The sequence below is a fragment of the Erithacus rubecula genome (assembly GCF_903797595.1).
Source record: "Erithacus rubecula genome assembly, chromosome: 11".
Taxonomy (NCBI): Eukaryota; Metazoa; Chordata; class Aves; order Passeriformes; family Muscicapidae; genus Erithacus; species Erithacus rubecula.
The window spans coordinates 363277-433426 of record NC_136663.1 but is presented as its reverse complement, the minus strand read 5'-3'; the positions used below and the strand labels follow the sequence as shown (position 1 = coordinate 433426).

Here is a 70150-nt window from a genome sequence, read left to right as displayed (position 1 = left end):
TAGGCACTGACTGGGTTTCCAGGTGCTCCTCTGGAGCTGTGCAGGGCAGGAGCAGTGGCCCAGCCAAGCCACAGGCAGGTCCTGCAGCCTCCCAGTGCTTCTGTTCACCCCATCACCCAGCAGGGCACTGCTGCCACCTCCCAGAGCCAAAGGGACAGGAAAAAGCAGCCAGAGAGCAGGTCCTGTGTGCCACAGTGACCCGGCCCTTGGGCACACACCCCACTCTGGAGATGCTGTGATGGGAAGAAAGAAGCAGAGAAGACACAAAACCCCAGGCCAGAAGAGGAGCCCCAGGGCAGCTCTGGGTTTGAGGTTTGGATAACAGCACTGGAGGAACAGTGGGTTGGGATGAGGCTGATTTCCTGCCAGAGAAGACGGGAAACACTCCAGCCCCAACACCGTGGAATTTCAGGGGAGATGGCAATTACAGCCAGAGCCCCCACAGATGTGAGGGGTGAGAGCCCAGCAGAGCTCCAGAGCCTGGCACAGGGAGCAGTGAGGGGTTAGCAGAGCTGCAGAGCCTGGCACAGGGAGCAGTGAGAGCCCAGCAGGGCCCGGCAGAGCTCCAGAGCCCGGCAGAGCTCCAGAGCCTGGCACAGGGAGCAGTGAGAGCCCAGCAGGGCCCGGCAGAGCTCCAGAGCCCGGCAGAGCTCCAGAGCCTGGCACAGGGAGCAGTGAGAGCCCAGCAGGGCCCGGCAGAGCTCCAGAGCCCAGCAGGGCCCGGCAGAGCTCCAGAGCCCGGCAGAGCTCCACAGCCCAGCACTGTCGGCAGTGAGTGCCCAGCAGGGCTCGGCAGAGCTCCAGAGCCCGGCAGAGCTCCACAGCCCAGCACTGTCGGCAGTGAGTGCCCAGCAGGGCTCGGCAGAGCTCCAGAGCCCGGCACAGTCGGCAGTGAGAGCCCAGCAGGGCCCAGCAGGGCTCCAGAGCCTGGCACAGGGAGCAGTGAGAGCCCAGCAGGGCCCGGCAGAGCTCCAGAGCCCAGCAGGGCCCGGCAGAGCTCCAGAGCCCAGCAGGGCCCGGCAGAGCTCCAGAGCCCAGCAGGGCCCGGCAGAGCTCCAGAGCCCGGCAGAGCTCCACAGCCCAGCACTGTCGGCAGTGAGAGCCCAGCAGGGCCCGGCAGAGCTCCAGAGCCCGGCAGAGCTCCACAGCCCAGCACTGTCGGCAGTGAGAGCCCAGCAGGGCCCGGCAGAGCTCCAGAGACTGGCACAGGGAGCAGTGAGAGCCCAGCAGGGCCCAGCAGAGCTCCACAGCCCGGCACAGTCGGCAGTGAGAGCCCAGCAGGGCCCGGCAGAGCTCCAGAGCCCGGCAGAGCTCCACAGCCCAGCACTGTCGGCAGTGAGAGCCCAGCAGGGCCCGGCAGAGCTGCACAGCACCAGCGCCCAGCAGAGCCCCCTCACAGCCCCCTCACAGGTTCTCCCTCAGCCAGCCCACGCAGGCGCTGAGCAGGCGGCGGCTCAGGGCCAGCTCCAGCGGCCAGGCCAGGAAGTTGAAGGCGCCGTGGAAGCCGTCCCGGGCGTGGTGGTGCGTGACAGGGACGCCGGCGGCGCGGAGCCGGCCCACGTACATGGCGCCGTCATCCCTCAGCACGTCGTGCTCGCAGGTCAGCACGAAGGCGGCGGGCAGGCGGCGCAGCCGGGCCTCGCCGGCCAGCAGCGGCGACGCCCGCGGGTCCAGCAGGCCGGGGTGGCGCCGGGCCAGCTCCGCGCCGCCCCAGGCCGGGCTGCCGGGCCTGTGCGCCCCCCGCATGGCCTGGGGCAGCCACACGCTCCAGTTGAGGAAGCGCCAGAGCTCGCCGGCCTCGGGCGGGACGTGGCTGTTGGAGGCCATGGCCTCCCTGAGCGCCGGCTCCGGGCTCAGGTACTCGCTCCAGAAGCGCACCATGAGCGAGCGCGACAGGATCGGCTTGCGGGCGTCGTCCCGGTAGGACGGCAGGTCCAGGTCCAGCGCCTGCAGGGCGGGGTAGATCAGAACCTGGGCTTTGAGCTGCGTCTGCACCTCGGGGTCCTCCAGCAGCTGCGGGGAAATCAGAAACCATTGCAGAGCGTCAGCAAACACTCAGCAGAGGCGTCGATGCTCCCACACTGACAGACCAGCCGAGGCAAGGAACCCGGACGTGCATTTTGCAACGTGACCAAAATAAGATTATCGATAAATCTCAATTTTGAAACTCAGTTTCAAAAGAAATCCTGAATCTATAGCCAGGTCATCTAAAACGGCACGCTGTAATAAAAACTGCCAAACATCAAATGTAATTTCATTTTTTTTCTTATATTGAAGGATAATGATTTTTTGGGAAATACGCTCTTTAAAATTTTGGTGCTTCCTGAAGTATTGACAAGATTTTCTATAGCTACAGAAAATTTCTATTCTTATGTCATGAAACCTCCAGGTTTCTGGGTCTCCTTATCATTTCATGTAATTAAGAGCACGTTCATCTGTTTGGTTTTTAACCCTGAGATGTTACAACTCAAGCAATTGCAATTCTGTGCAATTTTAGACATGTAACAAATAAAACGTGATGAACTGGACATTGATATTTCATATATGCCAACCTTTTCCCCTCTTCACTAATAAACTTTCTGTTTTCTCCCTCACCTTCTGCCTTCAGCATCTGCAGCAAATTTGCCGCCATTCCCAGTATTTCATTATGGTCCAAACAACTTCTCAAGAGAGCAACAACACTGTGCTGACTTTATTTAATAAACCTGAAGGAGAAGTGCAAAAGGCCCCAAATCCTACAATCAGACACTGCAACATTTAGTGAGGGTTTTTTGTTTGTTTTCCCTGCTATTTAGACCTTTACGAGTCACATGGTAAAAATTCTCTTTTCAAACATCATACCTAAACTAGCCAATGCGATATTAATGTTAGAGTGGTGAATGCCCCGGCTGGAGGGCACAGAGCCTGTTTTAGGGGGCGGGTGTGGATGGCACTAAAGCTCCTCCACCGCCCTGGGTGCTCGGGCACAGGCTGCTCACAGAGCCCGTGGCCTCCTGCGTGCACAGCCCAGAGCAGCGTGTGAGCAGCCGTGAGCTGAGCCTGTTTCAGTGCTGGAGCAAGCACAAAGCGCTGGCTCAGAGCACGCAGACCGTTTTTACTGTACCTCCTGTGCCACGGCTGCGGCCAGGTTGCCCCCGGCGCTGTCCCCGGCCACGCAGACCCGGGCAGGGTCCACCCCGTACTGGGCCAGGACCTCGCTCTGCAGGAAGAACTTGGTCACCGAGTACACGTCCTCAAACTGCGCGGGGAAACGGTGTGGAGGGGCCAGCCTGTAGCTGGGGGGGCACCAGAAGAGTGTTAGTACCTGCTGGAAACAGGAGAAGGGCTTGCCTGCCTCTCCCTGCTGGGGCAGCTTTATTTCTGTGCCCAGGGAAGTGGGAGCTGTCTGTCCCAGAGGATCTGCTTTATTACCCACCCATCTTCATAAAGACAAAACAGCCCCCAGCCACAGCTCTCCACTGTCACCCTGGCAGCCTCTGTCACAAATGTTTATAAGTCAGCAGGAAAGCACATGACCAAATAAATTGCAGAATCAGATTAATTGAAACAGATTAATTTACTCTAATCCCTTATGCCACCTGGAAAAAGAATATTTCTTACTTGGTTGACACCACGACAGTGTTTAGCTCGTTTGAAATGTGCCGTGCCATGATATCGTAGCCTTGCATGCCTGAAATGAGAGCCCAGGGTGTGTGAGAGAGGACACGCAGACAGAACTGCCTGCTCCTCCTGGCACCAGCTTCCAGCTGGCTCCCCAAACCTCCCCTGCTTTGAACTGTGCCCCACCAGTCCCCTGCCCCTCCCTGTGGCAGCCCTGGACAGGCAGACCCTCCCCCAGCCGCAGTGTGGGGTGCAGCAGAGCTCACCTGCGTCCCCCATGCACCACCCCCCTCCGTGGATGTAGACCATGGCCCTCCTGAGCCCCCCAGGTGCCCTCCTGGGCAGGTACAGGCGGACAGGGACGCTGTTGAACTCCGTCTCTGTCACGGTGACGTTTTCATCGGACGTGGGAGGGACGACCTGGATATCCGTGAACAGCCTCATGACCTCCATGTAGTGCTTGATCCCCAGCGCATCAGCTGCCTCGGACTGAACACAGGACAAGGGGAACTCCTGTAAGTGCAGCCACACTCACTGCCAGATCGAACTCCCAAGGCTCAGATCGAACTCCCAATGCTCAGAGTGAGCCACCGATGCTCTGTACCAATGTGTAGCAGCAGCCAGCACCACAGGCAGAGTGCATCCACGTGCACTGGCAGTCAGCAAACACCCTGTGACAAGCCCACACTGCCACCAGCTGCCCAGCAGGGCCAGAGCCAGCCCAGCCCCAGGGCTGCTGCTTTGTGCCACACTCACACTCGTGCTCAATGTTTGCATGGCTCAGCTCCACAGCCCAGGGTCCAGCTCAGAGACCCAGCAGCACCAGCATGGCCACAGAGAGCCACCCCCAGCTCCAGACCAGGGGACAGCCCAGGGAACACACATAGAGCCACCCACAGCCACCCACAGCTCCAGGCCTGGGGACAGCCCAGGGAACACAGAGAGAGCCACCCACAGCCACCCACAGCTCCAGGCCAGGGGACAGCCCAGGGAACACAGAGAGCCACCCCCAGCTCCTGGCACCAGCCCCACGGCTCCTCCACCACCACCCCCAGCCATGGGACATGACCTCTTCCCAACCCAGCCTCATCACATCACAACCAAAACAGAAATAAAGCCAAGTTCTTACATGGTATCTGAAGGTGGAAATGGATGAAATTCAGAGCAGGTTTGAGTTTTAAAAGACAGAAAATAGCCAAGCCTGGTGCAGAACCTGTTTGAAGTTTGGTTTGCAAGAGATGCTTTATTGTCACCAGGAGGAATGTTAAACCCCACCATGGTGACTGATATCTGCTGCCAGGTGTGACCTTGAGACTTCAGACTGTGATCGTGTGCAGTCATACAGTCTGGCCCTGCCTGGTGCATTTTCTTTCTTCAAATTGTATTCAAATCAACTGTTTAACCATCATCAACATATAGACAGCAACCTGGTCTGGTGGAAGGTGTCCCTGGCCTTGGCAGGAAGGCGGAATGAGATGAAATTAAAGATCTTTTCCAACCCAAACCAGTCTGGGATTCTGGGATTCCATGATACAACCTTTTTCAGGAGCTAGAATAGTGCACAGCTCAGCCCTTGCTGGCAGCCTTTGGCAGTGTTTGTCACCACATTTTTGAGTCACCTCTCTCTGAAGGCTCGGAGTGGGTAATGCCAGGAGGAGCCCTGCCAATCCCAGAGTGTTGGAATTGGGATGGAGATGAGTGGGCAGGCTCTGGCACACTGCAAAAGGAAACACAGGTCCTTGCCATCGGCTCCATGAAAACAAACAAACACACAGACACGTGCCAGAGCTGCCGCTTTAGCCACAACATTGACACAGTTTACATAAACATTTCTCAGTTGTTGCTTTTCCCCCAAGGATTAACATCTTGAGAAAACAAATGTCTCAGTCAAAGTCAGTCCTGCTGTGACTCCAACGAGCTTGTGGAAGCCCTGTGGTGGGAGGAATTCCCTGAGCCCCAGGACTGAGGATTTCCAGTGCTCTCAGAGCTGTGTTCTCCACATCTGGACAATTTACATTGTGCAAAACCACTGGGCTGCTGCCTGTGGTTTCCAGGCCGTTATCAAAAAAAGGAAATGGTGCCCTCATCTGAAAATGCCTCATTGTCCCAGTGTAAGATTATTGGGTGTTTGGAGCACCAGGAAAGCCAGCCCCTTTGGGTTTTGGGATCATGGTGCCTTGGAAAGCATTTCCCCAGTCTGTTCTTCCCTCTGGCACAGAGAAGCACCACAGCAGGGACAGACCCCCAAAAGCTGAGCCTGGCTGTGCCTGCCCTGTGGCTGGGTGGCCATTCAGGATACACTTAGGACAATATAGATACACCTAAATCTAATGTGCACTAGTGCAGCTCCAGGGAGGCTGTGGCTGTGTCCATCCCTGGGGGCTATGGCTCCACAGGAGATGAGGGCCCAGTTACAAAACCCCCACAGCCCTGCTGCTCCCAGGCAGGCAGGACAGCAGCACCATGGGCACACTGCAGCTTCAGGGAAAGCACAGGGTCCTGGCACAGAGGGGACACTCCTGCTGCTGGCAGGGCCGTGCTGAGGTGACAGAGGTGACAGCCAGCCCGAGCAGGCTCCAGCTGTGCCTGGGCAAGGAGCTGCCGTGCCCTCCCTGCTGCAGGCTCCCTCCAGCAGGGTGTAGGAGGGGAAGCAGCGAGGCAGCACACCAGCACTGCAGAGTGCAGCTTCTTCCTTCCTCACCACTGCATCTTCCACCACCTCAACCCCCAAAATCGAAACAGGAGTCCCTGGCATACATCAAAAACTCCTCATCTTCCCTCCTCCTGCAGACTGGACAGCCCTGCAAAGGAACCCCCTGCCAGCAAGGGCTGTCTCACACAGAGATGTTTTGTGTGGTTTTCAGGCCTGTTCTGTCAGTGGATTTCCATGAAACCACAAAAAAATCAACAGAAGGTGAGAGTTGCTGTATCTGCCCTCCCCTGATGCCCAGGGCTGCAGGAGCTGGGTGCACAGGAGCCAGGAGTGACTCAAGCAGCAGGGCTTTATCTCAAGGGCTGGGGAGCCAGAGCAGCCTGTCTGTGCTCGTCCATCCCGGCACCTCCCACACCTCCCTCCTCACCCCAACGCCCTTTTCTCAGGGCTGCAAGGTCAACGCTTTCCTGCATTTCTGTATGTCGTTGTCACAGTCAGCTCAGTGCCTCCTTCCAGCTACTCCTGTCCTTCAGTGAGGGCAGCACCACACCTACATGGCACACCTGCAGCACGGCACACCTGCAGCAATGCACACCTGCAGCACCGGGGCACACCTACAGCAGGGCACACCTGCAGCACCGGGGCACACACCTGCAGCAATGGGGCACACCTGCAGTAATGCACACCTGCAGCACAGCACACCTGCAGCACGGCACACCTGCAGCACCAGGGCACACACCTGCAGCACCAGGGCACACACCTGCAGCACGGCACACCTGCAGCACTGGGGCATACCTGCAGTAATGCACACCTGCAGCAATGGGGCACACCTGCAGCACTGGGGCACACACCTGCACTGCCCTGAGCCCCAGGGCCACGAAGACCCCCCTGCCCCGCCCTCCCTGCCCCCACACCTCACCAGGTGCCCCACGATCCTGAAGGCAGACGAGGTGAGCATGACGACCCAGGGCTGGGCGATGTCCTCGGGGACGGGGCTGTAGATGAAGTAGCCGAGCAGGGCTGTGAGGAGGCACAGGCACAGCAGTCTGGCCCCCATCCTTGCAGCCTGGGCTCTGCTGCTGGGAGCAGCTCCCGGCGCCTCCCAGCAGCCACAAGCCAGCACAGGGCAAAGTTAATCCCGTGTTTTGCTTGGGTCCCGGCCAGGAGGTGATTTCTTGTCGTATCACCCGGGACAGAGGTTACTCTGCTGTGCAGCTTCCAAAAGAACAGGTTTCTCCAGCAGGGCGTGCAGCAGCCCTGCACCCAACCCCAAGCCCAACCCCAAACCAAACCCACTGCCAGCCCTGCACCCAGCCCCAAACCAAACCCCAAACCAAACCCCACTGCCATTCCCTGCACCTAACCCCAAACCAAACCCACTGCCAGCCCTGCACCCAGCCCCAAACCAAACCCCAAACCAAACCCACTGCCAGCCCTGCACCCAGCCCCAAACCAAACCCCAAACCAAACCCACTGCCAGCCCTGCACCCAGCCCCAAACCAAACCTCAAACCAAACCCCACTGCCATTCCCTGCACCAAACCCCAAACCAAACCCCAAACCAAACCCCACTGCCAGTCCCTGCACCCAACCCCAAACCAAACCCCAAACCAAACCCCACTGCCAGTCCCCACATCCTCTCTGGGGCTGAGGTAAACCATAGGTAAAGAAGGCCCATTTCAGGTGGCATGGGAAGATAAGGCACCCCAAGGGGTGGGGGATGCAGGACCATGCCCTCTCCTGCCCTGTCCCTGCCCAGGAGCCACGGGAGCTCCCAGGACAGGGTGAGGCCACGCCTGCAGCCAGCACAGCACTGGTGGCTTTGGCTGCACTTAAGGAAGGTTTCCCCTCTCCTTCCACACTGTCTGCAGATGGAGCGTGGCTGTGCAGGGCTCTGCTCCTGCCCTGAGGCCACCCTTGCCTTAGGCAGGAGCTCACAGTGCTTAACCTTAAAGACCAAGGTCTCATCTGATGCTAGAGCCACTCCCCTGCCCTCCAGTGAACCACCCCAGCAAGCACCCTGAACCCACAGCCCTCCCAGATAAAGGAAACCATAAACTGATTTACCCAAAGGAACAGTACAGCATCTGCTGCAACCTGGAAATGCCCACGTGCCAATTTTGGCAGAGCCCTTTCAGTCAAAGGAACCAGCTGGGACAGCACAGGACCCCTCTCAGTCAGGGGATGAGGTGCCAAATGAAACATGTGCATGTTAAAATCCAGATCAATCCCACACAGTACCCTTTGTGCCCCACCCAGCACCAGACCCTGCAGTGCCCACACTTTCCAGAGCCTGCAGCAGCACCCACCACTGCTGGTTTGCTGTGCATCACCTGCTCCCCACCACTCACAGCTTTCTAAAGCAAACAAACATTTGGTTTACTCTTTTTCCTCCTTATTTATTTTGTTAAATAAGGTTGGATGGAGCTTGGTGCACCTGCTCTAGTGGAAGGTGTCCCTGCCCATGCACGAGTGGAATGAGAGGATTTTAAGACACAACTATTCTGTGCTTACATAAGGAAGGACCCTCATCTTGCTGCCTTTCCTGCAGCATGCCTTGCTCTGGGTTTTCATGTAGTCCAAGCTACTGATACTTCAGAATAAAAAATGAATGCAAAGTTGAGCAGCCTAAAGCCAGGGTTAAAGCTGCAAAAGGGAGAAGAGCAGGCAGCATGTCAGCCTGCGGAGGGGCAGCATTCCCTGAGCCCCATAGCCCAGAGAACAGAGCTGGGACTGCTGGCACTGCACCCTGCTCAGCCACGGGAGGGAGAGAGGCATGGACTCAACCAGGCACTCATCTCCACCTGGGTAGCTCAGCCCAGCACAAAATAAGTGTTACAATATCAGACTGACTCTTCACACTGTGGTTTGGAAAGGAGAGATGAGTGAGTTTTTAACCTTACACCTCGTTTGTAGCAGCAATCCAGGCTTACATCAGTGCATGACAGCAGCCCTCCTTCAGCCCCAGCACCCCACTGCATTTCCACTCACTCACAGCACTACCAGCCCTCGCTCTGCCTGTCACTCACAGACTTGTTCAGGTGAAACCCCCCAGACCATCGAGTCCAGCACCCCTGGCACTGCCCAGGCCTGCCTGACCCATGTCCCCAAGTGCCACATCCAGTGCCAAACTGCCCAGGGGTGGGGCTGCAGCCCTGCCACTGCAGGGTGGATATTATTGTGTGGATATTATCTCCCAACGGGCAACCCAAGCCTGCCCTGAGGTCCAGGTGTCCTGCACTGCCTGGGCACGTCCCTGCTGTGCCCTGGCTGAACCAGGGCTGCTCCTGGCACTGCTGGCACCTCTGGCTGCCAGGGTGGCCCTGCTGTCACAGACACCGTGTGTGCCATGGGGACAGCAGTGTTTGTACATCCACGCTGACAAGGGTCACATCTTCCTGGGGCATGGAGTGACAGCTGCCCAAAACAGCACCCAGGGCTGGCAGGGCCCTGCCTGGGCAGTGTCACCCCGTGGGGGATGGGCTCAGCCACAGCCCCACTGCTGGGGACAGAGGGGACAGGCTGGGGACACAGGGGACAGGCTGGGGACAGGCTGGGGACAGGCTGGGGACAGGGGACAGAGAGGACAGGCTGGGGACAGGCTGGGGACAGGCTGGGGACAGGCTGGGGACAGGGGACAGAGAGGACAGGCTGGGGACAGGCTGGGGACAGAGGGGACAGGCTGGGGACAGGCTGGGGACAGGCTGGGGACACAGGGGACAGGCTGGGGACAGCCAGCCCCTGGTGCCCAATCCCCCTGCAGGGCTGTGGGGTGAGGGATGGGCAGGGGGTGTTGAGGGGCGGTGGGGCAGTGACAGGAGGAGGGGACAGATGTCGCAGCCTTGCCCGGGGTGGCAGCACTCAGCTGCCACGGGCGCTCTGCAGAGGCGGCACTGGTGCAGCTGTAGGGAAGGAAGGCAGAGCCACCGGGAGGCAGTGCAGCCCTGCAGAAGCGCTCCTGCAGCCCGGCAGGAGCAGGGCAGCAGCGCTGGCAGGGCTGGGACACTCACCTGGACACGCCAGGAGGGGACAGGGAACAGGGACAGCACCGGGGCCACGGGATGCTGCCCCCGTTCGCCTTCAGAGCATTCAGCTGTAACCTTGGGTAAAAGCAAAAACGACTGATCTGCCCTTTGATGGACACCCACTGACCAGTCAGAGCAGCACAGCGCTGAAAATCCCCCTCGAGCCCAGGAACAGCTTCTGGGCTGATATTCAGAAGCCAGTGCTAGATTTTGTACTACTTCACTGAACTTATTTCCACTTTACTTCTTCATTCTTCTGTATTTTTTAATGCGGCTCACAGGACTGAAAACTGGCCTGTTTCTATGGAATGAAGAGATGGCATTCGCAAGAAATTTTATACAAGAGAATTTGAGTACTGTTTTTTCATCTGTTGCTTGTTACCAAATTGCAAGTTGTATAAATGGAAACAAATGTCTTATTTGACAACACATTCATACCCTGAACTGAAAAAAAAGCAATTATCTGAAACTTTAGTAAGCAGAAGTATAGAAATATATGCAGTATTTCTGAACACAAGACAAAGAAGCAGCTCCAGAAATGCATTGTGTTCAGGAGGGCTTTAAAGTAGCCAATAAAACTTCTTCCAACTCTGTCTAAGAACATTAATATCAGGAGAAATGACAGGGGTTTCCAAATAAGTCAGTGCTTTGCTTTGATGCTTTCAAATTGAAATCCTGTTTTCAAACATGCAACTCTTTACTGTTTGGCAGGAAGGCAGCAGCACTTTTGCTTTTCACTCTGTCTGTTCCAAGTGAAGCAACAGGCTCAGAGCTCTCCCTGGGCGTGCAAGAGATCTCCCTGTGAACCTGCAGAGCAGCTCAGAAACCCCTCAGAGCACACAGAACCAAGATTTGCACTCCAAACAGTCTCCAATGATTTTTCTCTTCTACATTAGAGTTTGTGGTTCAAAGTAATTTAAGAAACCTGAATTTATAACAAGGATTTCATCCAGCTCACACCTCCCACTGCCTGCTTCTCTATGTCTACACAGTTCTCATGCAGTTTCCCATTTTTATGAAAATAAGCCAAATTCCTGAGCTCTGGATCCAGCAGCAGCTGGCTGGAGTTAGATTTGCCATCCTGGGGGAACAGATAAGGCAGAGAAGGAACCTGAGGGACACCCAGCAGGAATCTTACACATAGTTAAAGCAGTGAAACAGTACAAGGCTCTCCCTTGCATAAGCAGGTCCTGCTGCACAAAACAAAGACCCAACTCCTGCCCAGACCTCATTTCCACCGTTTTTAATTTCATTTTGTGAGCAGAAAATCTTGACTTTCTTAATTTGTTCCTTTTGTGAGAAGGAGAGGGAAAGGAAACAACCAGGAATAATTCTCACCAGCTGCTGGAAACACCAACACAAACGACCCCAGAGACATTTCCTCATGCAAGAGGAGGTTGGGCCAAGGTGCCACAGACACTGTGTATTTGTGAGAGAAAGGTTAAATTAAACCTGGTTGTGCTCCCAGGTACCCACCCCTGGGGCCATGCCTGCAGCAGTGCCAGGAGGGTGGGATTAAACTGGTCCTGCTCCCACTGGAAAGGTGGGTGAGCTGGTATCATTATATATATAATATAATATAAATCACCTCACTGATCTCTGTGAGTCTCGGTGCCCTGCAGGGTCCCAGCTCCCACCCCATCTGTGCAGCACCCAGGGGCAGCCCTGCCACGGGGGGTCCCAGGCACTGGGGGCCCCTGGGCTGGGGCTGGTTCAGCTCTGTGCTGCCCCACTGCCAAACTGCACCCAGAGGCAGCAGGGCTCCAGCTGAGCCACTGCCCAGTGCAGCTCAGGGTGCAGAGCACTCAGACCTGAGGCTCCACCACAGACCAGAGTGAAGGGCTGGCCCTCAGTAAATGCGTGTCTGAAGGCAGCCCCACTCCAGCATTCTAGTTTTCACTCTCAATGTGTAACAAAACCACTCATTTGGCAAAAATGAAACACAAAACTGAAAACTTGAACTCCCAATACCCTCATTTGGGGACACATTTTCTCCCTCTGCTTCTGTTTCTCACACCCATTCTCAGCCAGACCCAGACATCCTGAGCCAAGGCTCTCCCAGCATCAGGCTGGGCTGGGGAGCACTGGGAATGTCAGGGGATCACAGCTCTGAACGAGCTGCAGCCAGCAGAGAGCTGCAGAGCCAAGCAGCTGCCACCCACCCTGGGACAAGGGAGCACAAACACCAGGGAGCAGAGAGAGCTCTGAGCAGCTCCTCAGGAGGCTGAGCATCCCTGCTCACAGCAGATACCCCTGGGCTTCCCCAGACCCCCCCGGCTGCCACAGCTGAGCCAACAACCCCTCCTGGGTTTACATCTCACCATGCAAGGTCTGAGAACGAGGGGTCAAGCCAGGACCACAAACAGCATCTCCATCCTTCAACCCACCAAAGCTGCACAAAACCAGAAGGAAATAGAGCAGGAAATATTTGGCTGATGTTAAAATTGAAACTGTTTAAAAGCAAAGCAGAAAATCCATGACTTCAGGAGATGCACTGAGGGGCAGAGTCCTGCCCACATCTCTCCCCACCAGGAGCAGGGGAGCAGCACAGCTCTGCATCAGTTCTGATAATTTTTGTGAGGCCAAACCCTGTGTGTCCATTCTGAGAAGTCACAGAGAGGACAGGGTGCACTGAGCAATGTCAAACACTTCTAATACACCAGGACATGAATTTACTGCAGCTGCTTGTTGCATTTATTAGCTGCAGGTTCATTACAGAGAGCTCATTAAGCTGAAAAGCACCTGCAGTGCCCAGTGGGTTGCAGAGCTGCTGCAGGATCCTGCTCACTCTCCAGCTGAACACTCAATTCCCAGGCTGCAGCTGATATTTCTGCCCCAGAGGAGGCTGTGACAGGTGGGGATCAGCCTCTTCTCCAGGCAATAAGTGACAGGACAGGGGAAACGGCTCCAGCTGCCCTGAGCAGGTCCAGTGAAGAAACTCTCCCTGATGTCCAACCTGGGTGGGTTTTAAACACTGGCAGGGGAGGTGGGGGAGTCTCCATCCCTGGAGGTGTTCAGGGAAAGACTGGACATGGCACTGGGTGGGTGACAAGGGGGGATTGCTCAAAGGTTGCACTTTATGATCTTAGAGTTATTTTTCAGCCCCAGTGGTTCTAAAGCAGTGGATTTGCAATGAAACAAGCAAGGCCCTGAGGCTCCTCACTGCTGCAGCTCAGGTTTCCCCATTTTGCAGAGCAAGTCCCAGTGCTCCCACTGGGTGATTTGAAGTGAAAACCATCTACAATTACAACTCACAAAACCTTTAAAAAAACCCATTTCTGTCTTTAATAATAATAGTGCAAGCTAAGCAAATAGCTCTCAAACCACTTCTCCAAATACTAAATCAGCTCCAAGACCGTGTTTTGCCTGGGGGAAGGTGAAGGCAGGAGTGGAAAGGGACTGCTGGCTTTGCACAGCCCCAGGGACAAAGGCCAGCCTGCCTGCAGACCCCCTGGCAATTCCCCCTCGTGGCCCCATCCCTCACAGAAACCCTCTGGAAAGTGCATCCCATCATTTTCTGATGTGGAAAACCACTGAAAAGCTGCGAGAGAATGCACAGCCTTTGCTCATAACCAACAAGGAAAACAATTAGAATATTAACCAGACTTAATTAGAATATTAAGAGATGAGTCCTGCCCCGAGTGTGTCCCTTGGCTTCAGCAGCTCCCCACAGGCAGGGGAAGTGTCACAGCCACAGCCCTGGGGCAGGAGCAGCTGCACCCTTGGCAGAGGCAGAGCTGCCAGCTTTGTCTCCAGCAGCACTGAATTTAAACTGGAGCAGTCCTGAGTGACACAGGTGGCACCCTAAATTCCAGAGTAAAGCTACCTTTGCCTGCAGTTTTGCTACCTCTAATAAAACACAATTTTTTTTTCAACGAAAAGGATTATTTTACAATTAAAAAATGCATTGCAGAAGATTTGGCTTCTACAAAACAGAAAATCAACTTCAGGAGGAGGTTGACTTCAAGCCACAAAGAGGCAAATATAAAATTATCAATGTCTGTATTTGAGTGGAAACTCTGAGTTCCTGAGAAATGTCATTCCTGCTGTAATCCTGCTCCAAGCAGGAACTTTCACTGTCAGCCCTGCTGTAATCCTGCCACAACCAGAAACTTTTATGGTTTTTCCATGGACTGCATTCTTTCTGGCCAGAAACAAATTCTGTCCTTAGCTCCCAGAGGCAGTTTCTCCCCGAGGTGTTCACAAGGCAGAGCTGACACTCCTGGAGCAGCCTGAGGTGGCTGAATTGCCCATCCCAGTGTCCAGGAGGGGAGCTGGCCCTGGCAGGGACTGGGGCAGGGAATGAGCCCATGACTCAGACATGTTACTCAGGCTCTCAATGTCTTGGTCTTGAAATAAAAGAATTTTAAAAGCTACACCTGGAAATGTATCACAGCCTCCTAACAACACCTATGAACAATTCAAACACAACTTGAAAAGGCAACAACATCCATCCTCCTTCCAGCCCCTCCCAGCAGCTCAGGAAGGAAAAACTCCCTGGATATTCTGGGTTTCAGTTCACAGGGCCCAGGAGATGCCCATGCCAAGGGCACCTGATGCTCACCGGCACCCCCAGGATGCTGCACACCTGGCAGTGACCACAGGAAGGAGCAGCAGCAGGAAAACTCCCAGGAAACTGCAAAGAAAAGCCAGGATAGCATTTGAGATCCCAGGGGGCAGAGAGGAAGAATCATCAACGAGTCAAAGTGCCCAGTGCAATGGTTCAACAACTGTGGGAGTGTGTCACATTCCTGGGCTCCCTGCTGGCTTCCATGCAGTGCTCTGGTTTTAACACAGAATTACAGCTCATAATACTGGTGAACAGAAAAATAGCAAAGAACAGTGTGTACATCCAGAAGGACAGGGAAAATCTCCACATCCCAAAGAAACCAGGCCAGAAAGGAAAGGAGGGCTCAACATCCCCTCTGCAATGGAGGGAAAATCCCCTCTCAATGAAGGGAAACATCCCCTCTGCAGCACCAGAGCTGCTGACCACAGCCAGAGGAAGAGACTTTGGTGAAGTTTTGGCAAACCCCTCTCAGCTGTGTGTCCCATTTTCAGCCCCACACAAGGTCAGAACCTGGCACATTCTGGCAACTCCCAGGTCCAGGGAAGGTGTTCCTGCTTGGTTTCAGGTTTTTCACTCCTGCACTCCTGCTGCTGAAAGCACATTTCCCTGAGGTGACTGCTGCTCTCTCAGCCATATAGATAAATTCGATTGTCTTTTTAATACAAGGAATAAAATTATAAAATCTGTTGCACACACTCCCGCTGCTGTGCTGGTTTTGGCTGAGGCTTAAACCACAGCAGTTGCTTATCTCAATATCAGGATAAACAAATCACACTGGCTCAGAACTGCACTGCAGGACCTGCAGGAAAGGTTCTGGCCCCAAATTTGTTTTGCTCTGCTTATTACAGACATGTGCCACTAATATCAGTGCTTCTCATGCTTCCAAAAATCATTTCTGCATACAACATGGGAGGGTTCTGTCCCTGAGAGCTGCTGCCCACCATAAATTTTGGTGCCATCACAATGACCTGGTTCTATTTCAGGCTCACTGGGGTTGAGCCACGTGCAGCTGTGGGAACTCTTGTAAGAAACCTGCACCCTCCCAGCCAGGAGGAGCCAGGGGAGCAGAGCTGTGAGACAGGGCTACAGGAGCTCTGAGAGGCTCCTCCAGCTGAGCAGTGCTGATGGCATTTGCTGGATATGTTTAGTCTCATTTATACCCTCAAATATATCCAGACACATGCAGCCTCTCGAGCCAGCAAGCACTCACATAAACATCTGAACTGGGGAAAAAATAATGGAGTGCTGGCAGAAAGTGAGCCAAATGTGTTTGTCAGAGGCACTTGGATTTCCAAAACCCAGCCCTCTTCAGCCAACTCAGGCTTTGGAAATCAGTGGGAGTTTACCCATGTCATCACTGGATCAGAATTTGGCCCCTCATCCCTGATTACCACGACCTAGAAATTAAATCCAGCTCCTACACAACCAACCAGGTATTTTCTACACGTAGTCACAAGAGAGAACTTGCCAGCAGGAGCAGAGTGAGCCCTGTGGCACTGTCAGCTGGGTTTAACTGGAACCAGTATTGCCAGGGGAAAGGGAAAAGCCAGCAGGATGACACCTATACAGGAATGCCAGGTAGATCAGGGGCTCAGCACAGGGGAGTGCCAGATGTTCCACAACACAGCAAACTCAAGGTCTGTGTTTGGACATAACTCTGCAAAGATCTGCTCTCAGAAGGTTTGAGCCACGTGGCCTCTCTGCCAGATGTTTCTTGTTCTTGCAGCACCAGAGATGGATGGAGGGGACAGAGTGCAGAGCAGCCCCCTGGAACCTGCCTGGCCCAGCCTGAGCCTGGAATGGCCTGAGCCAGAGCCTGAGCCCAGAGCCTGAGCCTGGCACAGCCTGAGCCTGGCACAGCCTGAACCCAGAGCCTGAGCCAGAGCCTGGAACAGCCTGAGCCTGGAATGGCCTGAGCCAGAGCCCAGAACAGCCTGAGCCTGGAATGGCCTGAGCCAGAGCCTGAGCCAGAGCCTGGAACAGCCTGAACCTGGAATGGCCTGAGCCAGAGCCTGGCACAGCCTGAGCCAGAGCCTGAGCCCACAGCCTGAACCTAGAACAGCCTAAGCCTGGCCCAGCCTGAGCCTGGACTGTCCCGAGTCAGAGCCTGGCCCAGCCTGGCAGCTGTGGATCTCCCATTCCCAGTGCTCCACTGACATTTCCCCTGCCTGGAAGGCAGCACCAGTAGCCCAGTGGTGCTCCTGGCCAGGCCCTGGTGGGATGTGCAGACATTCAGCCCCAGCAGCACACACAGACAGACACAGCAAAGCAGCTGCAGGGAGCCCCTGTCCTCCCAGGGCTGTCTGAGCATGGACCCTGCCAAGGGCTGGGGGCTGCAGCAGCTCCCAAAGTCCCTGATCCCCCACCCTGTCCCTGATCCCACCCTGGGGCCCAGGCTGCAGCAATTGCAGCTCCCAGTGGGAATCTCACAGATTCTTGGTGCTGCTCTGGGGCTGACACAAGGATTAAACTGGAATAAAATGTGATTTCCATCGTGCCATCACATGGTCAGGAGCTGCCAGGTCTGCCCAACACACAGGATGTTAATCTCTGGCTGTAACTCCTTTCTGGGGAAGTCACTTTGGACCTCCCATCATCAGCAAAACCAGAACAAAGCCAAAGGCTCTCTGCTAAACTCACAGGAGATAAAGCAAACACAGGCCAAGACCATGTGAATTTACAGCTAAGTACTCCCAGGCAGTGACTCTGGCCTGGGCTAATTTCAACATTGAAAATGTTTTTCCAGGAAGGACTCAGAAATGAGCTGAGTTTTCTAGAAAAGGAAAGAGAAGCCAAGCTGTCCCTTTTCATTCTTACAGTGAAAAGGAATTCTGAAAGTCCTTTTCTAGGAAAGAAAAGACTACACTGAGTTCAAAGGCTGGAAACCCAACAGTTTTGCTCCCTTGCCCAGCTGCCCTGGGGGCACAGGCTGTGCCTGCAGAAGAGGAAAGGTCAGAATTGCCTGGGGGCTGCTGCCATGCAATGCTCCCCTCCCTGCCCCGAGCACAGCACAGGGAGAGGAGGAGGAGGAGGGGGAGGAAGAGCCACCCACTGACCCCTTCCACAGGCAACCAGTGCCTGGTGCTCTGCTCTGAACAAAGCAAGAAACGTGCACCATGTCTGCAAATTCAGATGGAACTCTTCTGTCATAAGCACAACATTTACTGCAAATAAATCCAGTGTTTAGAGTTGTTTTCCAAGTGCTTTGCACAAAAACAAGGCTTTATTAGCATGCTGGCAGAGGTTTAAAAACTGTTTAATTGCACAAGTCCCCACTGGCTCAGGGCTGGCAGGGACAATCCAGCAGGACAAACCAGCTGGACTTGGATCCAGAGCAGCTCCTGGCCACAGGGCTCAGCTCCAGCCAGGTGACAGCACCTGGCAGGCTGAGCTGCCCTGGGAAATCACTTCTGCACACCTACTGACAGGGACTTCAGCCCTGAGACAGCACTGAGGAAAAAGCCACTTTCTCTCCAACTCAAAAAACACTGGAAAGCAGGAAATTGAGGCAAATGTTGTAGAAATAAGAACAGCATTGCTGGGGTTTGTGACCAGAGCTGCTGAACGTGGGGCTCAAGGATTGCTGAAAGAATTAAGGACACATTCCTTTCAGCTTGATTCAACAACTTTATGTAAAAAACACAGCATTAAGCTGACTGTTGTGGAAAATTCACCAGTTTTCAGCAGAGACTTGCCAGCTTTAAACTGAACTCAGCCTACATTCACAACTTGCTGTATTTTACCCAAGACCAGCATTAAAGTCTTTATTGGTCTGATTATTTCCTGTTGTGAGATTCAACCACTCAAAACTAGAGTCACTGCCATGTCCTGATGAAAGCAAAGGGTTTTTCACAGTGAAGTGTTGTACCCACAACCTCTCTGAAATCTGGGATTTTTCTAGTGCAGCAGCAGAAGTCAGTCATGCTTTGGGGTCTGACCTGTATTCAATTAAAGACTCAATAAGACAGTCAAAGTTTGAGATTCCTAATGCAGCACATTTAATTTCCAGATGCAAGCCAAGGGATAAACAGAAAAGAACATTTATTTTAGTGGCTGTCGAGCTGCTTCCAAGTGCTCTCTATCCCACATCCCTCACAAGATAAATAAAACCAGATCATGCTGGGCTGGATGAAGGGATCCCAAATCCCTGAGAGAGGATCCCTGCTTGCCCAGGTGTCCCAGGGGACCCTGGAGCCTCTCCTGCCTGGGAGATGCCAGCAGGTGAGGAGCTCTGTGCTCCCCCAGCCTGGCACCAGGGGCTGCCCCCCAAAACAGGGAATTTGCATTAAGAGCTGTGCCAACAGCAGCAGGGAGGCAAGAAACTGGAGTAAGATGTAGGGGGAATCAATGGAGGATTGTTGTACTTTGATCTGTAGGAAAGGATCAGATTTCCTGACTTCCAGCACAGCAGCTGGATATTCCATAGCAGGCTTTCATGGAAGAAAAGGGTGTTTGGGAATAGTGGGCAGCATTCACCCCTGCAGAGCTTCCTCTGTTCAGGAATGGGAAGGACACTGGATCCAGCCGAGAGCTCTGACACAAACCAGCACAGTGAGGTCTGAAACACTTTCCAAAACAGATGAACACAAGAGCAGCCCCAGGGAGCTGTGCTGTCCCCCTGCAGCCCCTCACTGCCTCACCTGCCCCTAGCAGAAAGCTCCTGTTCCATCCAGCCCTGCTGGAGGGTGCCCAGCCCCCAGCCCCCAGCCCAGGGTCAGAGGGTGGCACCTCCTGCCCCATCCCCTGATCCCAAAAACACCCAGACACAAACCCAGACCCAGGGCAGGGCTCAATCTGCCAGCCCAAGACTCAATCTGCCAGCCCAGGGCTCAATCTGCCAGCCCAGGGTTAAACCTGACAGGGTAGGGTTCAATCTGCCAGCCCAGGGCTCAATCTGACAGTGCAGGTTTAAATCTGCCAGCCCAGGGTTAAACCTGCCAGCCCAGGGCTCAATCTGACAGGGCAGGTTTAAATCTCCAGCCCAGGGCTCAATCTGACAGCCCAGGGCTCAATCTGACAGGGCAGGTTTAAATCTCCAGCCCAGGTTTAAATCTGCCAGCCCAGGGCTCAATCTGCCAGCCCAGGGCTCAATCTGCCAGCCCAGGGCTCAATCTGACAGGGCAGGTTTAAATCTCCAGCCCAGGTTTAAATCTGCCAGCCCAGGGCTGGGCAGATTCCTGCTCCACGCCTGAAGTGCCATGGCAAGCACCAAAAGGCATCCCCAGGTAAATAAATGCTCTTACAAATGCAAGTTTATAAACTTCTTTGGTGTGCCAGACTTGACTCTAGTTTCCTGGAATTGGAGGAATCACTCCACTGATGAGAATAAGTTTGTAGGAATCTCTGGGCCCAGGGGACCTGGATCTGTGCCATTACCAATATACAAACGGCTTAGAGCTGCCACACCGAGAGAAAGCTCAAAATTTTCCAGAAATATGTTTAGTGATTAATTCAGAATTATCCCCTTCCCTGCAGCCAGTGGCACAGGCCTTTAGGCAGCACCTTCACTGGTTTTTGGGAGTGCCCAGGTGTCTCTGCAGTGCTGCTCCTGTCCCCAGGTCACTCCTGCAGAGCCACGAGACCTCAGACTGTGTCACCTGCCACAGTGAACTTCTGTGTGCTCCAGCAGACCCCAGACATTCCAGCATCACACTTAAAAACACCCATTTTAAAAATGCCAACTCACTTTGTGTAACAGCTCAAATATTTCCCTGCACAAGCATGAGGTTAAACACGACCTGGACAAGTAGTCTGCAGAGCAGAGAAAGAAACTGCACATTACTCAGTGCTGGAGCATAATTAGCCAACACAGACTTCAGAAACCTCATCTGGAGATGTTTGTGAAGTGGTTTTTTGACTAGATCTTGATTTTGCCTGTGGTGATCCACTTTAAACCATAACACAAATAAACTCATTAAATCTAATGAGTTTACACCCCAGCTTTAGCGTGGTTTAAAAGCTGAACCTCCCCACATGCACAGCTCAGAGCAGAGCAGCTCATGAGTGTTTAATTTGCCATGGGACACAGCCACAACCAGGGCTATGGGAAGGCAGAGCCACAGCAGCCCCTGTGAGCCACTCAAGGAAAATATTGTCAAGGAAAATATTGTCAAAAGTAGCAGAAGAGACAGTGGGAGATCATTATCCAGCCACGCCTCATTGTTTCAATCAGGAGAATTACCATTCTAAAAGGATTTTTAATTAGGTATTCTCAGCTGCTTGAAAGTGGTGGAGAATTACTCTGCTGAACATACAAATGGAGAAAAAGAACAGAATGAGAAGTTTGAGCTCTCCACTTCTCACTTTTCAACCCATATCACAGTTTTACATGCCTTCTCCTCCCAAACAAGTCTTCATGTGCTATTCCTAAGAAAAAACATTCCATAATTTAGAACCAAAGGTTTTAAAATGTCCCATCAAGTGACCAAGCCCTGTGCCTTCAGCTGCTGAGCAGTGCCAGCTCTCCTCAGAGCCAGCCCCAGAACACACATTCACTTTTGCTGCCACAGCTAAACTTAAACTTAAACTTACTCAGAACAGTCAAGTCCAGTTCTGTGTGACCCACCATGGCAAGCTCAGAGAGGAAATGGCATTTACTGGGTAAAACACACTCCTGCTCCCTGTGCTGCAGCACTCAGGGTTCCTCACCTGCAGCACCTGTGCTTCCCTCCACAGCTCAGCCCAAACTCTCATTTTCTAGTCTCCACCTCGACTTTTGAAGACTCACATCGGAATTCCCACACTCATGAGGCCTCTCACACCCTATTGCTGGTTTGCAATCAGGGCTCAGTCACAACAGAGACCTCTTGCCCCAGCCAAACAGGGGCTGACCTGTGCCTGCCTTAGGTGGTATTGCCCAGGTGGTATTGAAGTATTAAATACTTAAACCAGGGGTTCTGTGCCTGGCAGCACCTGTGCCTCACCCTTCTGCACCTGGAAATGAAAGATGCAGCTCCCTGGCTGAGCAGAACTGCTGCCCAGCTGAGAGCAGCACCAACCTGATGGGCAGGGGAAAAGCTGCAGCTGACACCTGGACTCTGCTTTGGAATTTACTGTCACTGGGAGATAAAAAATAATTCAGAAACACACTCTGACCTGTAACTTGGCAATAAACAGCCATCCCTCATCTCCTTACCCAGAGGTGTCTGCTGCCTTCTTTGGGTGAGGGTGGGGCTGGTTGGGTTTTTTTGTTGGGGGTTTCTGTTTGCTTTATCAATAATTTAAAAGCTGAATTAAAGACCAGTGTGCATCTTGAGCATCTTGGCTGGGAGGTGCTCAGGCTCTTGTTAATGAACTGCAGAATATTTTCCTGTAACTATTAACTGCATTAACCCATGGAATATAGATTTGTTAGCTTGCTGCCTTACCCTGTGCAAGTAAATCCACGATGTACAGTGGCCATTGAGAAACAGGGATGTGCCTGATTAATCACCCTCACAAAATAACTCCAGAGAGCAGCACAGAGAGCTCCAAAATCTGGTTCAGTGCTGCCTTTGCAATTGAAGCCACGGAAAAGGAGCGCAGCTGATGTTTGAGGTGAGTGCTGGAAGCAGGCAGCCAGAGCTGCAGCAGTGCCTGCAGGGGAGCGCAGGTGCCTGTGCCCTGGCAGGAGATGGAAGCTCTGGGAGCCCTGGGAGCACAGGAACCTGTCACTGAGTCAGACACCACCTGGCTGAGCACTGCCAGAGATGAGCTGAGCTGAGCTGAGCTGAGCTTCCCCAGGCACAGCCCGGGCCAAAGGGCGCTGAGCACTGGCCTGCAGTGACACAGCCCCTCCTGGGCAGCTGCCCTGGCACAGGCACAGGTGACAGGCACAGGTGACACAGGCACAGGTGTCACAGACACAGGTGACAGACACAGGTGACACAGACACAGGTGACACAGACACAGGTGGCACAGGCACAGGTGACACAGACACAGGTGATACAGACACAGGTGACACAGACACAGGTGTACAGGCACAGGTGATACAGACACAGGTGTACAGGCACAGGTGACACAGACAGGTGTCACAGTTTCCCACACAAGGACAGCAGACCCCTCTCAGCTCCCAGGCTCTGGGATGCAGCAGCAGGAGCTGCCCGTGGCTGCTCACACCTTACACTGATTTGCAGAGCCCAGGACCCCCTGCTGCAGCCCGGGGGTCCCTGCACACGTGGGCCACAGCCACAGCCCATCCCACCCTGGAGGAGCTGCAGGGGGACAGAGGGGACAGCAGGGCAGCCATGGCCCAGCCCCTCTGCAACACACATTCCTCTGAAGGGCTGCTTGGTTTCCTGGAGTGCAGCACCCCTGCCCCCTGCTCAGCCCCACGCTGCCCCCGCAGACAGCCCTGCCTGTCCCAAAATCAACATTTGCACAGACACACCAGCAGCTCCAAACGCTGCCAGCTTCCAGAACCAGCTGCTGCTTTGCTGGGAGCTTGTCCAGCTCATTACAATGGAACTGGAGTGTCTGACTGTGGCCTTGACCACAGGAGAGTTGTACCTAAGTGTGTTGTTTTGAAATTTCCCAATAAGGCACTTGGAGGGTCATGTCATCCTTTTCAAGGCATCCAGCATCCCACCGAGGCAGGGAAAGAATTTGGCCAGCAAGAAGCTGTGAAGGAGAAGAACAACATGAGAGCATTTTGCAAAGGGCCTTTAAGGAGAATTGGCACAATGTGGAGAGGAGAGAGAGCATGAGGAGGGATAAACTGAGGCAGAGTGGGAATTGCAGGAACAGAGGCAGCTGCAGGGCTGGCCTGGGAAACAGCTGGCACTGTGTCACAAAGGGACAGTGGGATGAGGGAGGGACCAGGCAATGTCTGCAGTGGAAGAACAAATTAAAAACCAAACATCATCAAACAAAACCCAGATACATAACTCAGGTACCTAATTAAGATCAGAATTGCATAAAAAACCTTTGTCATGGAACACTTCAGGCTGGTGCCCTCCAGAACTCTGTTCTGCTTCCTTAATATAACTTCTATTGACTCCTGTAAATAAAGATCCTATTTCTGTCAGGATCCCAGGCCTGTGGATCAGGCCCACCACGATTTTCTTGGAGGAAGCTGAAGATCACCAGAAGAGCCAGAGCCTCCCTCAACAACCCCTGAGCTGCATCTGGAGTCTGCTGGGCTCTGCTGCTGTGCCAGGGTACCAGCAGCACCATTAACACCCACTAATGAACAGCCTGCCCAGCAGAGGTGCAGAGTCCCTGCTGAACAGTTTCCATCTCAGGAGAATAAAAGAATCATTCCTGCCATACATCATTTGGTTTCTGTGACTCCATTCCCTGGAGCTAGACTTTCACTGAGGAAGGAGAAAAAGCAAACCCTCATTGAAAGAGTGAGCAGGGAAACAGCAAAGCAAGAGCAAAGCAAGAGAAAGGCAAGAGCAAAGCAAGAGCAAAGCAAGAGCAAGGCAAGAGCAAGGCAAGAGCAAAGCAAGAGCAAGGCAAGAGCAAAGCAAGAGCAAGGCAAGAGCAAGGCAAGAGCAAGGCAAGAGCAAGGCAGAGCTGGATCCCCGTGCAGGCTGTGGCAGGGGGAGTGTGCCCACAAACCCAGAGCAGCTCTGGGCAGCTCTGCCTTCCCTCCTGCCCTGAATAGCCAAAGCCAGGTTATCCCACAGAAAGGTCCAGAGGAGCTGAACTGCTGGGAAATGAGCAGAAATTGTGCTCCAGCTTTGATACAATTTGCTGGGCAGGTCCAGGTCACAAACTTCCTTCACTCAGCTTTGCTCTTCCCAGCGCTCCTGAGCTCACGCTCAGTCACACTTTCTTGCCAAAATATAGTTTCATTTAATAAAAAGCTCCCTTCATTCTCCCCAGTAATGAATTCCAGCTAAACCAATGTCTTGAAGTCAGACAAGGGCCAGAATTGCCAGCAAAGCAGCGAGCTCAGCACGGGTTTGTACAAGCATTGTGCTCTTGGGAAATCCCAGCCACATCACAGTAAAATATTCCACATGTTCCTCAGCCACCTTCCGGAGGGAGAGCTTTGTATCTCTTGTAATTTAATGCTCTGCCTCTCAGAAGTGAGAGCTGCAGCTTAATGACAACAGACAGCATATCCTGAGATGAAAACCCTGTTATTAAAATATTTACAAGGTCCACATAAGTCTGAAATATTTATTTTTACTTTAATGCAGATTTTCAGATATGTGATTTTGGAAAATGTTCTTAGAAATTACTTCAGTTCCTTGTCTACCATCTCTACAAACCATGGAGACTGGTACAAATAATTGAAAAATGTCTTTTACCTTGTGTTTAAACTCACAGAAGCACAGCATTGGAATGTGTCACCCCAGAAACCTTCACCTCAGTCATCTAGAATAAAAATTTGATTAACTGAAAGAAAGCTTTGCTTTGCCTTTTAGACAGCAATTAAGATGGAGAAAACGCACCTAACAACCTTCTTGCCCTCTCAGGGGAGCAGAATTCAGCATGAGCTGTCAGGATTTTCCCTGTTCTCAGGGTAGCACCTAAAAGTGCCACCTCAGGATTTGGTGCAGGGCTCAGCTGAGGTGTTGTTCCTTTCTCTGAGCCCCCAAGTGCCAGTCACACGAGGGGTCAGTGTCCCTTGGCCTGTGCCAAGTTCCTGTGCCAAGGGAACACCGTCCATGTTTCACTGAATGGTGACAAACCCCAGCCAGAGAATTTCACCAATTCTGAGTGCCTCACACAGAACATCCCATCCCTGCCACCCACGCAGGGATCCATGTAGGGTTCCCATATAGGGTTCCCATGCAGGGTTCCCATGAGGGGATCCATGCAGGTTTTCCCATAAAGGGATCTCATACAAGGTTCCCATACAGGATTCCCGTGCAGGATTCCCGTGCAGGGTTCCCGTGCGGGGCACGGATGGAGCAGCAGTGCCGGTCCCGCAGCATCCCCAGAGAGGCGGCAGCGGCTCCGGGCGCTCCTCCCGTCCCCCTCTCAGCGATCCCCGTGCCGGTCGGGCTGGAGGAGCCCCGGCGATCCCCCGGGAGGACGAGTCGGGGTCGGGTCCGTCCGTGCCCCGGAACGCGCGGCTGGGAACTCGCGGCCGGTGCCGGGAGGGCGCCGAGGGTTTGTGCGAGGGATGCGAAATGAGTTAATTTGGATTGGAATCGCTCCTGGCGGGGAAGGAGCTGACGTGTGGAGCCGCCTCCGGGGGATGAGCCGAGAGCCTGACCGGGTCCGGGGCTGGGACACACGGGTGGCACCGGCTGCAGCTCCGGGACCCCTGCGGAATTCCACGGCTCCGGGATCCCTGCGGAATTCCACGGCTCCGGGATCCCTGCGGAACTCCACGGCTCCGGGATCCCTGCGGAACTCCACGGCTCCGGGATCCCTGCGGAATTCCACGGGTCCGGGGTCCCTGCGGAACTCCACGGGTCCGGGATCCCTGCGGAACTCCACGGCTCCGGGATCCCTGCGGAATTCCACGGGTCCGGGATCCCTGAGGAATTCCACGGGTCCGGGATCCCTGCGGAACTCCACGGCTCCGGGATCCCTGCGGAATTCCACGGCTCCGGGGCTGGGGCACACAGGCGGCACCTCCCGGGATCCCTGCGGAGCTCCAGCTGCTCCTGCGGACAGGGGCAAGCGGGGCAGCTTCAAATGACAGCGCTTTAGATCCCTCGCTGGGGGAAACCTGAGAGTTTGGGGGGCTGGTTGGTGGGCGGGTTTCTCTTTCGGGTTAAGAATTCTTTGTCGCTAATGGCTCGAAGCTCGGCCGGCGCTGAGCGCCCTGTGCTGTGTTTGCCCGCAGGAACCGCCCGCCGCCGGGGATGGCAGCGTAGGATCCGCGCAGGATGGGGGCCCCGCGCACGGAGCGCCGCGGGCTGGGGACCCTCCTGGGGACCCTCCTGGCCTGCCTGGCCACCCTGCCGGCCACCGGCGCCTGTCCCCGGCCCTGCGCCTGCCCCGGCCCCGCCGAGCTCCACTGCACCTTCCGCTACCTGAGCGCCGTCCCGGCGCGCATCCCGCCCGGCGCGCAGCGCATCAACCTGGGGTACGTGCAACCGCCCCCACCCTCGGGCCCGGCCTTCCAACGCTTTGCACAGCATAATTAACCGTTTAGGGCTAGGAAATAATCAAATAGTTAAGGCTGGAGAGTTTAACGCTCTGCAATACCGAGCAGTGGCTGCTGCCACAGCCAGCAAAGCCTGAGACCACCCACGGAAAGGAGAAATCTTGGGGTCTAGCACGGGACACGCGACAACTTGAGGAAGTTTAGAACTTTTATCTATATTACCTGAGCATGTTGTGTCTGTAGCATGGAACCTGGAAGAAGTCTGGAATAGATTTCTTTCCAGGAAAGGCTAGTTCAGAGCTCAGAAAGCAGACTGGGAAAGGAGCACGTGTATTGAAATCTGCAGAGACGTTGCAGTGATGTAGCACCAAGGTCGGGGGTTAGATCCTTGTGTGAGCCATCCACTTAAGGTGAGCTCATGATCCTTCTGAGTCCCTCCTGATCCAGCCTGTTCTGTGATTCTGACATTTAGAAGGTCCCACAGCTTTTGGGTCTGTGCTTTCATCTGCTGAGTTCAGGGGAAATTTCATTTGTCTGGCCATCCCAGCCTCCATGGTGGTTCCATTCTCCGTGTGGTTAAAGGAGCAGGGAACAGATCAGACCCAGCCTTGTCTGGCTCCTTCGTGCAGTTTCCAGCAAGTGTTGTGTCTCTTTAATCAACTGATGAGACCCATCAGCAACATTTGTCTGATCTGTGTATCCCTTTTGATACACATAACCTTCGAACCACCCAGATGTGTCTGCAGAAAATCACAAGGAGCTTTCACTGAAGTGGCAGCAAGTGAGCACAGATGTGTTTCATACTTGCTGTCACTTGTCCCATGCACTGGGAATTCACCATCAGAACGCTGTCCTGGAAAAGTGACCACCCTTTGTCCTAACATGAAGGAATGACCTTGCTTCCTCTTGGCAAGGGGAAGTGCTGCTTACCTTTAGCTGTTCCCAAAGAGTGGTTCTTTTGTTTTGGGCTGGTTGGATTTAAAATCTGTGAGCTGGGGCTGACTAAACCCATCCTGTACAGCTACAACAGCCTGAGGAAACTCAGCCCCACGGACTTTGCTGGCCTGGAGAAGCTGGAGTTACTGATGCTGCACAGCAATGAGATCAGCACCCTCCCTGACAAGGTGTTCAGTGATTTACATTCACTGCAGGTGAGAAGTAAATGACCCAGTGTTACTTTTGTCCTGACTCAACTCTCAGCCATACTGGCCAGCAGGCACAGAGCAGACTTCTGCAGCATTTTGATTTTCTGTTCCTTACCTTGTTCACGTGAAAATGCAGTATCAAAATCCAATATCCTAATGGGAAATGTTCTCTTCCCAGGCAGGCACTCAGGTACAGAGTACAGAACATGACAAGCACATTGGTAGATATCTCTCAGCTGTATCTTGGCAGGAAACTGCAGATGAAGCTCCCTTTTTACAGAGGAGAAAGATTGCAAAGCTGTAACTACTGTGTCTGAAAAAGAAAACCTGTCATTGTTAATTTTTTAGTCAGTTTGGGGCTTTTTGGGGATTGTTCTCCATTGAGATTTCCTGTTCCCTTCAGTACTATCCTGTCCCTTTCCAGCCTTCGTGGGAAGAAAAGGCCAAACTGTGCAGAAACTTAACACACTGCATATAAACAATTCAGTTCTTTAAAGAAACTCCAGTTCCCTGGCATTCCTGGTCTGCTGAAGAACTTTCACCGCACAGAGCAACCTTCAGCAGCATTTATTAGGGGTCCTATAACTTTAACTTGGCTTAATATTTATGCATCTGTTACTTTTTCATGAACAGGTCTTAAAAATGAGTTACAACAAGGTCAGAGTGCTTCAGCAGGATGTGTTTTATGGCCTGAGCAGCTTGGTACGGCTGCACATGGACCACAATCAAATTGAATTTGTGACCCCCAATGTTTTCTATGGACTCACTTCCTTGAGGCTGGTCCACCTGGATGGGAATTTACTTCAGCAGCTGCATCCAGACACTTTTGTCACCTTGCGCTATAATCAGATATTCAGAATATCCTTCCTGAAGCACATCTCTCTGTCTGACAATGGGCTGACCTCACTTCCACAAGAAATGTTTTCCTACCTGCCAGAGCTCGAGAGCATTTACCTGCATGGGAACCCCTGGTCCTGTGACTGCAGCCTGCAGGGCTTTGCAGAGTGGGCACAGGACAGAGCAGGTGAGCTGAAGGCTTTGTTCGTGCTCTTTAATCCTCTTGCAGCATCTCACTCTTCCTGAGGCAAGTAACTGCCCTTTATTCATCTATTCATTCTCCCAGAAAAGACTGGAAAATAGGATTTTTGTGGATGGGTGTGATCAGGACAAAGAGATTAATGCCACTCCGTTTTCCCAGATTAAATGAATCTAGTGGCCTTAATGCATTCCCAAGTGCAGCTGTTCTTAAAGGAGAATTTTCCTTGGCCAGTCCAAAGCTTCTGTGCACCAGGAGAATCCACAGGGAACAAGCTGACTTTTATGGAATTGGCAAGAGAAAGCACTTGATTCTTTAAAAAGAAAATAAGGAACTCAAGGTTCTCTGGGACTTAGCAGCTGCCATTCACTGGTCACTTCAAGTCTTGGTTTTATTTTATTCAAAAGAACCACTTGTTAGTAGCTGTAACTCGTTTTAAATACTAAAACTTGTAGCACAGAAGCTTACTGAAGTTTTTCTTCCCTTCAGATGTTATAAAGTGCAGGAAAGAGAGAAGTTCTGGTGTGCAGCAATGCCCAGTCTGTGCTAGCCCCAGAAATCACAATGGGAAAAGTTTAGCAGATCTTCCTTCTGCATCTTTCACCTGCACTAAGCCAGTCATCCAGGACTCCCTGAAATCCAGGAACCTCACCATGCCAGACGATGGGGATTTCAGTTTTGTGTCTCCCGAGGACTTGATAGCCCCGATAGGATCTGTGGTTTTGAATCTGACCGACCAAGCAGGAAATCGAGGCGACTTGGTTTGCGATGTCCAGAAACCAAAGGAAACCTCTCCCATCTCGTTTGACAAAAACGGCCACAGCACCGTGCTCAAAACCTCGTTCTCAGCATTCCTGGTGTGCGCTGTCGATTTTGAACGCATCCAGCAGCTCTGGAGCATCCTGGCGCTGTACAGCAGCTCTCCTTTGGAGCTGGAGCAAAGCGCGCAGGTAACCGACGCGCCTTTTATCAGCTACAAGTACAAGCAGATCCGCAGCGAGAGGGACGAGCTTTTCACGGGCGTGGAGGCGGCGCTGCGGGCCGAGCCGGGCTGGCTGCTGCAGCGGCGGGTGGCCCTGCAGCTGGACAGGACGGGCTCCACGCTCAGCGCGCTGCGCCTCCGCCTGTCCGCCCGCGCCCGGCTCGGCCCGCCCGGCCAGCCCCGGGACCCGGCGGGGCTCGGCTGGGCCATCATCGCCAGGGACAGCGGCACCCGCACCGAGCTCGCCGTGCCGCCCGGGGGCTCGGTGGAGCTGCGCTGCCGGGCGGAGGGGCAGCCGGCTCCGGCCCTGCTCTGGGCGCTGCCCGACGGCAGCAGGGTGCGGGCGCCGCACATCAGCCAGGACGGCAGGATGGCCGTGCTCGGCAGCGGGCTGCTGGCGCTGAGGATGGCCGATGTGTTCGACTCGGGGCTCTATCACTGCATCGGCTCCAACCGGCACGACGCCGATGTGCTCACGTTCCGGGTGACGGTGCTGGAGCCGCGGGTGGAGCGCGGCGGGGTCAATGGGGCGCGGCTGGTGGCGGCTCTCGGCAGCACCCTGCACCTGCCCTGCGCCGCCACAGCTGCCCCGGACCCTGCCCTCACCTGGGTGCTGCCCGAGCACGCCGTCCTGAGGCACTCCGCGGGGAACAAGCGCGTCCTTGCCGATGGCACCCTGAGGATCCACGGGGTGACGGAGCGGGACGCGGGCTACTTCCGATGTGTCGCGGCCAACCGGCACGGGGCTGACCTGCTGGTGTTCCAGGTGCTCCTGAGACAGGAGGGAACCGCTCTGAAGCAACGGCCTGGGGCTCTGCGGGAGGGGGAAGAAGGCTCTGGCAATGAACTGCTGCTCTCTGCTGAGGTACAGGGACATCCCTCATATCCCTCACATCCCTCACATGCCTCACATCCCTCACATCCTTCACATCCCTCACATCCCTCAGCCACTGCAGCCACCCCGGCAGCCCCTGGGGGATCTACTGCATCACAGGGACATCCCTCACATCCCTCACATCCCTCACACCCCTCACATCCTTCACATCCCTCACATCCTTCACATCCCTCACATCCCTCACATCCTTCACATCCCTCACATCCCTCATATCCCTCACATCCCTCACATCCCTCACATCCTTCACATCCCTCACATCCCTCAGTCACTGCAGCCACCCCGGCAGCTCCTGGGGGATCTACTGCAGCACAGGGACATCCCTCACATCCCTCACATCCCTCACATCCCTCACATCCCTCACACCCCTCACATCCCTCACATCCCTCACATCCCTCACACCCCTCACATCCCTCACATCCCTCACATCCCTCACACCCCTCACACCCCTCACATCCCTCAGCCACTGCAGCCACCCCAGCAGCCAGCAGCCAGGGCACACGGAGCACATGGCAGAGGAACAGACATGGGAAAATGCCTCGCTGGCCCCACAGAGACAGAGCAGGCAGGAGGTTCAGGGGACACAGGAGGCAGTTTGTTTCCTCAGCCAGGAGAGTTGATCCACAGCGCTGGGCAGCCTTGCTGGAGAAAACAAAGAGGAACCTGACAGGGACGGACAAACGAGGAGAAGTTGCAACAGAACCACCCATTCAAGTTCACAAACTCTCAGAGGTACCTGAGGATGAGGAGGAGACATCTGGTGATCTCATATCACCAGAAGAAGAATTCATGATAGCAGCAACAGAGAGATCCCCAGTATCTGCTCTGGGGACAGCAACAGAGCTCATGGTCACTGCAGGGCCCGAGGAGACTGCGAGTGCCACCCCTGCCTGGAGCAGCTCCCTCCTGCTCACACAGCCACCCACCCCCCTGCCCTCACCTCCTCCACACCCCGTGGCACCTGCCAGCAAAAGGCCACAAGCACTTCCAAAACCTACAGACTCATGGGAAAGCTCTGATTTGAGTCAAATATCAGCAAATGGTGTAAAACAATCAACTGTACCTAGTGGAACATCCACACTCTTCCCTGCTGGGCAAAAGTCAATATATTCTGGGGAAAGTAACAAGCAGCATCTAAGGTCTGCATGCACGACACCCACGACAGAAGCCACAGGCACCAGCAAGGCTGTAACTCCCCAGATCTCAGCAGACAAGTTACATATTTTTACTGAGCCTATTGATAATGTTTCCACCAAAACAGATCAGCAGGTCCCTGTGGCAACAGTCAATGCACCAAGCTCTGAATTTGGCCCCATTGATTTTCATAGCACTCCAAAAGGAGGAGCCCCTAATCCACCACTGGCCTCGACTTTGGCTGCTCATCAGCAAATTCGGGTTATCCAGGACACTCCAACTCACCCAGCCCAGCTCCAGCAGCACCCCAAGAGACACAGGAAAATTTCTGGTCGGAGACGAATTGTTAGACCAGGACGTGTCCCAGGCATGAAAGAGCATCAATACAATTTTGGGAGGCCAGGGTCTGCCAGAGGAGGCACAGTTGTGGCTACAGGTGTTCAACTGAATATGAACTCTGTATCAAATGTGCCAGCTTTGAATAACTTGAGCAGTTCCATGGATCCATCTAGCCCAGAGGCACCCCAGTCTTCCCCCCCAACCACAGATATGGAACTGGAGTACCCTGTGGATACACATCAAAACACAGCACTCCTCAGGGAGGAGGAAAGGAAACACAGGGCACGGCAGAAAGCTGCTGCCACTGTCACATCTGTCCCTGCCAAGGACACTGCCAGCACTGCAGCCAGGGGATTGGGTGCAGGGGGTTTGGAGCCAACAGTTACACTTGCTACTGCTCCTCAAACCAACACCAGAGGCACCAAAAGTAAAATATTCAGAGCAGGAGGAAGGAGAGGGCAGAGGAGGAAGAGGCCTCCTAAAACAGCTGCTCCACCACGAGGGGCTGCAGCCCACAGCAGGGCAGGGAGCACAGCCACCCCTGCAGCCCACAGCACTGCAGCCACCCCTGCAGTGACTACAGGCATCCCTGCAGTGACTACAGCCATCCCTGCAGCGAGCACAGCCACCCCTGCAATGACCACAGCCACCCCTGCAGTGACCACAGCCATCCCTGCAGCGAGCACAGCCACCCCTGCAATGACCACAGCCATCCCTGCAGGGAGCACAGCCACCCCTGCAATGACCACAGCCATCCCTGCAATGACCACAGCCACCCCTGCAGTGACTACAGCCATCCCTGCAATGACCACAGCCACCCCTGCAGTGACTACAGCCATCCCTGCAATGACCACAGCCACCCCTGCAGTGACTATAGCCATCCCTGCAGTGAGCACAGCCACCCCTGCAGGGAGCACAGCCACCCCTGTAGTGACCACAGCCACCCCTGCAGTGACCACAGCCACCCCTGCAATGAGCACAGCCATCCCTGCAGTGACCACAGCCACCCCTGCAGTGAGCACAGCCACCCCTGCAGGGAGCACAGCCACCCCTGCAGGGAGCACAGCCACCCCTGCAGTGACCACAGCCACCCCTGCAGTGAGCACAGCCACCCCTGCAGTGAGCACAGCCATCCCTGCAGTGAGCACAGCCACCCCTGCAGTGACCACAGCCATCCCTGTAGTGACCACAGCCATCCCTGTAGTGACCACAGCCACCCCTGCAGCCCACAGCACTGCAGCCACCCCTGCAGGGAGCACAGCCATCCCTGTAGTGACCACAGCCATCCCTGCAGGGAGCACAGCCACCCCTGCAGTGACAGCTCTCATGTCACCAGCTGTGCCCTCCAGCCTTGCACCCACGAAGCCTCTCCCTGGGAGCATCAGTGCAGGCTCCATGACCAAAGCAGCAGTGCTGGGGATCCCTGAGAGCCCTGAGCCAGGCCACAGGCCCAGGGCAGCCCCACAGAGAGCAGCAGCCCCGGGCAGCTGCAGGGACACCCAGTCAGCAGCGTCACTGCCCAGCGGTGTGACTGCCCAGAGCCCCCCCGTGACACCCCAAACCTCCCCCGGTGCCACGAGTGCCCACCCTGCTGCAGCCACTGCTCCCAGTGCCCGGCCCCCCTCCCCTCTGCCAGCCCCCAGCACAGCCACCCCCAGAGCCCCCCAGCCCCCCCGCGGGGGTGGGCAGCGCCAGCCGCCCCCCGAGGGCACAGGGACGGAGAGCAGCCCGCGCCCACCGCAGAGCACGGCTCCCTGGGGAAGGGACAGCGACAGCTCTGCCCGTGCCTGGGCTGAAAGGCCACGACACCAAGACACCACCAGCATCCCCAGTCCCACCACCGCGGGCTCTGCAAGCAGAAACCACTTCTCAAAGCCCAGAATAGTTGGAGGGAAATCAGCTGCTTACACTCTGCTGGCGAATTCTGATGCTTTTATTCCTTGTGAAGCCACTGGGAATCCCCCTCCAACAATACAGTGGACCAAGATACCATCAGGTGAGTTTGATAAACCTCTCCAGAATTTTCCTTCCTTTAGTCCTGTAATTTGGCATCTCTTCTGTGTGCCAAACTCAAGCATTGTTTCATTTCAGAGTACTGTGAAATATTAGTGAAAAGTAAACTCTGAAACAGTGACAGAGACTCACTGGAGCATCTTAGTGCTGATTCTGGAACAGCTCTTTAGTGAAATGATTTTTAAAAAATCAAACCTATGTTTAATTATGATTCCTTGCTTATTGTGGGAAGAATTAGGTATTTATTATACATTACCTGCTATTCCAGAACAGTGACACAAGTGAAAAGAAAAATGTGGTGAAAATCACTCACATCGAGTTACAGCTGTGCCAGGTTTGGATTGCAAAGCCCCATCTGCTTTATCCAAACTTTGTCTCTGCTGGACATCCAGCTTCATTCTTACTTTAAAACTCTGTCATTCTATACTCAAAATTCTCTGGTTTCTTTGGGATTTGTGGCTGTTGTCTCAGTTATTTGGGCAAAGTAGAGGTGGGCAGGTGTTTGGGGCAGAGGAGAGCCCGGGGCAGTGACAGAGACAGAGGCAGTGACAATGACAGGCAGTGACACAGACAGTGTCAGGCAATGACAGTGACAGGCAGTGTCACACAATGACAGACAGTGACAGGCAGTGTCAGACACTGCCAGTGACCCGCAGTGACAGTGACCTGCAGTGACAGTGTCAGACAATAGCAGACAGTGACAGGCAGTGTCAGACACTGCCAGCGACCCGCAGTGACAGTGACAGACAGTGTCAGACAGTGACCCACAGTGACAGTGTCAGACAATGGCAGACAGTGACCCACAGTGTCAGACAAGGAGAGACAGTGACAGGCAGTGTCAGACAATGACAGACAGTGTCAGACAGTGCCAGTGACCCGCAGTGACAGTGACAGGCAGTGTCAGACAGTGCCAGGCAGTGACCCGCAGTGCCAGTGACCCGCAGTGACAGTGACAGGCAGTGTCAGACAGTGTCAGACAGTGCCAGTGACCTGCAGTGACAGTGTCAGACAATAGCAGACAGTGACAGGCAGTGACAGTGACCCGCAGTGACAGTGACAGGCAGTGTCAGACAGTGTCAGACAGTGTCAGACAGTGACCCGCAGTGACAGTGACAGGCAGTGTCAGACAGTGTCAGACAGTGACCCGCAGTGACAGTGACAGGCAGTGTCAGACAATGACAGACAGTGTCAGACAGTGCCAGTGACCCGCAGTGACAGTGACCTGCAGTGACAGTGTCAGACAATAGCAGACAGTGACAGGCAGTGACCCGCAGTGACAGTGACCCGCAGTGACAGTGACAGGCAGTGTCAGACAGTGTCAGACAGTGACCTGCAGTGACAGTGTCAGACAATAGCAGACAGTGACAGGCAGTGACCCGCAGTGACAGTGACCCGCAGTGACAGTGACAGGCAGTGTCAGACAGTGCCAGGCAGTGACCCGCAGTGACAGCCGCTGTCCCGCAGGCCGCGGTGCCGCCGGTGCCAGCTGGGCAGTGCTGCCCAACGGGACTCTGGCCATCGCCCGGGCGGGGCTGCAGGACGCGGGTCAGTACCTGTGCACGGCGGCCAATGCTCTGGGCGCGGCGCGCAGGCTGGTCACGCTGGCCGTGCTGGGCTCGCCCCCGCGCATCGCCGGCGGCCGGCGGCGCCTGCTGACCGCGCACTCGGGGACCAGCGTGGCGCTGCCCTGCCGAGCCCAGGGCTGGCCCCCGCCCGGCATCGCCTGGCTCCTGGCCAACAGCACCCGCCTGGCACACCGCCCGCACCCCTCGGGCCCCGGCAGAGCCCGCGTGGAGCCGGACGGCACGCTGCTCATCCGGGCGGTCACCGTGTACGACCGCGGCCTCTACACCTGCCTGGCCACCAGCCCCGCGGGCTCCGACGCGCTGGCCCTGAGGCTGCAGGTGGTCGCGGCCCCTCCCAGCATCCTGGAGGAGAAGAGACAGAGCGTGGTGGGAGCGCTGGGGGAGAGCCTGAGGCTGCCCTGCACGGCACAGGGGGATCCCGAGCCCACGGTGCACTGGGTGCTGCCCGACGGCACAGCGCTGAAACCCCTGCAGCTGGAACCCCTGCAGCCGGAACCCCTGCAGCCGGAACCCCTGCAGCCGGAACCCCTGCAGCTGGAACCTCTGCAGCTGGAACCCCTGCAGCCAAAACCCCTGCAGCTGGAACATGCCCGGCGGCTGGTGCTGCCCAATGGCACCCTGCACCTGGGCAGCCTGGCCCCCTCGGACAGTGGCACCTACGAGTGCATTGCCACCAGCTCCACGGGCTCGGACAGGAGGGTGGTCAGCCTGGAGCTGCAGCGCACGGACACGCTCCCCAGAATAGCCATCGCCTCGCAGCAGCTGACCCGGCTCAGCTTTGGGGACAGGCTGCTTCTCAACTGCACAGCAAGTGGGGAGCCCAAACCCAGGATAATCTGGAGGCTGCCCTCCAAGGCTGTTGTGGACCAGTGGCACAGGTATGATCCAGTTTTTTCCTTCCCCTCTTTGGAGCTTCAAACACTGGCTCCTCTGGTGCTCACATAAAAGCCTATTACAACACTAAAGCGCTGTGAACTAAACCAATTTTAAAGCATTTAACAGTAGAGAAACATCTGTTCTAACAGAATTTATATCTAATAACAGACCTGATAATAGATCACATCAACTGCCCCATGTGGGAGAGGTCTCAAAACAGGTACAAGTCATATTTGAGTTAAGGTTGCTGCTGCCATCATGCACTGGCTGAGTGCTGTCAGTTTGGAGGAGGGGAAGTTCCTTGTAACAGATTAGTGGAGCAGGGCTCAGGAGGGAGGGGTTTCTTTCATCTCTGCCTTTGGGGGTCTCTCCAAACCCCCTCCCACAGTAACACCTCACCTGCACCTTAGGAGAGACAGCCCCAGCACAGGGTGTTCCCAGCAGAGTCAGCACCACTCACACCCACACAACACCAAAATCGACAGTGACATCAGGCCAGGACAATTACACCCGGGTGGGACACAGTGCCTTTGGGAAGGGCTGCTGTGTTGTCCTGTGCTGTTAACTTGTTCAGTCCCTTCCAGAGCTCAGCATTCCACTCAGCACTTGTTTCCATCATTTTTTTCCTCTCTCTCGCCTCACAACAGAATGGGAAGTCGGATCCACGTCTACCCCAATGGATCCTTGGCTATCGAGGCAGTTACAGAAAAGGATGCAGGTGATTACCTGTGCGTGGCCAGAAACAGGATTGGGGATGATCTGATACTGATGAAAGTCAGCATCACAATGAAGCCAGCCAAGATCGACCACAAGCAGCAGTTCAAGAAGCTGGTGCCGTTCGGGAAGGGTTTCAGAGTGGACTGCGAGGCCTCGGGGTGGCCCACGCCGCAGATCTCCTGGGGGCTGCCGGACGGGACGCTGGTCAGCCCCGCCATGGTGGCCGAGGACAGCGGGCACGGGGCGCGCCGGCTCGTCCTGTTCGACAACGGCACTCTGTACCTCAGCAGAGCCGGGCTGGCAGAGGGGGGAGACTACACCTGCTACGCCCAAAACACGCTGGGGAGGGACGAGATGAAGGTCCACGTCACGGTCGTTGTGGCAGCCCCCCAAATAAAGCACAACTACAATACACAGGTGTCAGTGGCAGCTGGAGACACGGCCCTGCTGGACTGCGAGGCTGCTGCAGAGCCCAGGGCTCAGATATTCTGGCTGCTGCCCTCCAGTGAGACGATCTCCTCGTCCGCAGGCAGGCACTCCCTGCACGCCAATGGCTCGCTGTCCATCGGCCGGGCCGGGCTGCCCGACGCTGGGCAGTACCTGTGCGTGGCCAGGAACCCGGCCGGGGACGACACCAAGCTGTACAGGCTGCAGGTGGCTGCTAGACCCCCCACCATAAACGGCGTGCACGGCAACAAAACCATCATGAGGGTGACAGCAGTGAGGCACTCCAAGAAGCACATCGACTGCCGGGCAGAAGGGACTCCTCCTCCGCAGGTTACCTGGATCATGCCTGATAACATTTTCCTAACAGCCCCGTACTACGGGAGCAGGATTGCGGTGCACGAGAACGGGACCCTCGAGATCCGCAACATCAGGCCCTCAGACGCGGCGGATTTCATCTGTGTGGCACGGAACGCTGCGGGGCAGACTGTGCTGGTGGTGCAGCTGGAGGTCACAGAAATGCTGCGGAGACCGATATTCAGAAACCCTTTCAACGAAAAGATAATAGCAGTACCCGGGAAAGCCATCACGCTGAACTGTTCTGTAGATGGAAACCCTCCCCCGGATATCAGCTGGATGCTGCCCAACGGCACCTGGTTCTCCAGCGGCACCAGGACATCCCAGTTTGTGACAGGGAGCGGCGGGACCCTGACCATCCCCAGCGCCGAGAGCCGCCACGCCGGGCGCTACCGCTGCGCCGCCCGCAACCAGGTGGGCTACATAGAAAAGCTGCTGCTGCTGGAGGTGGCCCAGAAGCCCAGCATCCTGAGCCCAGCGGGGCTGGTCAGGGCTGTCAGCGGGGAGCCCCTGTCCCTGCCCTGCCGGGCCCAGGGCAGCCCCCGGCCCAGCGTGGCGTGGGCGCTGCCGGGGGGCCGCGCTCTGGAGCGGCCGCAGGCCAGCGGGAGGCTCCTGCTGCTGGACAACGGGACCCTGCTGATCCGGGCAGCCTCCGCCCAGGACGCGGGCACCTACCTGTGCCGGGCCAGCAACGCTGCCGGGCACGCCTCGATCGCCATCCCCGTGGTGGTCGCGGCCCACGCCCCCCGCATCGTGGGCAGAGCGCCCCCGGCCCTCCGCGCCCCGCCCGGGGCTGCGGTGCAGCTGCGCTGCGTCGCGCTGGGCATCCCCAAGCCCGAAATCACCTGGCGGCTGCCCGACGGCTCCGTGCTCTCCACAGCCCGCCCGGGCTCTGGGGCAGAGCTGCACCCCACGGGCACCGTGCTGCACCCCACGGGCACCGTGCTGCACCCCACGGGCACCCTGCTGCACCCCACGGGCACCGTGCTGCACCCCACGGGCGCCGTGCTGCACCCCACGGGCACGCTGCTGCACCCCACGGGCACCGTGCTGCACCCCACGGGCGCCGTGCTGCACCCCACGGGCACCGTGCTGCACCCCACGGGCGCCGTGCTGCACCCCACGGGCACGCTGGTGCTGCAGAGCCCCAGCCCCGGGCTCTACAGGTGCACAGCCAGGAACAGCCTGGGCTCCGACACCGCCCTGAGCCGGCTGCACGTCCCCTGAGGCAAACTGCAGGGGAGCACGGCCCTGGGCCAGCCCTGCAGCGCTGGTCACAGCACCAGTGCCTGGGCCACGCACAGCACATCTGCAGGGCTGGGCAAAGGGAGAGAGCAGGGGACTCAGCTCTGGCACTGCTGGCCAGCGTCGGCTCTCTCTGCTCAGGGGATTTAAACCAGAGCAGAATCAAGGCACTTCTGCTCTGCAAAGCCATGGCAAACACTGACTATCAAACACGGCAACTGCCTGGAAATGTGCCCTGAGGGCTCCTGTATGGACACAGTTGTGCATCATCCAATCCCCACAATCCAATCCCAATCCCCACACTCAACCCCAGTTCAATGCCCACCAGGAGTGACTGTCACAAGCAGGGATCAGACAGGGCAGGGGCACCGGGAACCCAGGACAGGTTTTCTGGGATGCAGATTACCTTCTCAATGTGTTTGAATATCCAGTACGTTTTTAAAATAAATATTCAATGGTGTAACAAGTAGTGGAGCACTTTCAACAGCACAGCTGTGGTTGCCACAGTCTTTTCTGCAGAGCTGTGGGATGACACAGAAGAGCTCAGTTTGGAATGAGGGAGGAAGATTTGCTCAGCACTGTCAGGCCAGTGCATACAGACTGGGTGTAGAATCACTGCAGCTTGACATCACTTTCTTATTGCCACAAAAGCATTTTTCAAAGATTTCTCAATAGAATAAAAATCACATCAATTTGAATCTCAATTTAGAATTGTGATCCCTTCATTGAGCAGCCAGGTAAGTTTAAGAAGCAAATTGAGTTTGCACAAAACAGGAAAATAGTGTTAGCAGAGTATTTTAAATACTCCAACATTTAAAGCTCCTCTTGCAAAATGAATGCATTGAAAATTAATTGTATAGACTAACTCCTAAATTACATAAATTTTAAGGAGTTCTAATACAAGCAATAAACCCACTTCAGCACCTTCTTACCACAGAGCAAGAGGAATTGGTGCTTTAAACAAAGAACTCTATAAAGTGCATATAAAAATCACAGTCAAATTAACAGGATTTCAAGTGATGCTTGTTCTGCCAACAAATAAAGAGGTGGACATTTTAATGAACAAATTAACTTTTATGCCAAAATCAGAAATGCCTTTTAGTTCAGTAGTTTGGTCCAGTGCAGTTCTTGAAAAAAAATTAAAATAAAAAAGTTTTTCCCACAAATAAATAAATTTAGCATGTTGCCCTCTTTAAAGTAACAGGACCTAAAAAGTACTGAATTCATAAAATTTGCCATAACATTTTTCAAATAGACCCACATAAATCCAGATATTAAAATCTGCACCAAAATAACCCTAAAGCCAAAACCCAACCTTGCTGCTGCAAGTGGCCAGAGCACTGCTGACCCCTCAGCTCTGCACAAGGAGGGTAAATGCATCTCTGCAGAGGCCCAGTCTGGATTAAACACAACTTCTGGCCTGAACACTTAAATGGAGAATGCCACTTGTCAATGAGAGTGAAAAAAGCCCCAAAACTCTGGGCTGCTCTGTGTTCTGTGTCACATAAAGTGTCTCACTGCTACTGCTGAACAAAGGTCTCATGTCACACCAAGAGCATGACATGAACATCTCCATGTGCCAAGGCAATTTGATGAGATGGTAACAGTTTCTTCACTCTGCAATTCGATAAAAAACACGTATCTCTCTGTCAGACTTCAAAGGTAATCTCGTACATTTGTTTTCAAAAGCAGCATCTCTTTAAACCTTTTAGCCACTCTCTGGTGTATTCTGAAGACTTTATACAGCAATAATACAGATTAGATGTATTTGGAGCTTCAGAAATAAATATTTCACATTTATAACTGGAACAAAACTTTTAAACTTCTGCTTGGAGAAGTCACAGTGATGCTTCTCACACATCACAAAGGTCTGCCCTCTGGAGCCAGTGAATGGCTGTAAAATGGGATTCACTGAGGAGAAACAAGACAATCCTACACAAAACAAAGCACACACCAGAAATGCTGGAAAACTGCGAGCCAGTGGATCTACTGCATCCAGCAGATGGCAAATCATCCAGCACAGAGTTCAGTCAGAGTTGGCAAGAGTTAGAACCCACTGTGGTGGGGTCACAGTGTAGGGTGCCGAGCTCAGCACGTTCCTCCAGTGAGGAATTTGTGCTGGACAGAGCCTCACCCCTCCCCACCACCCCCATCCCTGCCTCCCCTGGGCTCACAGCTGCAGGACCCTGCTGGAGGCAGCTCTGGGAGGTGTTTTGGGTCTGTGGGCACAAGCACTCAGCTCAGCCCTGGAGCAGCTCCCTCTCCTCCCCACCCATGGCACCTTGTCCTGCTCATGGCACTCTGTCCTTGCTCCCTGTTCCTGAGGCACACAGAGCTGAGCTGGGCTCTTCCTCCTCCTCCTCCTCCTCCTCCAGGAAGGGCCCAGGGCTCAGGGAGCAGCTCTGGGCTTTGGGTTTGGGTTTGGGGTGCTGCAGGTGCTGCTGTCCTCACATCTGATCCTGTCAACAATCCCAAACCATGCCCAGACAGGGACAGGGGTTTATGGCCTTCCAATAAACCCCAAGGGACACCTCTTGTTTGGTGGCACCTGCAGCCCCCGTTTTGGAATCAAAGGGAAGTCAGGATGTGAGGAGGGGGAACAGGGCACATCCCTGCTGGAGTCACAAGAACCAGTGAGGATGTTTCCCCTGCACAAACTGCACCTGTGTGCCAGCCCTGCTGCTGCTCCCAGAGCTCCTGTGCCCCTGGGGAGCAGCAGCTCAGCCAGGCAGGATGGGCACAGCACACAGCAGCAGCTGCTTTCACTATTAGAAACATCCACTTTCTGCATGAATCATTTCCTTGTGCTTCCACTAAATTTAAGCAACTGGCTCTGCAAGGCTTTTTGGGGTTCTCTCTTGTTTGAAGAACTTAAGTTTCTTTTCATCTCTTCTTTAAATGCAATATAGAAAGCACATAATACAAGTTCAGTGTCCCAAACATGAATAAAAGTCACTGTCTTGCAGGGTTCCCAATTTGAATTGAACATTAAGAAAATCCTAGAAATCTCTTCCCATGCCCACATTCCTGTATTTTTACTTTCTTCTATTCCTCCTTGCTATCACTAGGAATATTTCAGTCTCTCCTCTTTTTCCAAGAGGCCTTCCCAGACACTAGGAATGACAGGATGAAAAGATGAGCACAGAAAGGACTCAAAAGAGATGCTGAAAATGAGTTCCATGACTTCCATCTGGCTTTGGCATCGTCCTTCTCTCCAGCTACTGAGGATCTAAGAAAAGACATTGCATTTTCTTCCTGTGATGTTCTCCCTCCAAGTATTTGTGGCCTTTTAGCTGTAAGGAATCAGAAAAGATTATTGATCTATTTCTATTTAAGTCTCAGAACAGACTGAGAAAACTGATGGGGAGAAGTTAATTTGTAAAGAGCTGATGATGTGCTGTCATTTGTGTGACTGCATCTTCCTGTTGCAGAAAACAAACCCAGTCAACCCTGTTATGGATTTCTTAGTAATGCTGCTTGAAACACTATTTCACCACTGGTTAGTCAACAAATCTCTTGCACTGGATTTGGTGGGGGGGCTCCAGCTGAGAAATTACCAGAAGCTCAGGGAACCTGGGCCAGCTGCAATCCAGGAGACAACCCAGACAAGGAGAGGAAAAGGCAAGAAATGACAGGAACAGCCTGGCAGAAACAGGGAAGCCCCCAGAGGAGTGAATTTCCCTGTGCTGTGGAGCTGTGTCCCAGCCTGGAGCCGAGCTGAGGCAATGGCAGTGGCAGCAGCTCCCAGTGCCACAGCAGCTGCTGGGAGCTGAACCTGGGACAGGAGCAGAGCCCCTGCTCTGAGGATGTGCCCAGGCTCAGGGGGCTGCTGGAGCTGGAATTTTGGAGCAGAGGCTGGGAGGAAGCTCCAGAGACCCAAAGGAGAGCTGCAGGCAGGGGCCAGTCTGGGACCAGGAAAGTTGCTTTTTACAACATGCAAAACTCTCAGTCTGTGCCAGCTGGAGAGGGTGATGGGTTTTCCTAAAGGAGGACAGTTTCAAACCTATAAAACCTCCCAGGATCAACAAAGGATTAGGAAGACATGCTGTCAGGACTAACACCTTTATTGTTTTTTCCTTGAAAAAACTGAAACCAGGCTCCAGTTCATTGTATTCAAATTTAGGAGAAAAGATGCATTCAGACTCAAAGGAGGAACAAGAGCTCCCCATTTTCCCTCCTGGGCTGCTCCTTTTGCACTGTAATTCCACCACACACACATCAAGCTGCTGACACACCCAGCTGAGGGTGCTCAGGGCTCTGTGCCTGTCTTACCTGAGAAACCTGAATCTGCAGGGGTGCAGGAGTCCTTCCCTTGCTCATCCTGACCCCAGGGCAAGCGAGGGCCAGGGAAGGAAAGGCTGCTGGCTCAGCAGGGACAGCTGCAGGAGGAGCAAGCACAGCACTTCACTACTAGAGTTATTTTGATACTTCCCATCCTCAGTCCCTTCCTTGTTTTGTCTGAGCTTTTTCCCCTCCAGTGGCACTGCTGCATCCACGTCTGGTTCTGTTTGACTCAAACCTTGGCAGGGACATTCAAGCCCATTCTCCCAGGAAGGCAGAGCCCAGCCAGCCCAGCTGCAGCAGCTGAGATCCCCCAGGTCAGACTTAACTGCTACAGGACTGCAGCAGAGCAGTGATAAATTCCCTTTGGAGTCACAGTGAGGACTGAGCAGTCACAATTTCTCATGTGCAGAAGTTCAACAATAGCAGCTCCATTTATTGTTAATCAAAGTAAATAGAAGGAATCTTCAGGTAACTATTTCTGTGCATTCCTGGTTCAAGTGCTAAACAGTCAGGCAATCCACACTCAATTAAGCATCATGTTGGCTAAAAGAATTTAAAAAGGTGCCACAAAAATACCTTAGGAATGTCTGTGAGCATTCTGCCTTGCATTACTCGTGTCAGCATTTCCAGGAGAGCTGGGACTGAAGAGGCTGTGCCAGAGCTGGAGGAGTTTTGCTCAGCTCAGGGGTGGCTGAAACAGCCCTGCTGCTCCTTTTTCACCTTACCCAACATCCTGCTCAGTGCGGAGCCCACGGTGGAACAGGAGCACTGCAGCACACCCATGGCATGTTTGCTCACGGACTGTGTCAACCTTGCTTGCATTCAATATTTAAATCAGAAAGTCTGGAAAGCAATACTCACAGGCTCCTTCATGAGTGACCATAAGGTGCAGCTCCAACCATGACAGAGTCTACTGGTCTAAGCTCTAGGGGAGAATTTACATTACAAATGTTAATTGCTGATAATATTAACATTGAACTCAGCCCTTTACAGAAGTGAAGAAAATAAATAAATTTCATACTTTAACACATCATGTGCGGAAACCTCATAAGCAGATGATGACAATCACTGATTTTTTAATAGTTTATGGGCAGTTCCACACCCACTGACTCCCACAGTAACACAATGAGGAGAGTGGCACCACATGAACCTACAGCCATGCCAGAAAGCTCTGACAAAACTGGAGCTGCCTCAGCACAGAACTCCATTTATCTGATGCTTTTCTTCAGCAAATCAAAAATTTCTAATTACTAGTGCAGGTGCCAACGAGCTGAGCTTGTGCCAATCCAGAGGCAGCTATTGGTTTGGAAACAGCAGTCCCCATGTGAGGAGAGCTGCTCAGAGTGATGCTTTGGCAACTTCCACATGGCAGACACCTGGGATTTGTGGCAAAACACAGAAAACTCACCTGAGACCTTGTTTCCTATCAATATTTGAGAGGGACTTGCCCGAGTTTAAATGTTCTGGGGCTGGAGGTCTGCAACAGCCACAGGTGGCTGGGCTGGCCCCAGGCAGGTCTGAGTGCAGCCTGCCTCCCCAGGGATGGCTCCCTGCAGGGACAGCAGCACGTTCTCCCCTGTTTTCAGGCTTTCCTTCCCAGGAGCATTCCCCAAAATGAACCAGCACCAGCTGCTTCCCACACAAACATCCCACAGGCTCTGCACGCCCTCAGCGAGCACCAAAGCTGCTTTCAAGGCTGCAAACACAGCTCCCACCTCGAAGCTGCTGTCAGCAGCAGCCAGGAGCTGACAATCACAAGAACAAATTCCAGGAAATAATTCCTCTGTGGCAAGAAGAGCAAATCTTGTTAAAAATGGGTGTTATTCACCAACTGACATCTCCTTTGTACAAAATCCTCCTCAGCTGGAACAGCTACAGAAGCTCAAGAACTGAAGAAAACTGAATCTACTGACACAAACTGCAGCCTAAAGGTAAGGGATTAATTCAGCTGGGATATGTGGCTATGGTGGATTGGTATCAAAACCAGCTGTGGGGACTGAAATAGAAAAGCCTGGTGATACAAAACCAGCCTGTTGGTTCACTGAGCCCATGTGAGCAGGAGCTTGACCACAATGAGGCACTGAACCTGTGCTGGATGTGACACCCCAGAGTCAGGAAATTGCTTCCCTTACCTCACCTGCATGACACATGAGGCAAAATGAGGTGCTGGAGATGCTTGAAATCACACTCCCTGTGCTCCCACAGCCAAACAGCCCCGTGTGTGTCCCTGTCCCTGTCCCTCAGCCCTGCCAGCTGAGCAGGGGGAACACCCTGCAGCAAATTCCTGCAGCTGCACCAACCACAGGATCAGCTGGCACTGAAGAATGTTCCCCCAGAGATCCCTCACGGTGTGGTGTGGGATCTGGGGCATGATTCAGGTTATGTAACTGCAGAGTTGACTCACCCCAGTGCAAGTTATTTTCTCTCTGTGCCAGAGTGAAACTCATCTGGCTGCATTTAGATGTTCCCTTTTGTGCTCTTACAAAACTGCTTCCCCTCAGCTGCTCTGCCCTGCCAAGGATGCCCCACACTGCAGAGAATCACACCCTGAGCTGGGTGGGAAGGAACGTCAAAGTTCATCACATCCCACCCTGCCATGGCAGGGACACTTTCCACTGTCCCAGTGTCCAGCCTGCCCTGACACTGCCAGGGGTCCAGGGGCAGCCACAGCTGCTCTGGGCACCTCTGCCAGGGCCTGTCACCCTCACAGCAACAATTCCTCCCTCATACCCAATGTGAACCAAGTCTCTCTCAGGCTAAAGCCAATCCCCCTATAAGAACTCATAATACTTTTAAAAAACACATTTTCCAAAAAGCTATGTAGACAAAATGCATTATCTATAAATTACACATTTAATGAATGAAACTCCCATTGCAACAGGAGGCAATGACCTACTGCAGCCCTTTCCCTCATTTCCAGACCTCAAACAAGGATTGTCCTGCTCAGTCTGCAGCAGCACAAGTGCTGATCCCAAACTCCCTGACTGCAGGGAGTGCCTGCTGCTCCCTCCTCCCTCTGCTGAGCTGCACAGGCTGATTCCACAGAGCAGCTCAGAGTGCTTTGCTCAACACATCTCCAGCAACAGGGACACAAATGAAAACGACTGGAAAAAAAAAAATATATATAAAAAAGACACAGAACAAGCAGGTGAAGGGAAATGTCTGCAGAGCCCCTGATCCTGTCCTGGCCCCTGGACCATGGGCTCACTGCCCCAGCCCTGGTGGCCCCTGAACACCAGCAGTGTGCTGCACACCAAGCTGGGCACCAAAACACAGAGCTGCCTGCAGATGCACTGCAGGAAAGCTGCTGGCATGGCACAGTCCTGGGGGGCTGAGCACTTCACACCCATTTCCAGGGTCCTGGGGGGCTGAGCACTTCACACCCATTTCCAAACTCATTTTGGATAAGCAGCATTTTCCAGATAATAAGGCTGGTACACCTAGTTCATACCTGCAAACAAAATCTTGAATTTCCAATCACTTCTTGGACATTTCTAGGACTGAAATTGTGAGCAGCTGGGTAAGTTCCAGCATCTTCCTGAGATATCAGGTGTCCCTGCAGGACATAATCTCACTGCCCAGCACTGCTACCCCCTCCAGGTGTCATCACCCAGGGAGACGCAGTGGAGTGAAACACAGGGAATTCATTACAGAGAAATGAGACTATTTTTCCAAATTAAAAGCTAAATTTGATAATAAGGTGACTTAACAGACAGGGTGTGGGAATCAGTAAATAGAGAAAAGATACTTAAAGCTCATATTTTGAATTAATGTTTGGACAAAAGAGCAAGAACTGTCCCAGGCCAGGAACAGCAATATGTGAAGTGGTTTTCTTCAGGGAGACAAACAGGAGTGAGTGAGGAATGTAAATTTCACACCCAAGATATTCCTAAGAGTGTTTGTCTCCAGCATGGGGTTTTATATCTCAGGGACAAATCCCACTAATTAGCCCAGCTGGGAAGACTTCCTCATCACTGACAAGAATCTATGAATTAGTTAATTAAAATAAGCCCTGCAGCCCTGGGCCCCTGTCAGTGCCAGCCCTTGCCTGCTGCTCCACATCCTGACCCCAGCACAGGAGGACGAGGCCATTGGCAGGCGAGGCAATTAGCAGGGTAATTAATTACCACACAGCACAGTGCAGATGTTAACCTCTGCTCTGTTTAAAAAAAAAAAAAGTGAAAGAATTTTTTAAAAAGAGGAAGTTTAGGGAAGATAAGTAACTGTTCCAGGCACACAAAACCAAACACAACCCTCCCTCACTGACACAGCCAGAAAACACCAGAGGAGACCAGAGCACAGCAGCCCACAGAGGGTGAGTCTCTCAACACGAGCGTTTGTGAATTGTAGTTTATTTTTGCTTCAAATGTCTGAGAGAAGCAGCTGTGCTTTCAGCAGGCTGGAAAGGAGCTGAAAGTGTAACTGAGAACAGGGGCTGGGGTGTTTGGAATGTAGCAAGGAGACCAACATGAATTAATGAATTAATGTTATTACCCTAAATACAGCTGTTTCAAAATGTATACACAAACTTTACTGACAGTTTCCAGTTATTTCTAACTCCACTTGAGTTTAAAAAAGATGATTCCAAACAAGTTCTGTGTATCACATCTTTAACAAATTATTTATTACTAGATGCTGGTTTGACTTGTTATTGTAGATTAACCTTAACAAATCTTGTTATTTTTATTGTGTTACTGAACTTTAGCTTGTAAGCAGAAGAAATTAACACAGAGCTCAGACACTTGTGTAGTCCCTCTATGTTGCCTGTTTCTTTCTCCCTGGTGTTTCTGATTAAATGCTACTGCTGCCAGGTGTCTGTAAACCTACTAAAATATTATTACTGAGAAATACTTTCCTGCTCCCTATGAAATGAAACCACAAATCTGAACCATGCAGACCCAAACTAGGAACACAAACCAGGAGGGGAAACAGCAGCTGAGGCAGTGTGCAAGTACCACAAGATGTGCATTTGCACCTGACAGGTTTCCACTCCTCCTTTACAAAGCAAAAGCCAGAAATACAGCTTACAGAACCTAACTCTTTTTTAATTTAAAACTCAATGAACTGAACGTTCAAGCATAAAACTTGACAAACTCAAACCCGTTTGTGCCCCTCCCCACATCAAAGGAAACCTTTACGGAGCACGGCAGCTGAGATTTGCAGGATTTCCATCCAGCAGCGCCTGCACTGAGCCGAGGGGCCAGAACCGAACCGGGAACCCGGACCCGCGGGGGAGAGGGGAGAAGGGAGAGGGGGGTCTGGGGCCGCGGGGCTCGGCTGCACCCAGAGGGTCCCGCACGGCTGAGCCAAGGCGGAGCTCAGCCCCTGATCCTGCAGCACAGACCCGCACGGCACAAACCTGCACAGAACAGACCCGAACAGACCCGCACAGACCCGCACTGCACAAACCTGCACAGAACAGACCCGCACAGACCGGCACGGCACAAACCTGCACAGAACAGACCCGAACAGATCCGCACAGACCCGCACGGCACAAACCTGCACAGAACAGACCCGAACAGACCCGCACAGACCCAGCACGGCACAAACCTGCACAGAACAGACCCGAACAGACCCGCACAGACCCAGCACGACACAAACCTGCACAGAACAGACCCGAACAGACCCGCACAGACCCGCACGGCACAAACCTGCACAGAACAGACCCGAACAGACCCGCACAGACCCAGCACGGCACAAACCTGCACAGAACAGACCCGAACAGACCCGCACAGACCCGCACGGCACAAACCTGCACAGAACAGACCCGAACAGACCCGCACAGACCCGCACGGCACAAACCTGCACAGAACAGACCCGCACAGACCCGCACAGACCCGCACGGCACAAACCTGCACAGAACAGACCCGAACAGACCCGCACAGACCCGCACGGCACAAACCTGCACAACACAGCACAAATCTGCACATCGCAGACCCGCATAGACCCGGCAGAGCACAGACCCGGCACGGCACAGCCCCCGTATCTCCTGGGACCAGGGTGTCTCCAGGGACTGAAAATCCTCCGACCGCACAGTCCCGGCACCGAAGATCCCCCGAGACAGCACATCCTCCGACAGAGCATCCTCCAGACACCTCACATCCTCCGACAGAGCATCCTCCGAGCATCGCACGCCCTTCGAGACCGCACATCCTCAGACCTAATATCCCCCGGGCACCAAACACCTTCCGGGACTGCACATCCTCCAGACACCGCACCTCCTCACACCGCACATCCGCAGACCTAATACCCCCTGGGCACCGCGCATCATCAAGAGAACAAATATCCCCCAGGGACTGAACATCCCTCGGGCACCGCGCATCTCCAGGGACGCACATCCTCACCCTGCTCATCCTCACCCTGCCCATCCCCACCCTGCCCATCCCCACCCCGAGCATCCCCACCCTGCCCATCCCCACCCCGCGCCCCGCCCGCAGCGCAGGAGCTGCGTCAGCGAAGCGAACGCTGCAAAGGCCACAGCGATTTCCACAGGGTGCAGAGCAAAGGGAAACCCCCGCATCAGCCTGGGAGAGGGGCGGCAGCAATTCCTTCCCCAGCCACCTGGACAGGTCCCAGACTCGCTCCTCGGGCGGCTGCAGAACACACACAGGTCGCACAGGTAAGCTGAGAGGGAAATTCTGGGAGGAGCACTCAGAGGGATCCACCTCGTGCTTCACCAGCCTGCAAACAAAACCACCCCACGTTTGTCCCAACGCACCTGGGGAACGTGTCCCAAGGTGTCACAGACCAGGTAAACCCCTCTGCCAGCTGGGGATGTGTCCCAAGGTGTCACAGACCAGGTAAACCCCTCTGCCAGCTGGGGATGTGTCCCAAGGTGTCACAGACCAGGTAAACCCCTCTGCCAGCTGGGAACGTGTCTCAAGGTGTCACAGACCAGGTAAACCCCTCTGCCAGCTGGGGATGTGTCCCAAGGTGTCACAGATCAGATAAATCCCTCGGCCAGCTGGGGATGTGTCCCAAGGTGTCACAGACCAGGTAAACATACTGATTCTCCACAGCTATCACAGCACAACAGAATGGGGAAGTGCCTGGCATTCTGTTTCAGAGGATAGGAAACTGAAACAGATACAAGCACATGGCATCAAATCTGGGGATTTTGCAGTCTTGGGGTTTTTCTGGCTTCATGGAAAACGTGCTGCAGCTTTGTCCTGATGTAACTGCCCAGAATGAACTCTGCTCACCTGTGCTGCAGTCTGTCAGCCCAGCAATGCCAGCACATACATCATATCATGTTGACATACTGTACCTAGCTTAAAAACTTGAAGCACTGCTCTGCAAGTCACCTAAGGAAGAAATATTTCCTTCAATAATAACCTTCTCCAAAATAACAAATCACTATTTCTTTCCAGTGCTTTAAAAGTTTTAAGAAGCAAGGCTGTGCACAGAAATAACACTTAGGACTCCCAAGGGCAGAAGGGGCAGGCAGGAATGAGCTCTGCTCAGAGCAGTTGCACAATCTGGCAAATCCCTGCTCCCTTTACAAACAGTACCTCTGGGACTCAGTCAGAGGCAGGAAGCAAACTGCTAATTATTTATTAAATCTCATTTCTCTCTCTTTTCTGCAGAAAACAGAAGCAGAAGCTCAGAGTGCATCATCTGGAGCGTGCAGTGTCACTGGCAGAGACAGCCCAGCCTGGGATGCTCAGTGCTCCTGCTGCCCCTGGCTGCTCCGAGGGACTCCAGAGGGACATTCCTGCCCAGCCCACGGTGAAGAGCAGGAGGGGCTGCCCAGGACCCCCTGACAGGGACCAGCCCTGCTCTGCTCCTTGTCCTGGCTCCTGGGCTGGCTCCTGTGTGACTGGACTTGGCACATGAACCTGCTTTGCTCTCCAAAAGCCAGCTGCTTCTACCTTCTAGGAAGAAATAAAGCTTTGCCAGGGATTTGGGCATCAGCTGGAGCACATCAGCCCCCTGAGTGTGTGTTTTCACAGGCAGGCACAGTCCCATGGACAACTGCATCCCCACACACTCAGCCCCACAGCTCAGGGCATTGGCTCACAACCACTCACAGCTGACTGGAAAGGCTGAAGACTCCTAGCAGATAAAACTCTCAATTTCTTCTTTCCTTTTTTCTGTTTGTTTCTCCAGGGAAAGGGAACACCACAATGCAGATCAAAGGCACGAGCCAATTCAGCTCCTCCAGGAACGACAGCAACTGCACCAGCGACAGCAGGATCAGCCAGGTCATCTTCCCTCTGCTCTACACATTCCTGTTCCTGGTGGGGATCACCATGAACGGCCTGGCAATGTGGGTCTTCTTCAAAATATCCAGTAAATCCAATTTCATCATCTTCCTCAAGAACACCGTGATTTCTGACTTCCTCATGATCTTGACTTTTCCATTTAAAATCCTCAGTGACGCCAAGCTGGTGTCCTGGGTGCTGCGGGGGTTCGTGTGCCAGGTCACCCAGGTGGTGTTTTACTTCACCATGTACATCAGCATCCTGTTCCTGGGGCTGATCACCCTGGACCGCTACCAGAAGGCCACGTCCCCCTTCAGGGGCTCCAGCCCCCGCAGCCTGCTGGCTGCCAAGCTCCTGTCCTCTGCAATCTGGCTCTCCATGTTCGCCCTCTCGCTGCCCAACATGGTTCTAAACAACAGGAAGAAAACCCCCAAGAGCGTCAGGAAGTGTGCTCTCCTGAAATCCGAGTTCGGCTTGGTCTGGCACGAAATTGTGAACTACGTTTGCCAGCTCATCTTCTGGGTGAGCCTGGCAGTCATAGTGGTGTGCTACCTCCTCATCAGCAGGGAGCTGTACAGATCCTACAAGAGGACACGGTGCGCAGGGAAGGCCTCCAAAAAGACTGTCAACCTCAAGGTTTTCATCATAATTGCCGTGTTCTTTATCTGCTTTGTGCCATTCCACTTCACCAGGATCCCCTACACGCTGAGCCAGACCAGAGACGTGTTTGACTGCTCTGCCCAGAACACCCTGTTCTACCTGAAGGAGACCACGCTGTGGCTGACCTCCCTCAACGCCTGCCTGGACCCCTTCATCTACTTCTTCCTTTGCAAATCCTTCAGGAAATCCCTGCTGGCCATGCTGTGCCCGCACAGGGCAGTGCCAGGGCAGTGCCAGGGGCAGAACCAGGGGGATGACAGCGGTGAGACCCCGCTCTGACCCTGCAGGAGCTCCCACAGCTCACTGACTTCTTTAGAGCAGCCCTGCAGATGAAGCACAAGCACCCTGGAACCACTGCACTGAAATAAGAGGGGTCCCCTCGCCCCCAGCCTCCACCCTTGGCAAAAAGAGATCCCCTGACCCCAACCTCCACAGCTGCCAGGACAGCTGGGAAGAAATCCGGGCTCACAGGTGGAACTGCGAGGGAAAACTTAACACTTAATCATGAAATGCTGCAGATGGAATCATGAACTGTAAAGATTTTTCAGAAATAGCTAAACTTGTGCCAGGGTAAAGTCCATGGCAACACAGGAGCTGAGAAATGCAGATAAAATCACAGTAGATGTGATTTTTCAACACAGGGAATTGTCACCTTGTATGCAAGTGGCAGACAAACAAACCTAGGCCAGAGGAAGGGGAGCCATTTGTGCAGATTTTTGGTAACAGAATAACACTTTGCTTATCTCATTCTGTGCTTGCAGTTCCTAATCCATTGACCAATAATTAATAGTTGTATGTAAGAGGAAATGATTTCATAATCAGGCTTATCTTGAGATGAGTTAAATCCCCAAATCCTTCCCCTTACTACAGAAATAAACAGAACTGTATGTTTTCACAGAGAACATTATATTAGAAAACATACAAACACTCAATTTACATCCTACTGAGACCTTGGGGAAAGACAGGCTCCTGGTAACTCCTTTACTGATACTCAAGGGCAGCTTTTTGCACTACACAAAATACTGAACCACTTCCTTTTTTGCACTTGGAAAACTTGAAAAAAAGCAGGGAAGTGTTTTCAAGTACATGACATTTTGAGGTATCCCAACAATTTCACATGAAATAGATTGTGGGCTGTTGGAGTGCACTGTGGTTCGTTTATCAGCTCTGCAAACAGCTGCAGCTGAGCAGTGTGTCCCATCCCACAGGAGCTCATCCTGCCAAAGCCACAGCCCGAGCACATGTCCCTGCCTGCCAGGGCCCTGCTGCACTGGAGCCCCATTTCCTAACAGGGGAAAGGCAGCTCACTCATTCTCACTCACTGCACACTCAGCCATGGGGTTTGTGCTCTCTGATCACTCCCTGGCTGAATTCAGCTCCCACAAACTGCTGCCTGCTCCAGCTGATTCCACCTGGGCTCACCACAGGACACCGGATTTCCCTGGAGCAGTGTCCAGCCCCAGGCCAGGGCAGTTCCCCAGGGAGGGAAGTGCCAGTGCCCCAGTCCCAGCCAGGATCCATCCCACACAGTTTCTGCAGCTCCACGTGGAGAGGGGCTGCTGTCCCTGCCCAGAGCAGGGACCCTGTCCCCAGAGCAGCACTGTGGGGTCTGCAGAGGAACCTGCTGCCTCTGGCAGCTGGGAGCAGCTCCCAGAGCCCACTGGCATACAAACAGAAGGCACAGCCTTGGACACCAGTGCTGGGCTGTGACACCCTCACCTGGTCAGCAGGGCTGCACAGAAGGCAGGTGGGCAGCCAGGGACACGCCACACCAGGGACAGGGCAGAGGTGACCCCATCCCAGCCATCCTGCTCTCAGCAGCCATGCAACCCTGAGCAGCACCTCATTAACCAAAATGTCCCAGGTGCTGAGGCACAAACTCCCTGGGCACCACAGAGCAATCCACACCTGCCCCAGGAAAGGGCTTGAGCAGGAGCCACTGCCACATGGCAGCCAGCCCTGAGCCAGGGGTGTCACATCCAGGCAGCAAAAACTCACACAAACAGCTGTGTGCAGAGAGAAATGCACCTAGTTCCAGTGTTACACCAAACAAACAGCTGTGTGCAGAGAGAAATGCACCCAGTTCCAGTGTTACACCTAATAAACAGCTGTGTGCAGAGAGAAATGCACCCAGTTCCATTGTTATACCAAACAAACAGCTGTATGCAGAGAGAAATGCACCCAGTTCCAGTGTTATACCAAACAAACAGCTCTGTGCAGAGAGAAATGCACCCAGTTCCAGTGTTAGAAATGCACCCAATTCCAGTGTTACACCCAACAAACACATCATCAATCCACAGCTCCCCTCCCAGCAGCAGCTCCTGCCAGGACCTGCCAGGGGCTGTCAGCAGCACAGTGCATCCCCTGGTTCGTGGGGGATGCCAAAATCCCCAGGAATCCATTCTGGAGCCCAAAGCCCAGCTCAGGTCCCTGTGTAACACCAGTGCAGGGACAGGGGCAGCCCCTGAGCACCTGGGGGGCTTTGGGGCTGAGCACCCCCTGCAGGGTCTGAGCACACTCTTGTAAGGCACTGGCAATGCCTGGTGCCAGCAGAACTCCATCCAGAACGTGGAATTCACACACAAACACGACTGGGAGCCACACTGCAGGGTCACCTGGAATGCTGTCAGGAAACACTCTGTGTTTGTTCATCCCACCAGTGCAGGTGCAGCAGGGCTGTCCCACACACACAAACCCAGAAATGTGTCTGCAGAGATGGCAGGTTCCCTTTCCCAGTTTAGGAGAAGATGGGGTGTCTGTCCTGAGAGATGGCAGGTTCCCTTTCCCAGTTTGGGGTGCTTTCTCATGCAAGACAAAGGGAAGAGACAAAAGCAACAGCAAACAGGGCTAAGTCAGGCAACGTGAAAATGAGGAAGGAAACCACACAGCAACAGAAAGTCTCATCTTTCTACACATTTCCCCACTCGTAGCACTTTGCTCAAGGCTCCTGCTGGCAGAGGAGCAGTGGATGAGACAGGGACAGCACAGAGGCCTCTGCTGCAGGTTTGCCCAGGTACCTGCCCTGCTGGAGTGCTGGGGGGGTGATGGGGTGGGATGGGGGGTTCAGGGCTGGGATGGGCTGGGATGGGGGGTTCAGGGCTGGGGTGGGCTGGGATGGGAGGTTCAGGGCTGGGATGGGGGGTTCAGGGCTGGGATGGGCTGGGATGGGGGGTTCAGGGCTGGGATGGGCTGGGATGGGGGGTTCAGGGCTGGGATGGGGTGGTCAGGGCTGGGATGGGGGGTTCAGGGCTGGGGTGGGCTGGGATGGGGGGTTTAGGGCTGGGATGGGGTGGGATGGGAGGTTCAGAGCTGGGATGGGGTGTTCAGGGCTGGGATGGGCTGGGATGGGAGGTTCAGGGCTGGGATGGGATAGGGGGTTCAGGGCTGGGATGGGGTGTTCAGAGCTGGGATGGGGTGGGATGGGGGGTTCAGGGCTGGGATGGGATGGGGGGTTCAGGACTGGGATGGGGTGTTCAGGGCTGGGATGGGGGGTTCAGGGGCAACTGGTGCTCAGGGCTGGGAGCCACCTGCGTGCATCTGACCTTGGAAAAGCTGTCTGAAGCTGTGCTGAGAAAGGAAAGCAGTGGGTTCTTGGAGAGAATCACCAGAAGTCACTTACCCAGAAGGGGCTGGCTTTAGGCTCTAACACTTCTATTCAATGCTAAAATACATTTCCATGGAAAGGCCAGCAGTGCTCCAGGCAGTCTGCTCTTACACCCTGCTATGACATTACCCTGGGCCTCCAAAATAAGTATGAACCTTTTTAACTCTTCAGTGCATGTTACAAACAACTGAAGAAGTTTCAGCAGGGGTTTAGATTTTCAGCGAAGCAGAAGGGAAGCTGGTTGCTCTGTTTAACAGGCTCGGGCTCTGTGTCTGTCCCTGTCAGGACCCTGTAACAGCACACCCAGGCTGTGCTCTGTGCTCTGTCCCCGTTCCCAAGCCTGTTCCCAGCGATGGGAGACGCTGCCAACACGAGCAGCGCTGGTAACAGCAGCGGAGCCCCGTCCCCCGCGCCGTGCCCCCGGGACACCTCCCTCACCCAGCTGCTCTTCCCCGTGCTCTACACCCTCATCTTCCTCCTGGGGCTGCTGCTCAACAGCCTGGCGTGCTGGGCGTTCTTCCACATCCCGAGCACGTCGACCTTCATCGTGTACCTGAAGCACCTGGTGCTCTGTGACTGCCTGATGACGCTGCTGCTGCCGCTCAAGGCGGCGGCGCAGGCGGGGCTGGCGCCCTGGCGGCTCCGCGCCTTCGTGTGCCGCGGCTCGGCCGTGCTCTTCTACGACACCATGTACACCAGCATCGTGCTGCTGGGGCTCATCGCCTTCGACAGGTTCCTCAGGATCCTCAGGCCTTTCGGGAGGTTCTGGGTGCAGAATCTGAGCTCGGCGAGGATCCTGGCTGCGCTGGTCTGGCTCTTCTTCCTGGCTCTCTCCGTGCCCAACATGGTCCTGTCCAGCGAGGCGGCCACGCCGCAGTCCGTGAGGAAGTGTTCCTCCCTCAAGAGCCCCCTGGGGCTCAGGTGGCACGAGGCTGTCAACTACATCTGCCAGCTCATCTTCTGGACCGTGCTCATCCTCATGCTGCTGTTCTACATCGTCATTGCCAAGAAGGTGTACGAGTCCTACACAAAAACACAGAAGAAAGACAACAGGAGCGAGAAACGCATCAAGGGGAAAGTGTTCATCATTTTCACCGTGTTCTTCTTGTGCTTTGCCCCCTTCCACTTCGTCAGGGTGCCCTACACGCTGAGCCAGACCAGGAACATGAGCTGCCGCCTGCAGAACCAGCTCTTCGTGGCCAAGGAGAGCACGCTGTGGCTGGCATCCACCAACATCTGCATGGACCCCCTCATCTACCTGCTGCTGTGCAGGCCCTTCGTGGAGAGGGTGCTGTGCAGGAGGGGCAGGGCTCTGCAGAGAGCCCAGAGCCAGGCAAACACCCAGCTGGACACACGGGTGTCCCCCACCGAGCCCTGATCTGCAGCTGCTCTGCATTTCACACACAACTGGGACAACAGCTGGGTTTGCTCCTGCTGAGGAACACAAAAAGATGTTTGCCAAGTCATATTAACAGTCAATAAATGCAGCAAAATGGATTTTCTATGTACACTCACTGCACACCTTAATGGGAGAAGGGTTCTTGCTGAAACTGCCTGAGACAATGCCCAGGTTCATTCTATCTGCTTTAAACTAAAACTGCTCACCTGCTGACACCTGAGCAGCTTCCTGGCCCTGGCTGCTCTGAAGAGCCCCCCTGCTTTATTTGGGGGTGAGCCCCAGAGCTGCTCACTGTGTTTGTCAGCAATTGCCCTGAGTGCCAGCCTGGCTGCACATCCAGAGCAGGGAGGAGGAGGAACAGATCCCTTCCCATCCCTGCTCTCCTCTCCCACACTGGCAATTCCTCTCCTGCCACCCTCACTGCTCCACCACCCTGTGCTCCCACAGGACCCTGGTGGAGGACAGTGCTGAGCACCCCAGATTCCCAGGACAGAGCAGCCAGGGCTGCACCCCACAGAGGGACCCCAGAGCCACGGGGTGCTCAGCCCACCCTGCACTCAGCCCCTGGGGCACCTTCCCCCTTGCCAGTCCCAAAACAGCCAGGAGAAGGGAGCAGGGGACAGCCTGAGCCCCCCAGCCTCAGAACCCCTCACACCCCCAGAGCTCTCCCTGGCTGTCCCACAGGAACAGAAGCTGCTTCCTCATCCAGACTTCTGGAGTTTATGTCACTATTTCAGGACAGCAGTGCCCCTTATCCCAAACCAACCCTTCTCCTCCAGCTTTACACCTCTCACATGAGCCAGACACTTTGATCACCACTTGACTGCTATTTTTAGAAATTCCCTGTTTACAGCAGCCTAATCCAATCCAGCAGGTTGCTCCCTACAGCTTGACTTTTCCAGAGCTGTTTTAGATTGCTGTGCATTAATTACTCGCCCTCTGGGGTTCCCCAGCCTCTGCCACACAGAGAGATTTGTGTCTTATTTAGCAGCTTCTACCCATCACATCTCCCTCACCAGGCATGTTACACCCCTTCACTGCTCCAACACCCTCCCTAACTGGAAACTGAACTAATCTCCCATCAGCTTCCAATTGGTTCTGAATTGCCCTGATAATAAATCAGGGTTACCTCAGCCATTGTCTCCCTCTCAGATTAACTGCTGCATTAAAGGCTCTCCCTACATTCATACACTGTTAACAGGATTAATCTGCTCCTTTAGGAAAAGTAAATACAATAAATTCTTAGCTGCTGAAGTAGTCAGCACTGTAGTAGCAGCTTACAGGAACATACAGGAGGCTGGAAATGCTCCTCTCACCCTGCTGGCACAGTGTGACAATCACCAGAGAGGTCTGAGCAAACCCTGCAGAAGAGGGTCTGCAAAGCAGCTGAAACCCCCTGAAACCTGTGCTCCCCAAGCTGGCATGGAGGGAGGAATTCAGGACAAAACTCCATCCCAGTGCTCCCTCTGATCACACCAGCACAGCCGACACGGAATTCTATCCCTGCCTGCACCCACAGAGCAGCTGGCAGCTGAAAACAGGAGGATGCTGAGGAGCAGGCATTGCTTTGATTGTCTGATTTCTGCCGTGATCGAGCTCACCCAAGGCCGTGCACACACACGGGCAGCTCAGCGCTGACAGCCTGGGGTCAGGGTGGGTGTAACCACAGAGTGGGGTGAGCTGGTCCTTAAATAAAGGGTGTGCCAAAGCTTTCTGATGAGTCTTAATCATCTGTTTTTCAGCTGTTGCTTCTGTGGTAGGTAAAAAGGAGCCAAACCCACCAAACTCTGTAGCAAAGGAGTGAAGGTGGCAGCGAGGACACACGACCTGCTTGGTCCGCTTAGGGGAAAAGGTCCCTGAATTCTAGCACTTGGGATTTTGCACATTTTTATCTACAAAGTTTTAGATCACTGCCTCCAGAGGGAGTAAAAATCACAACAGTTGAAATGCCTCAAAGTTTAGGTCTCTGTTTTTAAGGCTCAAAGAAATACCCCAAGCAACATTTAGCTTTTGTGATCAAACATACACCCTCCAGTCTTTGCATCGCCTCTCTCGAGGGACCCCTGGTAATTCCTGAGTGCCCACAGACATCCTGACCCCTGCACAGCTACACGCAGCCAGGCTCCCACAGAAAACTCCCACAGCACACAGCAGTGCTTCAGTTAATTAGAAATGCAAAGCAGGGATTTGCATCGTGGAGGAGAGCCGGGCAGACGAGTCAGGCAGCAAGGTCTGAGCCTCAGGATGCACATGCACAGAGCCAGGAGGGCACTGCAGGGGAGGCTGAGGGCACCAGGACAGAGCTGAGCCCAGACAGGATCAGCCAGCCCAGGAGCTGCAGGTTCCAGGATATTATCAGGGACAGGGATATCAGCACACACTGAGCACAGAGGGGAGAATAACTGAGCCTTTAAAGCCACTTCTAAATTAGATACTTTCCTCCTGGCTCCCCTGTTAGTGCCAGGCATCACACAGTGACTGGAAAGGGGAAATGTCAGCTCTGCCAAGACCTGACCAAAGCACCTTCACAGCTGGAGCTGCAGAACCCTCCCGTGGTGCAAGCTCGGATCCTGCTGACATCTTTCTGCTTAAACAACACAAACAGCCAGTCCTGTGCATTAGCCAGGTGGTGAATCTGCTTTGGCACAACCTGGCACTTCACATTGCTAAATATGGCAGTGGAGGCTTTTCAGAATGAAGCAACACAGCAATTGTTGTAATAAGGTTGTTGGGGCTCTTATGAAACCTGAGAGCTGCTCTCTAATCATCAGGACACAAGAAGGGACATCCAGGCTGTAAATAGTGTGAACAATAGTGAAGTTACAGGTTACCTTCAGCTCTCCTTTGCTCACCCTGGCGTTTCTCTGCGCTGGTTTTACCAGAGCTCCCCACGGTTCGTGTGTCAGCTCGTCCTGACCTGCTCCAGCCTGGGAGCAGCAGCAGCAGCACGTCTGCCCTGGAGCCTGCTGGGGTGCAGGGCTCTGGGTCTAACCCAGCTACACCAAAATAAAGAGATTTTAAAGAAAAGTTAACGTGCCTTTGCACCATATTCAAAAAAACTAAACAAACCAAACCCCACTCTGTGCAGATTTTATTTAGTATTTGACCATTATTAACAGACCCATTTTGGTGTGTAAACTCCACTCCTAGAGTGCCAACCCCTAAACACTTGGGTCTCTGACAGCAATTAAATCACATTCTTTAAACATTTCAGTTTTCACTTTCAATCTCTTCTCTCTTTCCCCACAGCACATCCTGCTGCTCTGGTTCTTAGAGCCCAGCCTGGGACACCAGCAGCACTGGCAGGGTGGAAAAGCAGCAGCACAAATGCAGGCAGCACGTAGGCAGACTGCAGGAGAGGCTGCATTCCCTGAGCCCAGCTGTGTCCCTGGAATCCAGCTGTGCCCCTGGAATCCAGCTGTGCCCCTGAAATCCAGCTGTGCCCCTGGAATCCAGCTGTGCACCTGAGCCCAGCTGTGTCCCTGGAATCCAGCTGTGCCTCTGGAATCCAGCTGTGTCCCTGAGCCCAGCTGTGCCCCTGAAATCCAGCTGTGCCCCTGGAATCCAGCTGTGTCCCTGAGCCCAGCTGTGCCCTGGAATCCAGCTGTGCCCCTGAGCCCAGCTGTGCCCCTGGAATCCAGCTGTGCCTCTGGAATCCAGCTGTGCCCCTGGAATCCAACTGTGCCCCTGAGCCCAGCTGTGCCTCTGGAATCCAGCTCTGTGCACAAAGCACCCCGCATCCCCAGGTGAGCTCACAGCACCCCCCAGGTGAGCTCACAGCACCCCGCATCCCCAGGTGAGCTCACAGCACCCCCCAGGTGAGCTCACAGCACCCCGCACCCCCCAGGTGAGCTCAGCGCTGCCTCCAGCCCCATCCTGCCCCAGGTGAATCACCGTCTGCGTCCCGGGCGCCCCAGCTGCTCTGGAGCCAGGAAGTGCGCGGGAGCTCCCCTCGCCTGGCGTGTGAGTCACTGCCAGGAATGAGAGAGCCAGTTGCTCCAGTTGCCGGTGGCCAGGGGAACTGTGGCTCTCTGGCCGGGTGTCACCAGAGGAAGGGGTCGGGGCCATGGGGGGCTGCCCCGCGCTGCCCCGGCCGCCGCTCCGCTGCCGCCCGTAGCTGCGGGATGCGCCCGGAGCGAGCCTGAGGCGCCCGGGATGCGGCTCCGGCACCGGCGGCAGCCCACCATGCTGACAGGTAAGTGAGCTCTGACATTCCGTAAGCTCGGGGAACTGCCGGCATGCGCTCACCTTGCGGGAAAAAACAGGAATTTAGGCACGGTTGCTTATGGCTGGAACCATAAGGGGAATGTCGGGTCAATTCAAAGTGTGAAAAGTTCTCAAAATAGCCTGTCTTTCTTTACCAGCCTGTTACTCACTCGTACATCGTGTACATGGTGGCAAAAAAAAATTAAATCAGTTTCTACTAATTGTTCCTTCTAAGATACAGCTCGAAGTGCAGGTGGGTCCATTGTTTCAGTAACTCCCTGACAGAGCTTAACTCATATAAAGTACAATTCAGTAACTACAAGATCTGGATTTGCTGTAGAATGGTTTGTGCTATATTCCCTTTCACCTCTTTCAGTACAAAAAAGCAAACTTGAGCTCTCTTCACTATATGAAGAGAATAAACGTTCTCTTCCTTCGTACCTCGTTCAAGTCATGTTAAAACTTGTCAGGTTCACTGGAAAAACCACATAGCTCTGAATGAGCAGGTTAGATCTGATGAGTCTCACAGCTTGGGAAATATCTGGGCTGCTTGCAGAAACCTCTGTCTTTGAGGGAGATTTTGTATGAAAAAGTTGTTCTTGGTTAGGGAGCACTGGGAGCAGCAGCAGGATTCGAGGGTTTGTTTAAAAATTCCTTGTCTGTGCAGTACAGGGCCTGCAGCCACTGTCCCGTGTGCTCCATCTGCAAACCAGCAGCATTTCACACTTCTTTCCATCTTTTAAAGAATTCTGCAACCCTCTTTAGAAAGGGAAACCAGGAAACTTTGGCTGGTGTTGCTGATTCACTTGCAGGCACTGGTGCTGAGCATGGCAGCCACCAGCACCTGCTGGTCAGGAGAAGCCTCCCCTGCCTCCTCCTGGGGCACCTGAGAGCCTGGGAGGGGGGTGACAGCCCCTGGGACACCCCAAGGAGCTGCAGGAGGGGCAGAGGGGCTGGAGGGTGTGAGGGGCTCACACACATACACAATGTGTGTGCACTGGGGGTGGCCCAGAAAACCAGCACATTTCCTGCAGCATCAGCTGTGAGCCTTCCCCAGCTGCTCAGGGCTGGGTGTCCCAGCTCAGCCCCTGTCACCTCCTCCCTGCCAGGCTGAGGGGGACAGGAGGAGACAGGAGGGACAGGGAGGGACAGGAGCCCTGCATGAGACAGCCCAGGACCAGGGCATGGACAGGGAAGGCTCCTCATTTATGACCAGTCCCTTGCTCACCTTCACAAAGCAAAGTTCAAGAAGAGCCTTTCTGCAAAAAAAGCCTCCTCTGTGACCCAGTGAGCACCAGAAGAAGCCAGGCAAACCCCCTGTGCTCCCACTGGAGCTGAACTGGAGCTGTGCAGGGCTCATCCCCAGTTTGGAGCTGGGTGAAAACACTCCTGACACACCGTGAGCTCCAGAGCTCTGCAGAGCCCAGGCTGCAGCAGGCACCAGCCCAGGGCTGCCAGCAAAGCAGAGGAAGGAGAGAAGATTCATCCCTGCATCTCAGCAGTCTAAAACCTTTCCAACATAAAGAATTGCCATAACATCTTAAATTAAAATGCTGCACTGTCGATTGTGTGAAGTTGGGTTTCCACTTCTGACCAACGATGAGCCTCACACCAGGTGCAGCAGCAACCTCTGCTTCTGGACAGGTTCCTCCTCAGGAAAATGTCAGTGATGTACCAAAGGGACAGCTGATGCTGGGCAGCACAAACTGGGCTTGGAGAGCAACTTCAGCCATCCTGAGAGGGGCAGGGAACTCTCCAGGCATTGCACCAGGCTGGACTTGTCCCAGAAATCTCCTAAAAGTCCTTTTCCTTCATCGTTCATCTTTTTGCATCTTTGCAAGCAGCACACAAAGCACAGGGGCAGCAGGATGCACAGGAGCACAGAGAAGCCAGCTGACCCAGGCACACGAGGATTTCCTGGTGCTCCTGTGATGTGAATTAGGATTGCACACAGGAAGATCAATAGGAATTGCTTCAGCACAAAGAAAAGTGCCTGGAAATCAGACTGGGATTACTGAAAGACTGAAATGGCACTGGCTACATGCACGTACCAATAATTATTTTGATTTCCCAATGTGCTTTCTCTCAGTGGCCCCTGAGGGATGTGATGGAGGCACAGAGGGCACTGAGAGCTGTCACAGGACATGTCCCACTCTGGCACAGGGCACTGCCCCACTGGGCTCTGCAGGTCACAGGGGACTTTTCTCCTGGGCTCAGCCAGGCTGGGGACACTGTCCCTGCCAGCAGTGCCCCAGCACAGAGCCAGGGCAGGGCTGTGCCCTGGCCACTGCCCCTCTGTCTGTCCTGGGCACACCAAGGACAGGCAGGGACAGGATCCTGGAGGAGGCAGAGGGAAGCAGCAGCACTGCAGCTCTGCAGGCAGGATGCTGCTCTGAGCCATGTGAGAGCAGAGCTGGGCTGCCAGGGAGGGGAAGTTCGAGGAGGAACCTGAAAACACAGAGGGGGTTTTTGTGCCAGATGCTGGAGCAGCTCTCTGCAGATGCAGGTTCCTGTTTCTGGCTGGGACTAAGGGGACAGGCTCCACGAGGCTCAGCTGGGGACAGTGCCCCCCCAGCCCCTCCTTGCAGGCCCTGCAGCTCCTGGCACCCAGAGCCAGCCCAGGACAGGGCACAGCCCCAGGGCTGCTCTCCCCTGCCCCAGCTGAAGGGACCTGTGCTGGTCACTGGCTCTGACACCCAGCTCGGGGCTCCAGCCCTGCCCAGGGCACAGAGGGACCCCAGCCCAGCCCAGGCAGGGCCAGCACCAGGGTGCACTGGCTGCAAAAACACCAGAACCATCAGACACAAAGCACAAGACAGCCAGAAGGGCAACTCTCTGATGTAGGCAGCAATTCAAACAAGAAATTCAGGTTATTCCACTGAGCATTACCAGCACATTAACATGTTCCTCCACCTAAAAGGAGATGGACCATTTTTGACAGAAGCCTCTGAGGAAGGGAAAGGTGGCAGTGCCCTGGCTGGGACTGGGCTTGCAGTGAGCAAGAGATGAATAGAGAGGTGTAGGCAGGAAAAGCAAAACATCCAGGCTTGCTCAGGGGACAGGGGACAGGTGTGGGGTGACACAGGGACCTGAGACAGGCTCTGTGTCTGCCTGCCTCATGCACACATGCTCTCACCCTGCACCAATGCTTCCTTCCCTAAATCTTTACAAACAGCTCAGTGATTTGGTTCTGATGGGCCACAGAAAACACCAGCACTGCAGCCAGCCTAGAGCAGTTTAATATCTGTCTATTTAATGTATGTCACATGTCTGTTGCTGCATTAACCCTGCCATTTTCCCAGCCTCATGGTGATGAATGCAGAGGCACTGCCAGGAGGGCACACATCAAGTTATGGGCTCCAATAAAAACCACCCCTTAAGACTCTGCAGCCCCATGGCCTAGAATAGCTGGTCTAGGCCACAAACAGACTTTTCTAATTCTAAAAAGTTTTAAAATTAAAAAATGTCAGGATATACAATGCCTTTAAACAGGAAGGCAGCTTAAAGCCTTAGTCAAACTCTGCATGGTTCCCTCTCCACCTGGCACTGAAGCTGCCATGCAGTTTGTTATTTCATTTCTTCTCTGAGGTTACAGCAGTCACACACATGAACCAGTCTGCCCACATCAGCAGCAAGAGATTATCTCATCAACCACGGACAGAGCACAGAAGCTACAAGAAGTAAAATGTATTCTGCTTTACAAAGCTGCCTGGGTAAAGGAGCAGCTTCCAGTGCACCTTCAAAGCCTTCCAAGCAGAATAGATCTCCAGACTGAGACAGCTGCTCAGGTGTGCTGAAGGGCACAGAGCCCAAAGCTCAGCTGGCACAGGTTACACTGGGGGAGAATTTGCTGCTTTCTTTTTGCAATCCACAGTGTGAGATCAATTTGGAACATGTTTTAACATTAAAACCATCAGGAGCAAGGAGGCACAGAGACATCCATGCCAAGGCTTGGTCCTGGTGGGGCTGCACACAGCACAGAGCTGCCAGCAGGATCCCTGGGGCCTGGATGTCCCTGAGCAGAGGGGTCACACCTGCACTGGCCAGGGGACACGTGTGGCAGGGCAGAATGCAGCAGGGCTGTGTGGGGTCAGCACAAGAAGGAGCTGGGGCACTCAGTGTGACACCAGCACAGTGACACCAGCACAGTGGCACCAGCACAGTGGCACCAGCACAGTGTCACCAGCACAGTGGCACCAACACAGTGACACCAGCACTGTGACACCAGCACAGTGACACCAGCACAGTGGCACCAGCTCTGTGACACCAGCACAGTGTCACCAGCACAGTGACACCAGCACAGTGGCACCAGCACAGTGTCACCAGCACAGTGGCACCAGCACAGTGACACCAGCACAGTGACACCAGCACAGTGGCACCAGCACAGTGACACCAGCACTGTGACACAAGCACAGTGACACCAGCACAGTGACACCAGCACAGTGGCACCAGCTCTGTGACACCAGCACAGTGTCACCAGCACAGTGACACCAGCACAGTGACACCAGCACTGTGACACCAGCACTGTGACACCAGCTCTGTGACACCAGCACAGTGACACCAGCACAGTGACACCAGCACAGTGGCACCAGCTCTGTGACACCAGCACAGTGACACCAGCACAGTGGCACCAGCTCTGTGACACCAGCGCTGTGACACCAGCACAGTGACACCAGCACAGTGACACCAGCACAGTGGCACCAGCACAGTGACACCAACACAGTGACACCAGCTCTGTGACACCAGCACAGTGTCACCAGCACAGTGACACCAGCACTGTGGCACCAGCACTGTGCAGTCCCTGCCCAGCTCCATCCCATTCCAGGGAATCCTGCAGCATTCCCAGGGACACAGGAGCTGCCTCCTGCTCTGCCTCCAGTCCCAGGCAGCACATCCAACACCCCTCTGACTTCTCTGAGGCTGTAGCAGAGCTCTTGCCTGAAGAGCCTGAGAACAAGGAGCCTTCCAGGGGCCAGGAATTATGCAGACTTAAAAGAAACTCAGGAAAGCAGGGAAATAAGCACCTTATTTACATAAGGAGTTAGATATGCATCTTTTCATAAAATCATGTTCTCTTTTGATCCCTGTGCCTCCTGGGCAGAAAAGAGAGCTGCAAATCCTTAACAACAGCAAAACATGATGGATTAGTGCTGCTCAGACCCATGGAAAACAAAATACCTACAGCGTCCTTGACAACCTTATTACTGTCACAGCAAACAGTGCCAGCCAAGACCAGTCTGATAAAAAGGTTAAAATATCCAAATTAAAGTTTTTACTGATGCTTTCACACATCATTACTTGCTCTGCTGCCATCTAGTGCCACTCAACAGGGTCCTACATGAACCTAAACCCCATTCTGATCTGCACAGGAGCTGCAGGAATTCCATCCTCCCTCCATTCCCATGAGAGCAGACAGGTCTAGAGCAATCAGTGAGATCTGAACCATTTTGCCAGTTTTCCTGTCAAAACCTGTAAAAAAAATTAATCCCAGAGAAGTTACTATATTTGCATACTGACAGAGGAAAGAACAATTTGGAGCACAGCCTTACAAACTGGTATTGGCAAAATCCCCTTGCACAGTGTCAAACATCCTGATGCCATCGTGGCATAAATGACTTTCTGCAGGTTTCAGTGTTCCTTGTGTGCCAGTTTCTAGGAAAAAGGAACAGGAACTTTCATTTCCACCCCAGTTTGGGGGATGCACTATGAAGTGATACACACTTATCTCATAATTTCCAATGAAACTTTTTTACTTCAAGAAGTGAGTGATGGTTTTAAAAATAAATCTGCTCACAGTCATCCATGACAGAAATGAGCAGGAAGAGGGCAAGAAGAGCTGAGAACAGAAACCCTGTGCAGCACCTGCCCTCAGCCTCCCCAGCCAGCCCTTCACTGGGAATTCCACAGGGAATTCCTTTCACAAAGCTCCTCTCCGTGCAGGGGACAAGAGCGGGGGCTCTTCCATTATGCTTTGGTGTTAATTTGGGTTTTTTTCCCCAGAACATCACCCTGGCACAGGCCCTGCTGCATCCCAGACCCACGGCTGCCAGTGGGACTCCTGAAGAGCATTTCAGCTGAAAACCTACAGCAACACAAAGGATGGGGTACAATTTCTCCTATGAAAAGCTGCCAGGTAAAATAACAATGGAAAGAGAATGATTGATAAGTGTTTGTTTTATCACTTTCAGTTCCTGCCAGCATTTGAGAGCAATCAGGCACTGCAGCAGGGCTGTCTGAGCACTGCCCAGCCCTGCCCCACTCCAGCCTGCTTTGCCTCACCAGCCAAGGGCAGAGCATGGACAACACAAAACAAAGTGCACTGTCAGTTCATGGCAGAGTTTATAAGTTTTTAGCAAACATTTACATGTGAAATCCTAAAACCCCCCAGAGACTGTGATTTTTAAATACATTTAAGTAAACTAAGCTGAAATGAGAGTTGTGATAGGCCTGAGGAGTCTCTCCAGAGCCTGTCTGATGACAAACATCTCAGGCCACAAGTGGCATCGTGTCAGGAGAGCCAAGAGCTGAGGAGCTGCAGCTCTGATTTGTGGCTCAGACAGCCCAGGCGGAGGGCAGCTCTGAGCTGTCCCGTCTGCAAAGCGGCAGAAGGCTCTAAGCTGTTGTTCCCCTCCTCCCCACAGACAGAGACAACGGCAGCTGGGCCAACGCCAGCGCCGCGGGCGCCTCTGCCCACGACCAGTTCACCACCATCGTGCTGCCCCTGCTCTACCTGCTCATCTTCCTGGCCAGCCTGCTGCTCAACGGGCTGGCCGTCTGGATCTTCTTCCACATCAGGAACAAGACCAGCTTCATCCTGTACCTGAAGAACATCGTGGTGGCGGACCTGCTGATGACCATGACGTTCCCGCTGAAGATGCTGCGGGACGCGCGGCTGGGCCCGCGGCAGCTGGGCGCGCTCTGCCGCTACGGCGCCGTGCTCTTCTCGGCCAACATGTACACCACCATCGTCTTCCTGGGGCTCATCAGCGTCGACCGCTACCTCAAGGTGGTGAAGCCGTTCGGGGACTCGCGGATGTACAGCGTCACCTTCACCAAGGTGCTGTCGGGCTGCGTGTGGGCGGCCACGGCGCTGCTGGCGCTGCCCAGCCTGCTCCTCACCGGCGCCCTGCCCGCCCGGCGCGCCGACGACTGCCTCAGGCCCAGATCCCCGCTGGGGGCCGGCTGGCACTCGGCCGTGCTCTACATCAACACCTGCACCTTCCTGGTGGTGCTGGTGGTGCTGATCGGCTGCTACATCGCCATCTCCCGCTACATCTACCGCTCCAGCCGGCAGTTCATCAGCTCCTCCAGCCGCAAGCGCAAGCACAACCAGAGCATCAGGGTGGTGGTGGCCGTGTTCTTCACCTGCTTCCTGCCCTACCACCTGTGCCGAATACCCTTCACTTTCAGCCACCTGGACAAGGTCTTAGACGACTCTGCACACAAAATCCTGTATTACTGTAAGGAGATGACGCTGTTCCTGTCCGCCTGCAATGTCTGCCTGGACCCGATCATTTATTTCTTCATGTGCCGCTCGTTCTCACGCAGGCTGTTCAGGAAGTCCAACATGAGGACCAGGAGCGAGAGCATCAGGTCCCTGCAGAGCGTCAGGAGGTCAGAGGTGCGCATCTACCACGAGTACACCGACGTCTGAGGCTCCCAGACTCCGCTGGCCTGTGGCAGGGCGTGTACATCCTGTAAATAAAATGTCTCTGCAGGAATCCGAGCCGGGAGCTCACTGAGGGATGCACAGACACGCTGGGTTAGTGCCAGCTCACCCACACCCGGCTCAGGTTCCGTGCCCGGGCACCAGGCTCCCCCTGCCTGGGGGCTGCTCGGGGGGTGGCCAGCTTGGCTCACCGGGTGCTTTGGAAACCAGCACGGGGCTGCCTGGGCTCGGAGAGCAGCCCTGAGCTCAGGGGCTGCAGCCAGGATGAGCCCTGCCCCGGGGCAGGACCCACTGCGGGGATCAGCTTGCCCAGGTGCGGGACGGAGCAGGGGAAGGGCAGGGGAGGAGGTGGCGCAGCCCCTGGGGACCCTCAGGGTGACCCTCAGACCCTCTGTGCCCCCGGGCTCTGTGCCACCCCCAGCCCCTCACTGCTTTGGGGCCAGCAGCACCATCTCAGCCAGGGCTGCACTGAGCCCAGTGAAGTTCACGTGGATCAGTTTGTCCTGCCTCACT

At 54.1% G+C, this 70150-nt stretch overlaps 5 protein-coding genes across 5 annotated transcripts; 4 read left to right on the top strand and 1 right to left on the bottom strand.

Moving 5' to 3' along the window:
* Positions 1-1404: 1404 nt before the first annotated feature.
* On the bottom strand, positions 1405-7360 carry AADAC (arylacetamide deacetylase; the record flags this gene model as incomplete). The annotated part of the gene is made up of 5 exons (XM_079315112.1): positions 7173-7360; positions 3867-4089; positions 3601-3670; positions 3104-3275; positions 1405-2013 (listed from the first exon to the last, which is right to left on the bottom strand). The coding sequence occupies exons 1-5, from the start codon at positions 7308-7310 to the stop codon at positions 1405-1407; spliced, it is 1212 nt and encodes a 403-aa protein (XP_079171238.1). The 5' UTR covers positions 7311-7360.
* A 19242-nt stretch (positions 7361-26602) lies between these two features.
* IGSF10 (immunoglobulin superfamily member 10) lies at positions 26603-39593 on the top strand (the record flags this gene model as incomplete). The annotated part of the gene is made up of 8 exons (XM_079315282.1): positions 26603-26824; positions 27867-27996; positions 28624-29014; positions 29516-30873; positions 31378-32895; positions 34063-34369; positions 35851-36850; positions 37496-39593. The coding sequence occupies exons 1-8, from the start codon at positions 26625-26627 to the stop codon at positions 39591-39593; spliced, it is 7002 nt and encodes a 2333-aa protein (XP_079171408.1). The 5' UTR covers positions 26603-26624.
* Positions 39594-48118: 8525 nt separating this feature from the next.
* LOC306806404 (P2Y purinoceptor 12-like) lies at positions 48119-53039 on the top strand. The gene is made up of 2 exons (XM_079315133.1): positions 48119-48210; positions 52005-53039. The coding sequence occupies exon 2, from the start codon at positions 52022-52024 to the stop codon at positions 53036-53038; it is 1017 nt and encodes a 338-aa protein (XP_079171259.1). The 5' UTR covers positions 48119-48210; positions 52005-52021; the 3' UTR covers position 53039.
* Positions 53040-55505: 2466 nt separating this feature from the next.
* On the top strand, positions 55506-57741 carry P2RY13 (purinergic receptor P2Y13; the record flags this gene model as incomplete). The annotated part of the gene is made up of 2 exons (XM_079315281.1): positions 55506-55772; positions 56714-57741. Exon 2 carries the CDS (start codon positions 56716-56718, stop codon positions 57739-57741), a length of 1026 nt encoding a protein of 341 aa, XP_079171407.1. The 5' UTR covers positions 55506-55772; positions 56714-56715.
* A 4176-nt stretch (positions 57742-61917) lies between these two features.
* Positions 61918-69725, top strand: GPR87 (G protein-coupled receptor 87; the record flags this gene model as incomplete). Its single annotated transcript, XM_079315280.1, has 2 exons — positions 61918-61957; positions 68610-69725. 2 exons carry the CDS (start codon positions 61918-61920, stop codon positions 69620-69622), a joined length of 1053 nt encoding a protein of 350 aa, XP_079171406.1. The 3' UTR covers positions 69623-69725.
* Positions 69726-70150: the final 425 nt, after the last annotated feature.

Excerpts from the sequence above, each read along its gene's own strand:
- LOC306806404 (XM_079315133.1), top strand. The coding sequence starts at position 52,022 with ATGCAGATCAAAGGCACGAGCCAATTCAGCTCCTCCAGGAACGACAGC.